Source organism: Leuresthes tenuis, unplaced genomic scaffold, assembly GCF_036924035.1.
Source record: "Leuresthes tenuis unplaced genomic scaffold, fLeuTen1.0.hap1 SCAF_2, whole genome shotgun sequence".
Lineage (NCBI taxonomy): Eukaryota > Metazoa > Chordata > Actinopteri > Atheriniformes > Atherinopsidae > Leuresthes > Leuresthes tenuis.
In genome coordinates this window covers 28,022,080-28,092,871 of record NW_027325356.1, presented here as the reverse complement: position 1 = coordinate 28,092,871, position 70,792 = coordinate 28,022,080, and the positions used below count along the sequence as shown (strand labels likewise).

Sequence of the window (70,792 nt, the reverse complement as noted above, 5' to 3'; positions counted from 1 at the left end):
CAGCAACCGCCCCCCAACTCTTTCCACCACAGTCAAGTAATTTGTTATCACCTCATGGCAGCACTGTGCAATTGACCGAGCTCCTCCTGGGTGAAGGGTCAAGCCTTTAAAAGGGAATTACTTCATTGACACAATAAGAGATGACATTTTATTTGATGTCTTACCACCACTTCACTCCCCTCCTACATCCAGACCTGCCCTGCATCCTAACTGCACCCCTGGGAGCACTGGATCTGTGTGTGTGTGTGTTCAGTCTGGTGAGTGCATCCTTGTCCCTTTCTGTGTGTGTTTCTCCACAAGGTTTATTTCCCTACAACTGATTTTTTGTGTCTGATCTACATCTTTTTCTTTACATATCTTTGTAATCATAATGTGAATAAAGACATGGAGTTAGAAATGATCTCATTGTAATCAAAGGGAAATGTATTTGAGTTTCATCATTCGAGTACCAGTTTGTACCTGTGCATCAAATGCCTGCTGTGTTATCTATGTGCACCTGTGTGCATTTATTACTGCATCCCTGTCAAGTGTATTTAGAAAGAATAGACTGCAGATGTTACTTAGGATTCTAACAGAGTCCTGGGGCCTCTGTTTGTGTGCGTGTGTGTGTCTGTTTCAGTGTTTGTGTGACAGAATGAGACAGAACATGAGTGAGTGACTGACACCAGACACATGTGTTACACCCAGGAGGGGGGTAGGTAGAGGCCATGGAGCCAGTCTGGCAGGTCATTATCAGTGTGTCACCCAGCGGCATGACGGCTACTTCCTTTGAGACAAAACACACACCAACTCCTTCTTTGAGGAATGCCCATCCAAGCCAATCAATTGGGCGATCAATTGGGGACCAACTGGCAATCCCCTACAATCAATACGGCCGTTGTTGCATAGCTCTAGAAACGGCACAATGGCTGTGGCACTTAATTAAGTTGTTAATTGCTGTGTTAAGCTTTCTCAGGTGCCCTCCCTAGACAGTAATTGAGAGTGGCTGGACAATTCGGCTATCGGCAGCACTTTGCTAAATTTAATCACAAATCCAAGTAATGGCAGAGGCTGTAATACAAGTCGCCAAACTATGGCGACAGTGTCAGTTTTTATGCAGGAGAGATGGCTTGATGCAGTCCTACCTCTGGAAAGTACACATAATAACTTTCAGCCCAGTCTCACCAGAAAATATGGAGTACGTATGTTTGTCCACATCTCCAAAATGTGGCAGATGTTTGGTGTGGGACGTGATGGGAGCCACGACAAGTAAGAATTTAACTGTGTAGTCTGTGTCAGTGAGCAGTTTTCTAACCCTAAATATACATTTTGAAGGGTGTAAACCCAACTATGTATGTTAATTCTAGCCCTAAATATATGCCAGTGGGAGCAAAGTGGAAAAGTGTGAAATACAGTGCAAGTTGGGATTCAAAGCTGCAATCTGTCACTAGGGATTTAACGCCATCCACCAAACCCCTCCCACCCAGTTGTAGGCACTTTTGTTCTAGTCAACAGTGTCAGTTGTCGACATCATTACGTCCCAACAGTAGCTGCATCGCAGCAGAGAACTGAGGAAGAGAAGTATAGCAACTGTTAATATTTTGAGGCTTTATTTTGAAATTGCAGTGTATTGTGCTGTGGACCAGTGAAGAGTTTCACAACGTGTTCTGAGAGTATGTTGTGACATCTGGATGGTAGATGCTAAGCACACCATTCAGCATTTCTATGGGGGATGACAGCTGTTTTAACATTTTTTAAACCAAAAGCTTCAGGTTATTTTCATATCCTGAACATCAGCTTTGAGTTTTACATCTAAAATACAACCAAATGTGTAAAAAGTGAGAAAAAGCAATTCAATTCAAACTTAATTAAATCAAGAATAAATTAAGTTTTCATTTCTGCCATCCTCATTTGTCCAGACTGGCTAAGATGATATTTCTGTCATGAGTCCATGAAGAGAGAGCAAGGCAGAGAAAAGAGGTCAAGGTTGAAAACTGTGAAATCTGATTTGAGGAAATCTCACAAAAAAAAAAAAAATCACTGATCAGTTGGGTTTTCCTGGATTATTTTTTTGTCCGAGATCAGAGCAAACAACATGAATTGGTATTTGAATGGATTGTTTTTGTAGCCATGACGTGCTATCAGAAGACAGAAAATACAGGGCTCCACCCATCGCTTCTGTGTTACTCTTCTTCTGAGATCTTGCAGAAGAAAATTACCATTTTGAAATTAAAACAGCAGGTGTTGTATTTCAAGCAAGTGACTTTTACCTGTTTAGTGTGTTCTTTAAAAAATAGATCCAATTTAATAAAAAATATTGATGATCCTGCATGAATTCACTGACAAAATCAAACACTCAACCACCCACATAGACAAGGCCTTTTAACACTAGCTGCGTCTGGGGGGTGATTACCAGAACTGCCTCCAACCTTGGTGGGGTTACAAGGGGGCTAGACCACTGCTGACTGGCACTTTAATGGTGTTATTAGCGCGTATCCCATTGTCTCCCAGCCTTTTGTAGCCTAATCCCATTGCTTTCAACACTCAAATGAAATTTAGATGGAACTGTGTCCTCCATTTAAAGGAACAGTTCCAAGCACAGCAGGCATCGACCCTCTTATCCTGCTTTGCTGCAAAATTAGAAAAGCGCAGGCAGAAGCCAAAAGTGTATCAAATCATCATTAACAAATAGGAGCTTTTTCCTCACACACAGTGCAAACGTTTCCATGGCTTCCAGAGAAACCTGGGAGTGCTGCTCAGCTCTTCAGAGATTTGGTGAGAAGTGCTGGAGTGTAGTGGAGCAGGAAAAGTTGAGGTAGCCGTGAGACAATGAGGAACAACCACTGCTGCTTTAGGCTCTGTGAACAGGCTTGCCATTGATTAAAACAGCAAGGTGTGCAATAAAGCGCAAGGAAAAGTGTTGCCTTCCATATGGACCCCTGAACCCTCAGGCTCTGGCCACCAATTGGGCCTTTCTGTTTGCTGCTGTTCCCTCTTTCTCCTTTCTGCTTCCCTTTTCTCTCCCACTGTCCCCAGATGGTAAAAACAATTTTCCAGCCCTCTGTCTCTCTCCTCTGCTGCCCGCCACTCTGCACCCACAAAGGGCCCTGGCCGTGATTCAGCCATTTACTCCAGTAATTAACAGCACCCATACCACAACAATTACAGTCACTAGGCTGCTACGCTCCAGATATACACTGACACTCTCACACTCAAGCAGTGTTAACAGTGACACAGTGTGAACTAGAAGGAAAGGTAAGAGCGGGAAGCTATAGAAATAAAATTAAAATAGTATCAACAAAGAGGTGAGAGCAGCATGCTGGCTCTACAGCAACGATTACATCATAATTAGATGAGACAAAGCTCTCTGTCTATCTAGTGGCAAAACACTGTAATTAGTGCCATGACAGAAAATCAAAGGCTACTTTGTAAGCAGCAGGAAAAATTAACATTTTGGGCCCTGAAGCTGTACGTCCTGATTAGAAACATATTAAATCAATGCATTGCTAACTGCTGGACATAAATACATGCCCTACTGAAGGGGCCTATAATTGCGGGAGCGAAAAAGTGGGTTTCAATGGATGTGGAATTATTTGTAATGGAAGCATTATGTGGCAAATGTACACTCCTTTTGTTATATGATGATGCACTTAAATCAGTGCTTTGCTAGCATGTATTTCTAGAGTGAAGATCAAAGTGTGTTTTACATGGCACAGTCTCATGGGAAATTGTGAAAAAAGCATGAATTAAAAATCTTTATAGATATCCTGAATTGCACTTCATTTTCATTACACTCAGCATAACTTTCATTGAAGCCTAATATATTTCAGAGGGAGGTTTTCATCGTTTGTAGATGGGGCAAAAGTCATCCCCCTCTTACCCCGATCCCCGCCCTTGCCTCTGAGCCAAACCGTGAAGATGTCCAAACCGAACGGAATAGCAAGTGCAAGTGAATCTGCAGAGAAAACCAAAACTGAAATAAAATTCCAAATTTTGATTTATTTGGACCTTTTTGGAGCATTGCTTGTTCTTGTTTCATGTCTATGTAAAGAAAAATAATAATTCTTGTCCAAGTGCATCAATGAACAGAGATACAAACTGCTATGAGATGTGTGCCAAACTTGAGCTAAAGAAATCTAAACCCCCTGCTTGCTGTTGAGAAAATACCTTTTTTGTGCAAATCGTAATAAAAATGGAGTAATATAGGAATGTGTGCGCATCCACTTTCCCTGTATCTTTTTTCCTAAGACGTCCTTGATGATGCATGATGACACTGTAAAAACAAACAAACAAAAAAAGCTGGTTCAGAACTGTGCCCTATCATGGATGCAAACGATGGTTATAAAGCCAGTTTAATAGTTCCGTAATAGCATGGATGTTATTGATACTATAACTTGGGAAATAGTCACTAAATATTTTATGAGAACATGTCATTTCTTTTGTTAATCACAAAAGTTTGTGGTTGTTTAAACTGCAGATATTTTGCCGTGTCTTATTTCTTGGCCTGCATGTTGGCCATCAAAGCCACATGGGCTGTGACCTACCTAGTTTCTATTCCTGCGGAAATTGATCAAAGCTGCTTGTGGGAAAGCCAGCTGATCCCTAGCATCTTTAACATGCCCACAATAGGTTTCGTGGGAATACAACTAATTACTTCACATCTGTATTTATTTGATCCGTGTGGAATTCTCCCTCCCGACACCAGTGCCGAGCTATGCCAGCTCTGACAAACAGTGATTTATCTAACTGACACTTTTGACGCAGACTCACATCAAAGCAGCGCCAAAATCAATAGGGGAAACATGGGGATGACAGAGAGGAGAAACTTCTTTGTTTCCTCTCAGCAGAAGTGTCATGCGTAAAATCCAGCAGCGTAAATAAAGCACGCCAGTGTTTGCAGGTTTGCTGAATCAGGGAGGGCAGAAATAAGACTAAGGCTGTTTGTTAATGGTTGTTTAAAGAAAGACTTTCTCAACTAAAGCATATTTTAGGAACTTAAGCTCACAGCACTCAGTGGGAGACACCAGCTCTGATGGAGACGATGTGCCACCTTCATGCAAGAGCAGCTTCTAGTGACCTCTGTCGTACGCTGAGTGAACTGCAAACAAGTCCGCCTGCTGTGGACTGATGGGGTCCAACTAAACCACATTCATACCAGCTTCTGATCCCAACTTCACATGCAAACATAAAGTTTGAAAATTTGCAAATCTTAATGGAAATTGTTTAATGATTTAATGAAACTGATATGATAATAATAATAATAACAACAACAACAATAATAATAATAATAATAATAATAATAATAATAATAATAATCAGTTGCCCTGAGAGTTTTTGACATTACTTACAGTATTGTAAACTACTGGGCATAGTAAACATGAAAAAACTATTTTTCGTTGTTTCGTTGGCACACCAGAGAAAGCAAACGACAGGAAAAGTTCATCCATGAGCAAAATGCTTACGAGTAAACTCAAATCAGGATAGTGTTTCAGTGTGCATTGAAAAAACAACAATTTCCCATTTAAGTTGGTTGATGAGTTACCATTTCTGTCATGATGTGTGAGGAAAGATCTCAGCATGAGACACCACAGCCTTTACTTGCCGTTTCCCTCTAGAAAACAAACAGGTCTCAGTTAAAGAAAAAAAAACTTTCCATCTTCACAATCTGAAGGATAAAAGGTGATGACTGCTGTTGGCAAGGCATTCATAATGTTAATTTTTAACAAATGTACATCAGAGTCTTGATTATTTACACACTACTTGGAAAAAACAGGACTTTAACTTCTTAATTATTCTTGTTCACACTGCATTGCCCTTGCACACTCTCGCCTTAAGTGCAAATAAAGCCTCCCATCTGTTTGTAATTACAACTACATAATTTCCGTTATTGTGGCTAATCGTTTTGACTGCACATTCGATTAAAATTAATGCAGCGATGGTACAAGTTTAAATTTTTCTGTTCAACCTTTTGTATTACATACAGATGTTAAGAGGAAATGTACTGGATTAAGCTGCAATAGAAATCCTGGACATGTATAAATGCTTGTGTAGGCAAACTTGCACAATATCAAATCTTTTGTGGCCCATTTTCCATAAAAACACATTAAATTACACCACTGTTAGAAAGCTTTTCCACCCAGCTAGCATGACGCTTTTATTTTCCAAATTCCCAAATTAAATGGTGTTTGACGCAAGAAAGTCGAAACCTCCTGTCATCGCCTCTGCTCTTATCGTGTCATATTTCCCTGTGGTGTCCTTGAAATAGGACAAGCAGGCTGCATCGCGGGTGACTTCAATAAAAGAGCAAAGAAACGTCATGTAACACCACTTTACTGCATCTCTATGAAAGCTAACAACATTATGAACCCTGGGGCAATGGTGAAAGCTAATGACGGGAGGATGATGGCAACACAGCATTGCCATAGATGCCAATTTCCAGTGGCTTGCCAGATGTTAAACATCTAAAAGTGCATTGATCAGTGACAGGATGGCCCATAGAGATTTCTTCATTTGCCTAAAAGAAAACAAGGTTTGACTACTACCAGGTTAGCAGGAACTGAATGAAGCATAAATGATATGATTTTACTTAATTACATATGTAATAACATCTTGTCTCCATTAATTCAGTTAGTCTGCAACATGATTCCAGAGGCAAGGGGTAGATTAGAGGATCTGATTAACAGAAAATGCATCGCATCCTAGCGTGTTCACGCACACACACACACAAACGCACACACACGCACACACGCACACACACAGGCATAAGAATGTAATGTGATAGTCAGTGTCGCCCCTCTGCCAGTGGCATGAACCCCTCTCCAGTCTCCCCTCTTCCTCTCATGTGTGAGGAAGCATGGGCTAAAAAAAAAAAAAAAAAAAAAAAAAAGAACCTATCATCTTTTCAAAAGCTCTTTTTCATTGACCTTGTTGGAAGACGTCATCTGGGTAAGGAAAGATGGTGGACGAAATTCATTAGATAAAGTTAGCCACGCTGTGATGAGAATCCGACTACAGTTTCACTGTTGACCATAACTGTTGGTTAGAAGCAGAGAGCAAATATTCTACAAAAAGTGGATAAGACACTTAATCCAATTCAGTCTTATCACAGAGATTATATCAAATATATTTAATGAGCATAAAAAGATACATTACAAAGTATCACTTTATCTTTATCGACGTTTGCAATTAAGAAAGCACAAAAGTGGGGCACAAAGGGCTCAAAACACTTGCCTCTCGTCCCCATATTCATGCACACGAATCCCAGTTAGTACGACTGGATGAAAATAATAAAGAGTTTTAAAAGTTGCAGATGCATGGAACTGAGGGATAGATTTATCTCCATTCTTTTGTGAAGGATGGTCCAGTGTTTTTTACGCTTAAGGAAGCACAGAAGCTCCTTTCCTTAGAGCTGAAAGGATTCGAAGAGCTCTTATTGAGGCTCATTTACTGCTCAAAGTAAATTAAACTTATGTTTATCAATATTTAAAAAAGTAAAAGTATGCAAACGATGCTCCAGGTCTGAAAGGGTTCATGTACACTTCATGTACACGTCCACTACATCCTGACTGATGTCCTAAAGACTGCTCAGATGTGTCATTTACAAGAATCACGTTACTCCTCACTCATTATTCACAAACTCTGATAAAAATGTTAATTTTCAAGCAGGTTTTAAATTTCACACCCTACAAAAACTATTTTTTAAGCAATGTTTTCAACCGCAGATCTTTGTAAAACCCTTTATCTGTTGCTCCAGCTTAGTAGCCCTGATTCATAACAACAGTTGCAGTGCTGCACAGAGATTGTTGAATATCTGTGAACTATCTGTGAAGCGGGCTGGTTTAGCAGCCACCGCTCAGTGCTGAGTCACTCACATGATGCTGCTCCATCCCCTGATTTGGTTAAGGTAACACATTCATATATGATCCTTCATCAGCCCTCAAATTACAAAGTTATTCCCACTCACAGCCACCCAGATCTTTGAAAATATATCAATAACTTCATGCTAATCTACTCCCAGCTGACTCCAAACCAGCAAGAACAATAACAGCAGTTTTAGTTTCTGTCAAACAAGATGACAACCAAGTGAAGGGGCCCCTCACCCTGTAAACACGAAACAAGCAATTAACCCAGCTATCACCTTATATTCATGAATCGACTGCGGAGTTCGCTGGTTCCCGCATTGCGTGCAATTGTCCTCATTTTGGCAGCGGAGACTTTTGGAGGGAAAACACGGAACATCTGGTGGAAGCAGACAGGGGCTGGCGCTACATGATGGGAGAACAAGTGCCTGAAAGCTTCATTATGTCCCAGCTGTTGGGCTTTCTGTTGCCCTCAGCAAAACAGCCTCGGTAGGATGATCCTGGCAAGCAGCGCAGAAGATTATTTGAAGCAAAACCTTATTTGTTGTGGTGTTTTGTCGAGAAAAAATAAGGAGGAGCTTATGGAGACCCTTAGTGGCCATTAAAGGGGGAAAATAATATTTAGAGGCCATGCTTAACTACATTAAGCACAGAAGACACAATTCATTAAAGAATAAGAAAACAGCTGTGTGAATCAAGAGGCAAGGAAACAGCAGCATTTCCCCACATCGTGTTTCCAGGACATGTTGTGTTTTATTATGAGGACCAAAGCTCAAGAGTCTGCTCTGTGAATGAAAAATGTACAAACTACAACAAATAAAGAGTATAAACAGAAGCAAACAAATGGCATCTTATGCTCGATGTTGTAAAACGTGGACTCAAAATGATTCAGTCTATGGCTACAGAGGCATGGTGCTACAAAAGAGGATCAAATCTGTAAAAAAAAAAAAAAAAATTAATGAGGAAATGGGAGAAATTAATGACAGACTAAATGTAGATATAAAAAATGTGGAAATATAAACATTAAATAAGAGAATTATTAATTTCTCCATATTCTGTTTACCGTTTCTTTATTGCTTTATCTATCTCTCATTTGCTTTTGCTGTTTAATTTCTGTGTTGTTGAAGCCTGAACTTGAAGCTCCATTCACTTTTGTTCCAGTCAGTAAAGTTATCCACTAAACCAAGACTTTCACTAAGCCACTTCCCCCAGAATTAGTCCTAAATCCCTGTCCAAACGAAGTCTTCCATCCTCTGGCAAGTACTTGGTAGCGTGGACAACAACATGCGTCACAGTCTTACCCAGGCTTCACCGGGAGCTTTTAAATGTAGACACAACACAGCCGCTAAAGTCCCATTCTTCTGCACTGCTGTCGAGACTGTGCTGCATCCCAGTTGCCTTGCTGCTAAAGTCAAGCCAGAGGAAGAAAGTTCAAGACTCATCTAGGGTCAAAGGATCTAGTGCTAAGCAATGTTTTTATGGATATCTCAGTGACTTGGAATCAAAAGGTTGGACGACGACACATGTTGTGCAACAGAGTCGTTTCATTCTCCTTGTTTCTGCATGCCTAAACATATGTCAGAAAATGAAGACGTCGCAGCCCTGTACTGACCACTGACTTTTAAAGTAACACCTTTTTTATTTTGCTCTTTAGCCCCCCCTACAGTTGTGGGATTTAACTACATTGTCAAGAAAACATATGCATGAATTAGTTATGTTGAAGAGGCCACAGAGAACACTCCAACAAAACCCCACAAAAATGTGACCATAAAGCAAAATGGTGTGGTGCGGGGCTTGAAACCAAAGTTTTCAGGTATCGCAGCCATACTCTGCCTTGGCTATTACATCAATCAGAATCAGTGTTTTAAAAAGGAATAAAAAAATACATTTTCCATGGCCACCATCAGTGATGTCTCTTCACTGGGGAGCCAAAGAACTGCATATGTTTCACCTTTTATCACTCTCCATCTGGTATAAAGGGCACCAAGTGATGCTAACATCATTACTGCTCAAAACCTGAGTAACTATTGCATGTGTATTACATGGTGTGATGAGTGAACAAAGTGATTTCACGCCATGGAGTCAGGCCAGGTGTTCAAGGTTCAAAGGTTGTAGAGTGAACCTACATACCTACCTTGTTTCCCATTTCTAACTTTTCTTCTTTCCCCTTCTTTCCAGCCTGATGCGGCACTGGCGGCAGCAGAAACTTACTCTCTCAGGTTGGACAGCTTGTTCAAGTCGAATGCTATTAGTTCTGGGTCAGCGCCTGGGCTTTCTCTACACCCCAACAACACCTTTTCACCAGGCAGGGATTCCAGCTGCCATTAATCAGAGTGGCGACAGCCCATGGATGTCAGTAAATATGTTTCCCTCACTGCCTCTTTTTCGCACCGCTTTTCTTTCCCACTTTCTCTTCTGATTTTATGATTGTTCTTTTCTGTTCTTTGGAGTTTACTGTTGACCTGCTCTTTGATCTTCATTACTTCATTACTGATGTCAAACTTAGACAGCAGCGGTTTGCGAGGCAGAAGAGCAAACAGATATATTTAAAAGTAAAAAGTGGAGCAGAGGATTGCCTCAAGGGGCAAAATCAAACTCTTATGCTTATTTCTTGCATCATCAAGCATTTTCTTACAACCAGCTTGCAATTGGTCATTTAAATGTGTTTTGCTTTTTGTTTTTTTTTGTGCTGAACATAATTGCTGGCCAGATGCTGATAAATACTGTCACATAAAACATCTACTCCGTCTGTGACAATTCCTTTCCTGCACGGTCAGTACAGCTGACGGGAGTGTTGGCTAGCATTGAGGATGCATTTTGTGTGGAAGGGTGACATGCAGGCAGAGGGCCAAAAACAGCCATTTGGAGGATGTGGGTGCCCATCTCGGCTGGCATACAGGGCCACATACCTGCTGCTGTCCACAGACAGCTGTAATGTAGCCACCCGCGGCTGTGCAGTCAAGTTGGTCGCTGCTGAATGCTGATAATGCTGCATTCTGCTCCTCTTTCTGCCTGGCAGATAAAGACATGAGGCATTTCTCACAAAAACATGTCAGGCTGGAGCCAAAGAAGCGAACTGGGAGCAGGCAAGAGTGGCAAGAAAGATGGCAGAGGTGGAGATGAGGAGATAAAGAGAGACAGTGCGGGAGAAAATGCCATGAAACAAATGGTGACCTTTGCAAAGATGGATTTGTTTACCAACAAATGTTCTCGCTGTCAACACCTCCTGCAGAATGACCTTCACGTGGAGACGGAGCTGACGGCTCTCATCTGTTCATCTTCGCGCCCACTCGCCAAGTCCTATCACTCCAACAGACAACAGAAGGCATGTTTCTTCCTGTATGTCAATGCATGGAGCCCTTTCATTCCACCGCATGCACGTGTGTTCATTTAAACGCTGTTAGCTGTGAGCATGAGGGTCCAAAATGGGCTGCTGTAATAAAGGCAGCAAACGCTGCTGGAAAATAATGTGGAAACTTATTCTCTTCAAGAATAATTATGGTATGTGTTGTGAGATCAGTATTTTGGCAGCTTTTAAACTAATCATGTGGAACTTTAATGTGTGTGTTGCTTCTTGGCAAACAGCTTGATTGTGACTTTTTTAAATAGGGATTTCCTCGCTTTGCTTAAAGGGTGAATTTCAGTTAAAATTGCCTTGTTTTACAGCCCGGCTGGAGGGTTATAAGCAATTGAAAAACTTCAAAGACTACACGAGCATTTGTGAAATATCTTCATCAGATGAGAGGCACAAAGTTCTCCCCTCTGTTAAAGCTGGTTAGTTTTAATGGTGGTGTCTGCAGACTGTTGCTACACCATTCCTTGTTTAAAGCTCAGTCAAAGTTCTTTGTGATATATCATCCCTTCACTTCTGTCTGCCTGATTTCTCTCTTTCTTTTCAAATAGTCCATCTCTAATCTGTCAGTGTAATCGTCACAACTGTTTCATGAGACATCAGAACACTACTGCCTGTCATAGCAAGTTTCAAAACCTGCTTTGTGTGTCTAAAATACTTATTCACATATAATTATATTTGAATAGCATGCCATTTCTGGCACATTTTGAGTGTCATTCAGAGGCATTGGAAGCCTTTTGTGTGTCTTTTTGTACTGTTAAAGGGACACACCAAATATTTGAGTAACAGTAACGGTCAGGTGGTACATGGCAAGAAGGTGTACCCCCAAAAAACGTTAAATGAGCAAGAATGACAAGTGACACAACTGCACTTGTTATCAACACACAGACAGTAAACTCCTGAAGTCAGACTGTAAAGGATTCCAACAGCAGGTAGTCCACAGAGAAAAGAGGAAACAGACGCATACAACATGTTATCAAGACAGAGAACTCAGTTTTGGTTTCTTATCTAAAGCGTTGTACAAAAAGAAATTAAATGTCCACAGATTTTTACTGGTAAATATATTGTTTCGCTTGTGATGGCTCCAGTGGTAAGAGAATGATAAGATACTGCCACTGTTATGACCCAGCTAATGGGTTGTGACATAAAACAGGAAATGAGCACAGAGGGGCTTTATTGAAGCGACACGTTAGCAAAGTTAAGTCTGTAGGTTGCTAAGCCAAACTACACACCAAGCAAAACCAGGTATAGTGAGCTCCAGTAGCTAAAAAGTGGTGAGCCTCAACAAGTCACCGTTCATGCTGAACTTGAGGTAGAACACAGGATCCAAACACAGGACCACCAGGTGAGGAGGCAAATAAAGGCAGTAAATGAGCAAAGGTTTCATTTAAAATAAATAACAGGCGCTGCCGAGGCAGGATAAAAGACAGAAAGTAGCAGAACATACTAAGAGAATCCAGAGAATGCACATGCACCATACAGACTCTTGGGGTCTGGTCAAATATGCAGTCGTCTTTTCCGAAGCTCTTTTCCGTGTCTTTGTGGGGAAAAAAGGTTACGTGGTTAAGATAAGATGGAAGGAAAAGTTCTTAAGGACTCTTAAGGAGTAAAATCCAACCACACTGCAATAAGAATTATACTGAACTGTGAAGTGGGTCTGTGGCACTGAAGCTACAAATGCTCAATTTATGTCTTAATAAAAATGCTTCAGATACTTCGTCTCTTCCAAACTTGTCAGAGTGTTACATGAAAAGTATGTAAAATATATATCATATTAGTTTGTAATTGATAAAGGACAGATGGAATGGAAATATCTGATGGAAATATCTGCTTTTTCCCCCAAAAGGATGGTCTGGTGTATCTAATGCTAAAGGAGGTAATGTGAGCATCTGAGCTCCTTTGCTTAGTATTTAGAGATCTGGAACAGCTCTAATCTTGGCTGCTAAGCAGATATATCTGGGTCTTTTTATTCAGGAAGGTTCCTAAACAAAACAGACTATTCAACCAGACACTTATACTGCTGTGTGTCTGCATCAGATCAGCCACAGAGTTCAGAAAAAATTAAGGCTGCTCTGTCACAACTTTAAAAGGTTAAAAGGAGGATACACCACAGGCTAAGTTTGAGAACTGGGGTGGCAGGAAAAGGAAGTAAACAGTTCCCCCTACGACCCTCACCCAACATACCTTTCATCCATTCACAGGTGCAGCCAATCAGACCACCAAAAGACCTTCTATTGTGAGTTTAAGACCAATGGGAAAAAGGGCGTAGCAACCACAGTGCAATAGTACTACAACAATTAAAAGTGATGGAAAATGCATACATTGAGCATGTGTTTTACTTTTTGTGAATACATGCTAGTGAAACAACTTTGGGTTATAGTTGAGGGCCTGTGTCACTGGCATTTTTCAGCAGTTCCCTTGATTTATGTTCGTCTTAAAGTGAATAAATAAAAAATGAATTCATTTACTAATAATACGATAACTGGACTGATCACCATTTCCAGACAGTAAAAAGTGACTAAATCGCTAGACTTTAATAACTGGGTGGAGACTGAATCTTATGTCCAATTTACCTGCATGAAAGAGAGAGAGAATATCGTTTCTGTATAACCTTTTATTATTATTTTAAGAAAAATAATTCTCAGTCAGGTGCTCGGTGGTGTGGTGGTTAGCACTGTCGCCTGTGAGTGTGTGTGTGGTTGTTTGTCTCTGTGTGGCCCTGTGATGGACTGGCGACCTGTCCAGGGTGTAAGGCTCCAGCCCCCCTGCGACCCAACCGATGGATTAAGCGAGTATAGAAAATGGATGGATAATTCTCAGTCAAGAACTGCTTGGGAGAAACTATCAAAGATGACTTTGAACCTGGCCTGTTGTGAACCATTATGGTCAACAGATGGCAGTGTTGAGCTAAAACCTGCTGTCTCAGACTATTAACGATCTCATCAGTGAGCAGAACCTCCACAAACCAATGGAGGTAAAAAAAACAGGTTATGTTAGACTAATAATTTATATATATCATAATTCTGCATGTTTGCATGTCCTACAAACTGAGCAAATCATGACTGAAGCTAGTTCAGTGACACATGTAGGATAATGTTAGGCATTATCTGATAGTTCAGAAACAAAACAATGTTTGAAAAAATTTAAGTTGAAATGATGATCTGAACATATTCCCCCAAACTCCTACACCTAACTGAGCTTGTATTTGGATGACTAAACGGATCAGGTAATAAGATAGTTATATTTGCCTCTCCTCGCGAGGGTTAATTATTGAAGACTCGCCTGGAGTGAAGCTCAGGCAGCAGTCATTTAGGAGGCTAGGTGTTATCGGCCAACGGTGCAGACGTCTCTGCCTCAGCTTTTGATGAAGTGATACAACAGAAACACAGAGTAAAGAATAACCCACGATGAATCCAGACTCCTGGCATTTCTTCTCCTCGCTTAGGAATAAATCATATGATGCAAGAACCATGACATCATGGCGAAGTGGTCTAGCTGCTCGGGCTGCTGTCTTTACCTGAAGGGCACCACAGCAAAGGCAGACTTCACATTCAAGGTCATGTCTTTCCTGTGTGACAGCAGAGGCAGCAGAGGTTTGCTGTGCTTGTAATTACTGCTCCTGAGGACCTAATTATCCACCACATATTGGGAAATACCCAAATTATAGAGACTTTTAGGTGTCGGAGGTACCTGAAATAACTCTTCTTACGCTAACAAAGATCGCTGAGGTATGAAATCAAGTTCCTAGCTGTGATTCTCAAGTTGAATCAATCCACATTTAATATTAGGTCCTGAGAGAATATCTAAATGTGACAATAACCTGAAAACCAACTGGAAAAAAGTTGTCCAGCTTAATTTCCCCCCTTACTAAACTTGTCAGCTCCAGTTTTCACCACAAGTTATATATTTTATTCATAGACCAACAGTAATACACAAAAATATAAAGCATCACATCCACTTTTTATGGGCAGAGAAAAATAAAAGGTACAATTTTATACAAGAAATCTAAAAAGACCAATTCAGAGCAGAGAAGTGTAAATCACCACTAATGATTACAGAACAATTTAAACAAGGAAAAAGAAACAATATAAGCACTATAGCTTGCAGAGTGTATAAAAATGGCAAATCTGCTTTCAAAATATCCCCAACTGGGTAATTACATAAACCGCGGGTTAAAGATCCCATCAGAATCAGGACTGCTGCGTTCGAGGACACTCGAAGCTCTACAGAGAGCTGGCTTGTCTCAGATTGGTAGATGCTACTGTTTCTGAGACAATCCCACAATTTAGGTTGCAGGTTTAAAAGTAAGAGATCAAATCTGCCAGCGTTAATGGTGAAGATGAATGAAGATTTTGTCGTCAACTTTTACAGATGAGCCCCAATGGGCTGGCACTGACATCAAGAGCTGGGTTAATGTAAATAAACACAGAACAGAAGATCAGATGTATTGTTCATGCTCACCCGCTGAGTCTTTGTCTGGCATTGTAGAACCAGAAGGAAATTGATCCACTTCCACTGGAGCGGGTGGTTGAAAGGAAATCGGACCAAAGCCATGACTATGCTTTTATTTTCCAGAGATAGCTTTTACCAACATTAAGTTTCCTTTTTTTCCATTTATTTTCACTTTTGACCTCATTTTTGTCTTCTCCTGCTTCTAAAACCATCAACATTATAAAGGCTGATGGTCAGAGTAAAACACATGGATGTACTATATGTACATACACCTGCAGATAAAAAAAGGAGACATCTGATTTTGGGACACTGCTGTTATTTACATGCCTATATTCATTTTTCCCTTTGTGAAAAGCTGTGCTTTGTTCTGGAACTGCCTCACAAACGTCCAACCCATACCTGCCAGCGGTGTTTCCTGTCATGTCACAGTTATTCTGTCCAAAAACAACAAACCGGTAGCAAAATAAGTCTCATTAATCTGACCTTTTCACTTGTTTCTCTCTTTATATAGTTTTTTCTTCTTCTTCCCAGGTCCTGAGTGTGTGAAAAGTCGATATGGCTAAAATAAGACCAACGTCATGGACTGCAGAGAGAACATGAACAGAAGTTAAGTCTCTTCCTGCTCTCTTCATACTTCAAAGCCTACTGCAGAGTATTTATATCAAACACAATTGTTCACAAAAGTATGTCATTTAACTAAAAAATCTGCAGAATAGTACAGTTTTTGAGATGTTTTCAAGTTCTATGTGGATGCATATATTATATACTACAACACAAAAATGCAGCAAAAGTGTTTTGCAAGTTGGCAAAGCTTCCTGAAAAGAATGCAGGATGTATTTCACATAAACCTCTGACAGCTGAGAGCTGCCATCTAATGTCTCTGGAACTAATGCTGGAACGAGTGTGTCATCATCCTCCCGGTGACGTTTAATGAATCCCACTGTCTTTAGGTATCATTTCAATTTTAATGAGCTGAACCTCCTGTCTGGTCTTCCTGGATCCTCCAGCATTAAACTGATTTGCCAGTATTCTGACTGACAGTTTGACCGATCCCTTGTTATTTGATTCAGTTTGAAGTGTCAACATGCAGTTTACGACCGCAGGCATTTGCTTTTTCAGAGAAACACTCCACGAAATGACATTAGCCTCTTTCACATATGCCTTTTCAAGCCGGGACTGATGTGCAACGAAGGTGTGTGAGAAATGTGAGAAAGCACAGAGGTGGAGCACAGGGTTGCAAGGCGGGTCGTAACAGAGCTGCGGGGCTGAGCTGGGGGACAGCGACGGGTTAAAAAACAGGTTTTGAGCCACTGATATGCGAAAGAGGCCATCATGAAAACCTGAACAAGTATTCCTGCTAGGCTTGCAGTATATTCCTTCACACAGTGTTTACAAGTGACACTTGAACATTTCCATGACATAAATCCCTTTCAGTCCGCCTCTCTGTGTTACATTTGCAGATGTCTTCATAACCAACCAAATGCCCAAATACAGCAACAAATTCAAGTGAAATACTTTTAACGTGACCCTATATGTTAAATTTTCTAATTCTTTGCTCTATTTAAGATCAAGAAATTTCACTGAAAGAGGACAGAAAACGAGAAAATCTTACCTGAAAAAATGCCATAGTTATAGCCTCTCTGGCCCTTACATACCATCAATAAAAACTACCATCTAAATCATTTTGGACAATACGCTGAGATCCTACTAACATGGTACTGCATTAATGCACTTGTCCCCGTTTGCAACAAACAACATGTATATAAAAAAGTGCTACTGACAGCTGGTGGGAGGAGGGACAAACAGTGGCTGAGTGACGGGGGTCTCGTCATGATTCAGTACTTGTGTTGCTGTTCTTGTCTCTATATTTTAAGTCTCTGACGGAGGACGTGGTGCACAGGAAATGAGAGGACAAAGGATCCCCTAAGAGACGCTTGAGCACCGGATGCTTGGGGAGCCCATCTGAGTGAGCACCTTGTCGAGCCACTGGAGCGGGCCGTTCAGGTGCAGCTCGATCCAGCAGGGGGTGCTGGTCACTGTCTGTCGCCTGCCACACACACAAGGAGAGCACAAACAGATGTTAAGTAGACTGAACCAGCTGTTTGCAGTCTGAGCAAACCTACAAAGTCAAAATGCTCAACTTTCACTTTAGCTGTTAGGCAGATGGAAGAAACCGGGTCTAAAATGAAATGCCGAATGCTTTCTGAGTCACTCTTTGAACACACTGTAATGTTAAAGACACTCGTGCTTTTAAAATATATATGTAACATCTGTGTGTTACAGAACTCCCCTCAGCTGTGAGCGGAAATAACACAAGAGCCCTGTGTGCGTCTGAGCTCTCGACCATGCTCCTAAATTTGTAATCCATCCACACGTATCAGTCGATGTAATCCATCAGTGATAAATATGAAATGAAGAACAATCATGTTTAGGTTCCACTCTTTTCTGATCAATGCCAAAACTTATATAAGACGAGTAAATATCACTTTGAATGCATCCCTCGTCCAACCAAAGCAAAAAAATCAGACCTTTTGAGATGCACAAAGTTCTGTAATTTATGCATTTCTTGAAGGTGTGTTTGTCTCCTCGTGTCTTGAAAAAGAAAAAAATGGTTTTCCGTACATATAATCTCCATATCTTTTCCCTGATTCCTTAAAGCTCTCATAAAAAAACTACTTTTCTAGTTTCGAGTGTTTTAAGTAGAATACTAAAAGTGGAGCGAGGCGACAGCTCTTCTTTGCATTTAAATACCTGTGCCACTTCTTTATTTTTCTGTGCTCTATTAGAACTTTAGCACATTTTTCTTGTATAGTGTAAGTCTTTCCTCTTTTTGTTTGTGTCTTTGTCTCGTGTTATTTTTTCATTTGGACCGTGTTACTTTGAAACGTGATATGGAAAAGCTTTCATTTCATTCATCTTTAAAATCTTTGTATATATTTTGGTCTCTTTCTCCCCCCTCTTAATCAAAACAACATGTAAAAGGAACAAAAGAGGAGAAAATTGAAAAAGAATCAATCCTGGAAACAGAGAGTGAGGTGGAGGTGGAGAGGAAGGAGGCCCATCTGATCACGTAACCTGAATCCTGTTTTTAAGTGTCTCCACATGTCAGCGTTGGGTCTGGATAGGAGTGGCGAGCAGTCGCTCTCAGCACTGAGGTTTCTCCCTTGTGGAAACCTCGTGTGCAGAGCCAACTTTCAGCCAATGATCTGCTCCCCTTTAATCCCGTCTCCTCCTCTCTTACTATCAGTGAGTCAGACTGTGTGGAAAACAGAGAGGAATGGAAGAGGGAAAGTCTGACATCTCTTTTTGACACGGCACGTGTTTGTTTAAAAATAGTCTGGTGTGCCACCCGGGGCCTGCCTATTGACGAGGTTTCTGCAACGTCATACACCGGATTCACCAGAGTGTGAGCAGATGTTTGTGAGCGGGGGCGGCTGGATTGTGGGATGTGATTCACACTCTGTTTCTATTGTCTGCGCTTGCATACAGACCCGCTCTTTGGGGGACTTGTTCTTTGCTGGACAGAATTTTTGATGCTGAAATAGAAAATGAGAGAGTAATATGTAACTGCAGCTTACCTGTACTCAGCTCCCCAGCCTTTGACGAAGCTCATGCGAATGGTGCACATCCTGGTAAGCTGATACACAGCCTCAAAGCCCTGGTTGACTGACTGTGCCAGCAGGGCAGCAAACTCCTGGTTGTTGAAGATCTTCAGGTTACATCCTGGAGAAAGCAAAGGGGATGCTTGTAGGATAAATTTAACCAAGTTTTCTCTCTGTTCAACTTCTTCTTGTGTTGTGAATTCAAAACAGTTTAAGGTCTGACCTAACAAGATTAAAGTGTGTGTAAAAGCTACTGAGGAGCTCATTTATGGATATATAAAGTGATTTTGCACTCAAACATATTCTTTCTGACAGTAAATAGTTAAGTATAAAATGTGTTTAGGGAAAACTTGTAACACTCCACTTTTAAAAAAATCATGTGGTAAAAGCAAAACAGACCAATGTGGAAAGGAAAAACTTATTTTTAACCAGGGAAGAGATCTCCGGGCTGGTGGTGTGGTAAGTGATGAGAGGTGGCCTCACGTGATGACACAGCCACAGCACATCTGTTTATGTGCTTTAAATGATTTAGTTGGATTAATCACTGTTTGTGTAACAAGGTCCCTCAGTGTTGTCAGTTTTGCCACAGATAAACAAAGTGGTGACTTTTACTAGCAGAAGGGTGTTTGTCTGCGATATTCACCCCTGCAATTACAGCTGGTTATCTTCAGAAGCATATTCTGAAGGACTAAACTCAGCTATTTAAATTTGGGATGACTCCATTTGACTTTATAATAAAGGTATGCAAAGGAATGTAATTAGATTTGAGTCTGGCTCTACATCATTTAGATGTGCAGACGGAGGGAACTGAGGGATCAAACTGCTGACCCAGTAATGAGTGGAGTTTCCTTCTACCTCTCCTTCCTCATCCCTCTCTCGCCACTCCACACCCTTTGAAATATTATCTCCTCATTATGTGTCTCTCTTTCTTTTCTTCATTTCACATTTCTGCAGTCTGTCAGCATGACACACCTGGGGGGATCTTGCAGACGGTGGCAGGATGCCAACCATAACGCTGATTACAGTTGGGGCTCTGGACAAAGATAGCGCTGTCACTGAGACACTCCGCAAACACCTCTCCTCCGATGTAGTACAGCCGCACACCACGACCTCGGAGAGAAGAAAAACAGAACAATAGATACTTCAGATAAAACTCGCTCCACAACAATATTAGCAGTGATTATATGTCTCAGTTAACTTTTTAACTTAACACTTGTTAAGTATTTTGAAGTGAGCGGTGCAATGAGCCCTACCGATGTGTCTGCGTGTTAACTCCACAGCTGCGTTGCGGTTGACGTTGGACAACAGGCCGAGGCAGAAACGCTCTGAGTTGGAAGGGTCTGTAAAGCCATCCACTGTCAGCGAGGGCTGCGAGGCGTGGAAGGTCTCTCCAACTCGCTGGTTCAGCTCATAGTATGAAATAGAGCACCAGAAAGCCGGCTCACAGTATGTCACTGGCTGGAGGTCTGAAACAGAGAAAGATACAGATGGGCAGCATCAGCCCAAATTGTAAAGGAGATATGAAGACCTGAGATTGGAGTATAATACTGCAGCTAGCAGGATGCCTTTGAGAAGACTGAAATGTGCAGCTCTGTAAGACTGTACTGTGTTAGATTTGAGAGGAAGAAAAGGCTGGAAAGACACTTAAGTCAAGACTGGGTGAATAATAAGTGGGTGCAAATCACATAAATATCACCCAGACAAGCAAACAGTGGGGAGAGGATGTAGAAATAAAGAGCAATGATAACAAAGGGGAGTCAAAATAGACAAAGTGAGGAGAAAAGGGGCTGAAGTGGCTGCAGAAAAAGAAGGAAAACACATTAGAGCAAGAACTTGCGTCACAAAATGTCAAACCCATACACTGTTTCCCAGAAGCCCTCACCAGACATAATATGGAAACTCAACCCTCACTGAAGGGACACCAGAGCCAAGATGGTCAAATTACAGACTCATCCATGACTGTTTTCAGTGAATTCATCTGTTTTTTTTCCTCTTTAACACAGAAAACTCTGAACAACTTTAACGTTTTATCTTTGATGTTCAGAAAAGAAGCAGACAGCACTGCCAAACAAAACAGGCGTCATTTTGTTATTTCACCAGCAGCGCTCTGGTGGAGCCCCCTGGCGTTTTCCCATCCTGATAGAATAAACATAGGATATTGTTATTGATGTTAGTGTGGGCTGAATGGTGTCTTGGTCTTTTTAACAGCTCACATGCTGAGTGGGGAAGACAAAGGCTTCTTTCATCACCATGTTTCCTCTTACAAAAATGGAGTGAAACCAAACAGAGAATTCCCACCAGGGAGATGCACCACTGAAACATTTGTCTGGAAGAGGACACTTGAACACACTCACAAAAACAGGGTTCTTACCTAAGTTGCTGTGTGTGGGTGAAACAGGGTTTGGTGACAGGTTTGGGGAGCTTGTGTCCATGCTGTGGGTCATCTGGTGATCGCTGGTCTCTCCATCCTCACTGAGGTAGCCTGGTGGTGGAGTTTCTGACACGCGTGGAAACAGACATGAGTCAAACACACACCCAAAGACAAAAACTTATCACATTTGTGGCAAAAATCCCACACACAGAGCTGGTGGAAATATCTGCTGTACATAGATAATGGCCGGATTACTCAACAAAACGCTGGTGATCGAGAAAAAGTGAAATAAATAAATAGCATAAATAGCAGAAACTTTCAGTTGTTTCTTGCTTTTGAGTGCAATGGGGAAGGAATTATTTGTATTTCAGTCCCATGTCACATGACTGGGAAAACAATAAGCAGGGGATAAAAGCTCATTTTAATGAGGCTACTGTGCTTGAGGCTACAAGAGTGGACATAACTAACTCTTTCTGTACAGTCACGCATTTGCCTACTTTAAAGCCTCACTTGAAGGCTGACAGCAACAACATAAGGGACATGAGATCGATCGGTGCTACAAAACAGCCGTTAACTCATTCTCAGTCCTGCTGCGTGGGAAAGCCGAGTCAAAAATAATTATAATTAATAATTACAATTTGTTTCTACCACCACAGACTGGTTCTTAGTGTGAGTCATATTAGGAAGCCTGTACCTGGTATGTAGTTGCTCTGGGGCTCAATGCCAGCAGGGAAGTTGGTGTTTTCAGGGATTGAATGGCTGTAGTCATCCAGAGGTGGGAACTCACTGGGGATTTCTGTGTGTCTGGGCACCAGCACAGGTGGGAGGACTAAGAGATGGACAAAAAGTCAGACGTACACGAGAACACACCGTTCAGAGTAAAGCAACAGTGAGTGGATTCGTTTCTGGGTAACATTGAAAAATAAATACAGGTTGCAGCATAGTAATAATACAATTCTTCAATAAAATTCAATGTGTTCAATAAATCCTCATAAAAAAATTGGCTAAACCCTTCATAAAGGACCATAAAAATATGTAATGAAAAGACAGGAATATCATTTCTGAGAAAAGTAAAAGTAAGAGAAATTTACTACAAGGTGAAATAAAATCTCATTTATCTCGACAAACTAAAACTTTCACACTTAAATTCTTGGAAATCTTTTTTTTTCCTTTCTAAAATGAACTATGTATAAATAAAAGAGAAACTTTTCTTCAGGGTGTCATACCTGGCGTCTCTACTCTCTGGTAGTGGTATGGGTTGACACACACTTCATCCTTCTTTGTGTGGAAGGCGTACTCGCACAGCTCCACCGCTCGCAGCTCATGGTGAGACTGCAGGTCGGGCCAACGCCACAGCCGGCAGTAGATGACGTGGGGCAGGCCTTTCCTGTGGGACACCTGCAGACGGCCATCCAAAGACCTGCAGAGAGTACAGATAGAAGAAAGAGAACTCTGTTAACTATTTGCAACCTTTTTTCTTACATCCTCATCATATGATGTTTATGAGTTTCAAACCAAACCAAATATGTTTTTTTTTTTCCTTCTGTAATTTGATCATTTCTTGGACTAATATTTGTTGTACCCTTAGATCATTTACCTAAAAGTGTTTCTTCTTTAAAGAGACATTTGGGTTTTCTTTTGGTTGTGGGCAGTTCTTATGAATGAGTCTTACTGACAGTACACACGGTTCAGAGCACTCTCAGTTTGAAGAATCAGAAATTAACCTTAACGGATGAGCCAGGCTTAAAGCAACTCAGAGTGTAAAGAATGGCTCAAATGACCCCTTCTGAGTAGCTTTTACTTTATCTCGCCCCATAGGAAAGCTAACACACCCCAATTCCTTTAATTGTACCACCCCACCTTTGATTTTCCTTCAAGGTTGGAACAATATTGTAGCTTTAAATATGAAAGATTATTGTATGATTTGACTTCTTTATTCCCATTTTGATGGGTTGTTAAAGACTGTTGGTTTGCTATAAAGATGTATGAGCAGTTTTTGGGACTCTTGATAGCGAATGAGGGTGAAATAAACAAAACATTAAGTCGAGGGGCTGACAATGAGTGGATATGAAATATTTTCTTTCACAGTTTAGACAGCATGGTCTCATTCTGATGGTGTCATATTAATGTTACATTGTCAGAACTCTTGGGGTTACCAAACAGTCAGTGGGGTTACATGAGTGCCATCGGATCGGATTAATGGCTAAATTACAATAAGATTGAGTTATTCAGTTCATGTAGACAGCTTAATCTGACAAAAAAACAGATTGGATCGCAATCAAATTAAGACTCCGAGATAACTTGGTCCAAATGTACACTGAACGTGCATGTAGACGACAGTGAATTGGATCAAGCGTTCTGCGCATGCTCGAGATTTTTTCCCGCAATCGTCACCCGGAAGTCGAAGGAGACGATATTACTGTTGTCTGAAAGAAATAAACAACGCGATGGAGAATGCGCCGTTGTGCATCGTGTTTGTGCCATAACCATGTTCATCACAAACTAAATGTAGAGGGACGTAGCTTCATCTTGCTCTTCGTTCGCCATCTTTCTCGAATACCTGAGTTTGTTGTTGTTGTTGGTGGTGAAGTGGTCAACCGGAAGTGGCTCTATTAGCGATAGTTAAAATGGGTACAGCGCCACCTATCGCACCGGGGTATGACATGCTTTGTGCCAGTGATTTGATTCATTCACCAACATATATTCAAGGATAATTACCCTTTCTCAGATAAGGAGCATAACCCAACTATAGCTATAATCGAGTTAATCTCATCATGTAGACCCGTTGACTGAATAAGGTTTAAATAAAAGCAGGGTATGTTTAACTTGACCACTATCTTTTCCTAACCCTCACCAAATCGTTTTGGCTCCTAAACCTAAAATGTTTCCTGTACCAATGACATTAGATGTCATAAAACATAAGTCTTGTCCTCCAAAAATGGATCGATTTAGTGTTTGCTAAAAACAGTGCTGTGAAAAACAACGTCCTGCTGATGAGAATATCAGCTGTGAGCACACCGGACATGATGTTATGTCTAATAATAAACAACCAGAAATGAGATTACAGTATGTGTAACAGGAATTTCATTGTGTTGTATATGTGCACTCATCTGGCATACAATGCCTTAGGCAGGGTGATGTAGGTCAGCGCATAGTAACGAGTGGTCCGTGGATTGACATAATGGGGTTGTAGCCTCTAATCTCAAAGCACAATGACAGAAAAAAACAAAAACACTCAACTCATCATGTTATGCAAGAGTCAAAAGCCACATATGTCCCCTCTATCTTCTATCTCACTGTTGCACACAAACACGGACTGAGGATAAAAACTTCAGAATGTAATTCCAAAATAAAGACAAAGTTAGCTAAAGTCTAACAACTGAAAGCTTAGTTGTACCCCCATCTGGGTCATCCATGGTGACTCCAGCAAGTCCAGCATTTTAATTTTTCATGGCTAAAGCTTTCACTCAACAGTGTCTGAGCTTTCAAAGCAACTAGCTGTGTTTTAGTGGGGGTTGGGTATTAAAATGTGCAAATGTGTCTGAGTAGGAAGCTGGTGGAGCTCAGAATCTCAAAAGCACCTCCACACAGCCTGCATGTGAGAACTGCATATAACGCATAAAAGTGAATATTCTGAAAGAAAATGTCGGCATCATTTGGACAAATATTCACCCATTAAACCAGCAGGTTTTCCCCAATAAATGATGATAATAAAAACAGAAAAGTATGTGCTTGCTCTGCTTTCTGTCAGACAACTCCAGCTGTGGAGGGAAGAACATTTCTGAAACCATGACAGTAACACCAGTAGCTTCTGCTGTCTCTCATGTGGCAGATAAGATATGGCTGGTGTCAGATCATGGAACCACAACAACAGAGCACAGAAAAGTGCTTGGTTTTTAATTACAGTGTTTAGATAAGACATTAAATAACAGTGATAGATGAAGTATAATCTGTGCACTTACACAGTTGATAAATACACACTCCTCGAGTGATTGCTCTTTTATAAACGCTACCTTTGCAAAGTTGATAATGTTCATGTTGATGACATTCTTAACACTGTATTATAGCAACAATCTTCTTTAGCTGTAAGTTGGTTAGTGTTTGTGTGGATCTACTTGTGACTACTGTTCCTCATTTCTACTGCAGTTTTTCTGTGGTTTGCATATTATGTGATGATTATTTTTAGCCGTTTCCTTTCACCAAATTTCATCATTTTTCATGCATTAGGACTGACTGCAACAGCAATTCGGACACTTTCTTACTTCTTTAAGTTGTCTCCTTTACAGAAATCAGTTACCAAGCTCCTGTCAGTTTAAACGTGGTCAGAATCTATACAGCTAATATTCAAATTTTTTTTTACTTTGACACACACAAAACGAAAGTTTAAAAAAAATAACTACGACATGTTAAGTGCATTTGTAAAAAATAAACACTATGTTTAATTAATCACAGCAGAAGACAATGTAATCAAAGCTTGCAACAATACTCTGATGATATCCACAAAAAAATAAATGAGTCATAATGCAAGCTTCCCACTCGCTATTTTAGGACAGAAAAAATAGTCAGAAAGGGCTGATCTGATGTCACTGCTATGTGGTCTCTGTAGATGATTTAGTGTTGAGTGGGACTGTGTGGGCTGACACACATGCACGACCTTTAGTGACTACACTGGCTGTTTGGGGTCCTGCTAAAGCTGCATTCCCACAGCAGGAACCAGTGTTTCAGGGGGTCGTTTCCTGGGCTCCCCTTCTTTCTGGCCACAGATACCAGGGGCTCTGAATGGTGTGTGTGTGTGTGTGTGTGTGTGTGTGTGTGTGTTAAATTCTACAACTGAGCTGCAGATATGCACAACAGTAGCAGAGGACATAAATTAAACCAGAAACAAAAATCACCTCTTGATGTTAACTTGGATCTTTATAAGCTGATGGAGGGTCAGTTTAATACTAATGCAATGTGTACACTGTTTAAAGTGTTTGCCTGTTTTTTATTGTCACACAAATATCACAAATATCTATTAATTCTGCTTTTGCTAAAAGAGAAATTAAAAACATATCAGAAAACCAGCAGAAGTACATGAAAGTACAAAGAAAGGTACCAGAGGAAATCCGAGCTTGATGTTTGGCAGCTGAACATCAATCTAAAAACAGATTACTACAACAAAAAAGGATATGCAAAAACACAACTTTGTCTCTTTAACAGTAGCAACAAACCTTGTCAGTTTATTCTCTTACATCGTGGTTGGTTTAAATCAGAATCAGAAAAAATTTGAAATACAGGTGGCAGGTCCAGACGCATACTTCATCCCACTCAATCTAAATGACTCAGTTTGTTGAAAAGATTTACGATGGTAGGCTGACTGAGAACTTGATGAGAAACACCGCAATGACAGTATCAATCACTGCCATTGTTTAGAGGAAGAGCCAGTTGCACCGTGTTAACAGCCAATCTCTGGTCTGCTAAACTCATCAGAATGATTTGGATCTCAGTGTGCTCCAGCTATGCAGAAGGGGGCAGAAGTTAGAAAAGCTATGACTCCTCCAAACACCCCGCTGTGCTCCCGTGTATGTTTAAGCATGTGTGTGTGTCCAGGCTGAATATTTAAAGGATGTGGCTCTAAAGCTGTCTGATAAGCAGTTTTCAGCCCTCTGTTTACTGCACAACTAACAATTCAACAACAACTGTTGTTATTGCCAAAGATTGTTTAATTTGTCACAACCTGCACTGATAAATTAGATGAGTACAGATAATGAGGAATGTTATTAGTGTGATAGTGTGTGATCTGTTAATAGTGTTATAATGTGCAGGGCTTTGGAGCTGGATTGCATGTATCGCATATAATTTCATAAATCCTGGAAATTTATCACTTAAAATTAGGAAAATTTCAATACAAATTTACTGCAAAATATAATCTGATCATGGAAAATGCAGGAAAATTCACAGAAACACTGTAAGACACACTTATTGTTTTTGTGTCACAAAACATGTCATCAATGAAAACAACCCTTTTAACAAGAGACAAGACTATTTTTCTCTTATTTGGACCTTGTTGTAGCAGAAAAAACAATAGCAATTAAAGAATAAGCTACAGAAAGTTAAATAAAGCACAGTAGTATAATATAATGAGACTTATTTCAGTGCATACTGTTGTTGAGTTCAAATAAATGGTTAAATGTGAAATGGGAGAAAAAGGAGTTATGAAAAGAAAGCCTAACAAACTGACGCAGTTCCAAGAGGTGGACGAGCGATATCAAATGACATCACTGTGTATTATTCAGAAAACCTCTCAAGCAACATGAAAGTTCAGGAGCGGTTGTGGAGCAGGTAAAGGGGGAATTCCTCCCATCTTTGAAAAACGAATGTAGAGTTTAAAGCTCAAGTCTGACTTTAGCGTGTCACCAGATATTTGTGCTTCAGAGTACACTCGAGTACACCGTTGCACGATGGCATGCAATGATCAAACAAAAGCAGTTGGCGTGATTGTTGATGAATCCACACAATGTTTCCTTGATCACCACATTTTTACTTTTGTCTATAAAACTTAAAAAGTAGTTTCCATGACTACACCGTGACACATACAAATGTCCTGTTTGGTTCAAACAAAACTCAAAGATTCCATTTACAGGGATATTACCTGACGAAAGCAGCAAATGTTCACACAACCGAAACCTCGGGGAATTTTGGCTGTCTCAGCATAACACATTTCACTGTTTAGCGTTTTTTTCACAAACTTTTTCACAGCATGCAACACGTCATCACGTGTGTTAAATTTTTGTATTCAAACTATACAAAAATATCTTTTAAGACTTTAAACTTAACCTAAATTGTAATCACAACAAGGAGTCCTCACTAAGGACGCTTCATACAATCACATTTGGAACTTTAAAGTAAAAAATAAATCATTTCATTAGCTATTCAATCGGAAAAATCCAAGAAAGGAGGAAAAGTTAGTCAAAAGACTAAAGATTAAAAGATTAAAATAGTAACTTTTTCCACTCCTAGATTTCATGATAAAGTGTTCTTTGGATAACTTTTTAACAAAGACAAACATTTAAATTTGAAACAATAACTTTTTTGTGAGGAAATATCTAAAACAGACTCAAATACAAAGCACAATCAAACACCCACAATGCAAGAAGAAATAGTTTCTAGCTTCAAGCAATAACTTGATTATCAAAAGATAAAACTAAAAAAACTCAACTGAATGTCCAAACCTTTCATTTCTGTGCCACCCTAATCTTTGAGTCTATCTGTAGAGACAAGAAAGGGAAGCTGGGTAACACATGTTCACGTCAGTTCATCTTTAGAGCATCTTGATTCCCTTTCTGATTGAGAGCGAAGGACAAAGGATTGACGTCCAAAAGGGAAAGGGACAAATTGTTATAGATTTTTTGCTGAAAATTGTGCGATCGTCATTGTGCTTCATGACCCGAAGCTGATGCTGAACCCGACCTTACAGACAACCAACATGTACGCTTTGTGTGGCTGGTAGGGAGCATAATCTATGTGGGCATACAGATACGCACACACAAACATGAGCTAAAGTGAGGCAGTGATAAATATGGTATTCATCTTTGTAAAGGGACTGCTTAGATTAAGAAAAAGGAAGACGTGGAAATGAGTTGTTGTGATGATTAGTAGATACATAAATTTTGGATAAGTCTGTTTTGGGCTGACACGCTAAACAGACTCAGACAGAGCAGATTGAGCTTCACTAAGCTGAGGAGGAGGGGGGCAAAGCAAATACTTTGAGGCATGCTCAGAGACACAAACATGTACACACTGTGTGTGTGTGTGTGTTCGAGCTGGCAATAGTCCGAGTAGTGCCGAACACACACACAGTCCCTCCCTGTGGGCTCAGACCTCTTGACATGTACTTTTTACAACTCTCTGCCAAGCTTCACACACAGATGAAACTTTAAGGTCACTAAAAATATGCCAGAAAACAACACCAACGCTGGTAGCAAATAACTTTATATCAAGTAACTAAACGTACAATACATTATTTTGAGACATTTTGAGTTCCTCTAAGCACACATAAACATAAGGACCACTGGTCACAATCTGTCCTCTAAGAGCAAAAATGGGCAGGGGGCAGTAAGTGATGGACAAAGAATGGAGGGTGCTGCTGGACAATAGGGCTGAACAGCTCAGGGCAGCTCAGAGTGTCTGTGAGGGAGCCCCCCCCCCCCCGTCGCTGTCCTCCATCTGTCCCACCATCCCAGCCTGCAGCACTGAATGAGGGGTGAAGGGGGTCAGGGTGAGAGAAGACTGAACTAGCCTTTGTGCTAAAGTAAAGTCTGATGCCAGTCGGTCGAGCCATGACTGATAGGGCTGTAGTCCAATTACATTTAGCAGAGGGATGCTGAACCTCCGATAAAACGATAAAACATGGTGACTTAACCATTCTGTGAAGTCAAAATCATTTTGAGGGTTATTCTGAAATATGTTAAACAATTACTTTTTCTAAAAGTGTCACAACTAAGTGTTACAACTTACAAGCCAGTGGGTTGTTAATGACTGTTAATCCTTTGTTGTACAATTATTCCAAGAATCTGCAATTATGGTATTACACAGAATTAACTAGATTACTACATTATAAAAAAAGGATGGTAACAACAATGACACTTCTCTTTACTTCTCTTCCTCTCCGACATGATACGTGGGGATAATCTGTGGTATCTTGTGGTGGACACCAGTCAGACAGTCCAATAATCCAGTTTCAAATCCATTAATTCTTTGGTCATTGATATAACCATGATGTTCACATCATGGTGATCTTAATTGACACTTAATAGTGTGTGTTGCGAGAAATGAATGCTTAGTGTCTGCATGTCTAATGGGGGCCGATACTGGATAAAAAACAAACTCATACAGGACTGATATAAGTGTTATCTGAATATTAACAATACAATTACATAATGCAGTGGTTCCCATTTACATAAGCTCTGAGAAGACAGATTCTGCTTTAATGAGAGATTATTAGGTTGTGATCTTCCTGAGGTGTTTATTTTAATCTTTCAGAGAACTGCAACAAGCGCAAACACCAGACTGACTGACAGGATGTTGACTGCAGATATGAGTCTGCGATTAGCTTTATATTCCATGCAAATTTCTCATTAATTAATAAATTAATTGATAATATTAATCATCCAAATCAATGATAGGAAATAAAGCAATTGTGGCAGTACCTGAAATAACTCTTTGTACTTTGATAATGGGGTAAAGACTTTTCGAACTGTATTTCTAAACTTTGTTTTTTGTTTATTCCATGCTTTAATAACTTACTATCATTGTGAGTCAGCAACACTGAACTTAATAGCAGAGAAAGAGCACAAATGTTGGCTAGTGAATACATTCCAGCAGCGGTAAGGCTTATGCAGAAGTTCCACACACATCTCCCACACTCTCTGGAAAAGCCATCAACCTTCTCTTTTTCTAACAAAGAGTGGAGTTAGTGGGGGGACCAACCATATAGTGCGAGAGAGAAAAAAGTCTGACTGTGACACACGGGTGATATCATACAGTACTGAAGTGTGCTGGGACCAGTGAGGGAGGGCCTAAGGTGAAATACGAGACCAGCAGACAGACGATCGGCAGGGCTAGACAACAAATAACAGTCTGGACTTGAAACCTGGGGAGACAATGGAACACTGGTAACCATTAGTCTTACTGCTAATAATCAATGAGCTGAGCAGCATGGCTCTCTTTGAAGAATATGAAGAATGACTGAAAATATCCAAGATACAAATGATCTGTAAATGTTCTATCCTCAGTCTGTAGTCTAGTGAAGTTGTATTTCTACAGACAGAAGGAGTGTAGCATGGCCTACTAGTCCAGTGAAGTTAATGTTTGATTATTCATGTGAGGTGATACAACATCCCCTACCAGTATAAAATATAGCACAAAGTCAAATTTCAAACAGAAAATCTGCCATTTTGCAGTATGTTTGAGGTTGGGTATGATTTCACAGCTGATAGCAACTTGGTATGACAAATACCAGCAATCACTAATTACTTCTTAATTGCTCACTTTGATTCAAGCCCACATTTTAGGTTACTTTAGTTACTTTCTATGGTTAGTCAGACACCATAGAAAGTATATTACAACTATACATACACTTAAAGAACTAAAATACCCTTCAAATGGCAAAATTTAGATTTAAATAGTGATCCAACTAAACTAAGAAACCAAGCTTATTAGTCTATATCGAACGGATAATCAGTACAAGAGACAAGTCAACAGTCTTTGACATGGTTAACACATTCACCTTCTCATTCACACTTTAAAGGTAATTTTCAGTCTTCACTCTGCCCAGCCCGCAGGCTTCAGAACTGTGGGAGCAAACCAGGGCACCCAGGGATTCCCTGAAGTCCAGCAAAATAAAGCAAAGTATGCCAAGTATATGTCTGAATAAGGATAATGATGCATTCTGACTTCACCTACTGCTAAGCTAATGAGCAGTTTTACAACAAATGAAACAAATATTCTCAGATGGTTCTTTCTCAAGTCAAAATCTCATCAGATTGCACCTCATGGCTTCTTGTGTCACTATCGGATGCCCCTGACAGTTAAGAACATGGGAAGCTCTTATCTTGCCTTAAGTTTCTGGTTTTTACTCGAGTGGAGCTTTAATCACCAGTGGCCATCAAATATTTATGGTGATTTACTGATTTACTGACTCATGGGATGAGGTTTGTAGTGAGTTCTAAACCATTATTTAATCTTCAGTCTTTTCTTCAATCTTTTACCAGCCTCCTTGAAATACTATTGCTCTATTTCCACATCAAAACTTTGCACACATTTCTGTAAACTAATCTCCCTCTCTCCTTTTAAACCCCTTCTCCTTCATGCCAAGTTATTCCCCACACACATCCAGCTGCAGTCCAGCACATGTAGCAGTAGCAGCAGCAGCAGCGGAGCACAAAGGCGCATTTGTTGTCTGGTGAACGCGTCCATGTGTGTGTGTTTCTGCCTGGTGCATGTCCACTCCCACGCAGATAGTAAGACTGCCAGGGCCAAGTCGGAGCAGAGTTGTCTCTAACCCCTCCACCCGTGGTGCAAGCCTCAAACCAAACAGCAGCCCACGCCCTCCTCAGAGCCCCAGCAGGCAGAGGGAGCATTCCTCTGAGCTGAGTAACCACATGTATCCATACACACACACACACACACACACACACACACACACACACACACACACACACACTCAAAAACGTGTACAACTACATAAAATTCATTTAGCATTTTCCATTTAGTTGGGTAAACTGAACCCTCTTACTGAGAGATATTTAATGCTGTACAATCAAACTGTAATTTTGTCTATTAAAAAAATTGTCTTCAATGAAAAATGTCACAATGCTATGATCACCGCCATTAGTAGCAACCATTTGAGATCGCTATAGTGCGATTCATTCAGTTTATTACTTCTGGTTTAGAATGACGTAAACACCATCGCGGAGCTTTAAGCATACACAGAGACACATAGTTTGTCTTGACTCACAGCCGTATTCCCCAAGCAAATCAAACAATGACAGCACTCATGAACTGGACTGAGGAGGGCAAGTGATTCCAGTCGTTAGAGCAGCGAGCCACCCACAGACAGACAACACACATAAACTCTGTGTGACCTGTCTTGTGCCGTGTCCCTGCTGAACAACGCTGTCTCGAATGACTCAGGTGTGATACTTGACATCAAGTCTGCCAAAGTGAATGAGAGAGTGTTGTATTTAAAGGACAAGGCAAACGCTGGCCACACCTAAGCGTTCATAGTTAAGATACAGTTGAGAGGAAAACGAGGAGGTCTGTAGGACCAGTACAAGTCACAAAGAGTCTCTCAAGAAGTAACTGTCCTTTTTTTAAAGAATTAATTGTAGTACTTTACGTTACTTTTTTTTTTTTAAATTAATTTTGAATAAGGTATTTTTCTATTTAACAATTATTCTATAATAATTCTAATTTTCACATTTTGTAAGTATTGAACTTTGCAGTGCAAGATACTTTTAAAATGAGATCTGTGTAGCATTTTGCAACATCTAGTGGAGATAATGCAGACTGCAACCAACTGAATGACCTCTGCTTCACAATTCCTCTTGCAAGTGTGTATGAGAACTTTTAGTAGCAACTAAACTGTAAATTTTCACAGGCCTTCGTTAAAGTGAGAGTTTGGTTTGCCCATTCTAGGCTGATGTAGTAAAATTACACCGCAAAATGTCAGCCTATAAACATGTATTAATCATTCTAAGGTCAAGAATATACACTTAATTACACGTTTGGGTGTTAATTCTTGCGTATTCTGAGTTAGAAACATCAGCTGTGCATGTCCTTAAAAAGTCATGCTACGCATATGCAGCGAGACAGTGGAAGGGGAAGTGTGGCCAACCTCACTGATTTAGGTGTCTTAAATACCATCTACAGAGCCGAGGTTATTGTTTTTCTGTTGGGAGCTTAACTTCAAGCCTGCAAATCCAGAAGTTCTGTACGATGTGAGCTTACTGGTATTCTCTGGCAGCAGCTTATGTGAACAATTACACCAACAACAGCAACAACAAGTTATAATGACAAACACTTAATGGTTCCACCTTCTCAAATATCACCACTTGCTCACTTCCATTCACTTTAATCTAATTGAAACCTGTGTGTAGTTTGGTTTTTCTGTTGTGAGAAGCACTTTTCTGAAATAATACAGGTTTGAGTAATAGAGTTTTGATTTATTGACTGAGCATATAACTGGCAGATAAACAGGTTGTGATAACAATAGATTGTTGAAGACATACCATGATCAAAGCAGAATTTATGGAAATATTCTAACAGTATTTGACCTTTATCAGAAAGCATCACAACAGATGCAAGCATGTTTGGTGCATTAGGACTATATATGGTCAGCTTTTCAAATCTCATTATAGTGTAAGCTTAGATCCACTACAACCCCAAACGTATATCCAAACATTGCATCAAATATGATAAGTAACAACTGCTCCAAAATGAATAATGGAAAAAAAATCAAAAACACAAGGGAACAGGATGAACAGACTTCTAAATGGCAGGACCTGTAGGACCACTGTTCAAACTCTACACCTCTGGCATGCAAGCATTTAGAGTATGAAGCATGTCTCCTTGGGACAGAAGCTGCAGTGTGTTAGTCTGTGTGTTTAATGTAGTCTGTCACTCAGACACATGCCTACACACTTCTTTTGATGTTGGCCTGCTGTCTAACTGAAAAACAAACCGGTTCTATCTCAGCCATTAGTGTCTGTATTCGTTTGCATACAAACCACACAAACCACAGTCTCTCTGATAAGCTTGGGAATCCAAGATATTGCCTCTTGCCAAACAGTCTAATTCATTATTTTCTTTTATCTAAACCCTAGATATGTGGCTTTACTTTCCCTTTCATACTACCAATTCAACCCTTTTTACTTGAACATTAATGTCTCATATCCCCTGCACATACCTACCTGTCACATAACGATATGCAGTCCCTTCCAGCATCACACAAAACTGGGAATCCCAACTCTTCTCCTTTTATCCCTTGCACACTTTCTTTAACATTATCCCTGACCCACTTATACAGCATGAATATGACAAAACCTGTTTGGGTTTCAATACTGAGACTCATGAAATGCTATTTTCTGCATATTTCTTTGAGAAATAAAGAATCGTTTTCAACTAAATTTGTCTGGATCTAAGACAAATTTACCTGAGAATGGATTGCAGATTTAGCAAAAAAAAAAATCAACAAAATGACTTAAAATCAGTTAAAAAGAAATCTTTCAAACAGCATCCTCCACAAACCACCACCAACAAACGTATCTGTTCTTTTTTCCCTGTCTGTCTCATTTAATTCCCTCTCCTTAACTCTGTCCTGTCCTGGCATGCAGAGGCCTGAATCAGATTGTACACTTGCTGCCAGGAGGGATGTACGCACACACAACAACTACACACTCCAGCACTGATCCAAACCCCTGAGGAATCTGCTCCCAAAGCCTCTGAGAAAAGACAAAACACGCACATACCATATATATGTATTACGCACCTTGAATAATTTCTTTTACCACATGCAACCAGCGTTCACCTAATTCACCCTGTAACTCTCACACCAATGAATAATAATATGTAAATATATATATGTCTGCTACAGATTGTTTAGCTTCTGTACATAATTTTTTAACAAACCTTGTCTCAGTTAAAACATGAAAAGATTTTAACTGATAGGCACGCAATGTTTGTGAAGTGCAAAACCAGACAATTCCGGACACTGTCTACATGTTAATATCTTGACTGTTTTCAATAGCCGACTAAAATCTAATAACTGCTAAAGTAGCGCTTACTGTAGAACAGACGCTGTTGATTTATTCATTTTTAGAAAATAAACTGACAACAACATCTTTAATTATTTACCAAGCAAAAGTTCTAAGAATATGCAGCTTCCACCTTCTGATGTGTTACCTGTTTCCACAACTGTAAACACTGTTTTAACACTGTAAGCAGGACACTTAGGCTCTTAAAGCTAAATGAGCTGAAATATTATGTAATAATAACAATGTTTGCTCGTCCTAAGTAATTTAGAAAAAAAAGGCTTCAAAGGTCTGCGTATTTATAACAATGTTATTTCTGCTATTCCTTATTACATCAGAAAAAATGTCAACCAACAGCTTTCTTGTCAATGTAAGATTCAATGACTCGTTAGAATATCGTATGCTAAAGAAGAAACCCTTTAAAAAGGCTGCAGTACTGCTCAGTACTGGGTCCATGACAGGGTTTGGAATTCACTTCTGGGTGTGAATCAGAATCCGTTCTCCATTCAAAGCAATTTTTGATGAAATAAAAATGTTGGCACCACTATACTGTATGGTTCTAGCTCCGAAGCATGGTACCAAAAACCTCTGGAACCTGTCATGAAGCATGATTTAATTCAGAGTTTAGCTTTTTTGACTAGCAGAAAAAAGCAGAGGCCGACACGTGAGTGGACAAAGAGTATTGATCATTGTCTGTTTTTAATAAAAATATGCTGATTGTAATCAAACCCTTGTTTGTTAGCAGGATAACATTAAATAAACAAAAATAAATGTTACAAATCACTTCAGCAAATACGAGACCAACCGTCTTCTGACTGGACGCCACTATGGTTAAAGTTTGGGCACTTTAGGCAAAACATGATTTGGTTATGGTTAGAGAAAGGTCATGGCTTTGTGGTACAATGACTCAATGTTACTGTTAAGAAAACACTGTGTTTTGGGTTAAACAAAGAAAAAAAACTAGCTTCAGGTTAGAGGGCCTTCAACATCTTGGCAAAAGTCTGGGCATCGTTTCAACAAACCAACATTCACTGATTTTAGCAAACAAGAACTGAATATCAAACTCTTGTGTCTAATTGATGATGTTTTGTTGACCCTTCAAATCAACCTGATATCCTCCCACTGGAGACTGAAGACAACTTTACTCCACTCTGCTTCAGATTTACTAACATACAACACACTTGGCGTATATTTATAATTAAGGGTCCTACTTTTTCAACAGCCTAAGGAAAAACATTTGAGTGCCATCTCATGATCAAGTTCACTGGGTTACCGCTAAAATATCAGAGGCTTGTAGATTTCTGTGGACTGACACACTTTACACAACAATAATTGCTACCAACCCAAGTTTACAAATCACAGAAGAATAGAATCTTATAAGAAGAAACAGTAGAAAGAGGGAGGGAGGGTAGGTCAATACCACAATGCCAAAATAGCTTGTTGTTGAGTGACTAAGCCTTGAACTTGGGAGGGAGATTTAGCTTTCCCTTTTCCTATTACATCTTAAAAAAAGTCAAACTGCTCATTGTCAAAACCACAATGACCTGATGGGCAACTAAAACAACTGCCCTGCCCAAGTGATAGTCAAAGGCTGGTAAACTCTGTATGTGCCTTAAATGAGAATGTAAGTCAAAGTGACTGTGACTAATGTTTCATAATGGGATGTGGGCTTTATCTCTAGTGTAAACCTATTGGGACATACAAACACATACAAACCCACTGCATACATAAACCACCCCCACACAATCCACACTTGAAAATAGCAGTCTAAACCAAACTCACCATGTTAAGATAGCAAAGCTTTCTAGCCAGAGATAGTGAAGTTATTCTAGCAGGTCATTTAAAAGCAGCTCGCCCTTCCAAAATTCTGGTTCAGCTCAGTGACTCTGTTTTCCCCCTTTTCCAATGACTCTAAATCAATACATGATATGTTATTCCTTCTATTCCACCACCACATGCAACTATTGCCTCAATCAATACAGCGAGCTGGCTTTCTTCTGTACTCAGCATCACTGCAAACCGTCATCGAGAGCGGCAGCGATGAGCCTCATCAGAAAAGTTCATGTGTCAGAGAGATAGGAGCTGAACTCCCTGTGGACAGGCCCGAACATGCAGGCAGCTGCTGTCAGCAAGCCAGCCAGTGGGGGAATTAATAGAAACAGCAGCTCTCTGGGGACACTGTTAGCCCATACTGACAACCAGTTCTGATCTGGGGTCATCTTAATGCACTCTGCCTCTTCCCCTCGGCATTAGTGGTGGGAAATATGAAACCTGGATCATGGCAAACATTATTTAACTTTCCGGGTAGGCTTAGCTCTAAATGCTGGCCCAGGCCTGTGCAAGCTGTGATATGCACACTTGTGGCAATCAAGAATGTGGGAGTGCCCTGTTAGGGGGTTTAATTTTCATCTGACACAGTATGCTATTAAAACTGAATGGCCCACCCATGCAAGTGTGTTTTTGTTAACGGAAGCAAAAGTCTGGAGCTTTTATTTGCCCAGTGAAAAAAATGGAGAATCACAAATAGCTGGTCATTTAATCTGAATGAAACTGTTAAATTGGACCTACTCGTTGAATTATCTTTGTTATTTCCAGGAGACAAAAAAAAAAGAAAATAACTATTTTTGTTATTATGGCTACTTTGATTTAGACTTACAAGTAATGATGCTTTGATAACAGTCTATTCAGCCAATCAATTATCCCTAAACTATCTAAGTATTTGCTTGATCAAAATTTCAAAAAGTGTTTTAAATCATAACAATAATTAAGTCCATTTCATCCCTTTCAATCCTTCTGAAGTGTTTCTGAATGTGTGCTTTGGCTTGTTGTCCTGCTGGAAGACTCAAGGCCTCGTCAAACCTTTTCTGACACTAGGTAACAAATTTCACTCTAAAATGCCTCGACAATCTTCTGATTTCATGTACCCATTTTTCTTTTCATACTTTCAAGGCCTCCTGCACCAGATGCAGCAAGGATGCTTCTTAGCATGATGGAGCCTCTGCCAGGTATTAGTCCAGGATAGGCTGTACTTAATAATGTAATAATCAAAGCCTCTACTTTAGTTTAATCTATGCAGAGAACATTACTGCAAAGAGATTAAGCCCGTTCATACTTTTTTGTGCAGTCCCCCTTAAGCCTTCACCTGTGGAGCCCTACTTGGTTCAGTGTGCAGCATGTGGTTAGAGGTAAAAAACAACCTCCAGGTCAGCCTGAAGGTCTGCGGTGTTGTTGCTTTTCCCCCCAGACCACCTCCACGTCAGACATTTCTTATTGATATATCTACTCGTCTCACATCCCATAAGGTACATAACAGTTTTATTAAACACGCCTTTAGAATAATTATTGTAATTCATGGTTTACTTAGGTCTGAATATTAAATATTAAGAAGAGGTAAGATTTGTTTACTTGTAATAAGGTTCAAGGCACTGATTTAAAATCGCCCAAGGCATCAAGCATAGATTATATTCCAATTATATCAGAGCCTTTTGGTTGCTGGAACCCTAAACAACTTTGAAGGGGATAAAAATACGTTTGTTCACATTTATCATTGAGGATATTCCTCTGTATTTGCACATCAGGGTTGCCAATAACTCTGACCAGCATTGTACCTGTGACAGCCTTTCATTAGGGAGGAAGAGTTATTCCATGTTATAGAGCAGTAACATTGAAAGCTTCCAGCAGTAATTTGATGTTTAACGTCAGTGTTGGTTATTTGTACTAAATGATGTGCTGATAGACAAATGGCTGTATGGAGGCACTGAAGGAAGAGAAGAGAGCCAAGCTCCCCGGATTCGCCTACGCACTAACAACGCTAGAAAGCGTCCCAGATTAAGGCCAAGTTATATAACTTGGACTACATTACTGCTTTTGCATTGCAAGTATACAGGAGGCTAGTTAATGCGCTGCCTATAAACTGTTTTCGACGGCATGATTTCGCTCAAAAGAGACAACTTAAGTTTGTTTGAATTCACTCAAAGTACAGTGTACATCTGATGGCAGCATGATGACACAGTAGCTAACCCACAAGACGTTTTAGCGACGATTTTGCTAGCTTTGCCTGCGGGCATATGTTCGCTCGTTGAGCACTACCTTCGCCACCATGTTGAGTTATAATCAACGTAAAGGAAATCAAAGTTTGAAGTAACGACACGAGGGAAGAACGGGAAATGTCAACTTCATCTTTACAAGTAAAGATGCATATAGGTGCAACAGATAGCGAAGACCGTGGAAGAAAGATTTGAGCGTTTCTGTTGCAAAGCTGTAATTAAACGTGGAAAAATAACGATTTAAGTAAACGTCACTTTAGCTAGCTAGATAACCGACTTAACGGTCAACACCAACTACCCCCAAACTCTCCTCACCTTGGTATAGTGATGCATTTTGTGTTGATATTCTGGGTGGTGATGGCTTTCTCCAGTTCATCCAGCTGCCCCGTCTTCTTCAACTTCTTCACCAGACTTTTTACCGCTTTTTCACACCATTTCTCCTCCTGGCCGTTCTGCTCTCCCTTCTTCCAGCCCAAAAGTCTTTTGACAATGGGGGGAGTGAAAGGCAAAATTGACATCTTGAGTTCAGTTAAGGCAGTCCAGTTTCGACACGTCCGCTGGTTTGGACAAAATGCCAAAAACAATTGCCTCTACGACGGTCCAAAAAGCAAAGATGAGAGCGTTATTTAGTCAAAGACCAATTGTTGTTGTTTATTAAAGGCCACGCTGGAGCATCTCGAGGTCAAACACTCCAGTTTTAGCGCACTCGATCGGCCTGGCTCGAGCTAAGCGGCGAACTGTGCATCGGTAGTGTGTTGTACCGTGCATGTATTACTACTCCGCCAGAAAACCTAGTCCCGTCTGCACTTATTCAAGCCGGGGTAATTCAGATAATTCTAATCTGAGTCATGTCCAAACTACGCCTAAAACTCGATAATCGAAGTGAGAGTGGCTATGTTTGCGTTTTGTCTCCCTGGATATTCTAATCTTCGACCTGCAAAGTTTTGTGAAGTTCAAAATCATCCGCGGAGCGGTGGTTCGCGACTGAAGTCTGCTAGAAGTCTGCATCAAATGCAAATGCTGAAGCTGCTGCTGAGACCCTCCATTCAGGCTTTAAACTGCACAGCAGACCTGTGGCTCTTTAGTATGAGCAGCTGGCCAAAGGGCTGTGCTGATATTGCACAAGCGCTGCCTTTTCTTTGCTTACTGAGAAGATGTTGTGCCTAAATGAGATGTCACAATTGCATAAATCACTTGATTTGGTTATGTAATACTGAAAGTTCTATGAAATTGTTCTCTGGTGTAGATTTACTTTTTATAGCATGTATAGGATATATTGTATAGATGTTATGTCACCAACATATAGGGTCTGTTTGACCTGTGGAAAATGTATTGTTCTACGAATATGCTTTATTTGTACTTTGTGATTTGTCTCCTAATCAGTCACTTTCGGTTTAACTCTGTATCATAATTATAGTCCATATGTGCCATGACATTTTTATCCCCCCCCCTAAAGACAAGATCTGAGCATCTCCAGCACAAGATTTTCCAATAGTTTCTTCTGGTTTGTTTGTCTCCACATGAGTGAATAATTTCAGAGCTGCTGGAAGATGCAGGGTGATAGAAATCATGACACGCACGCAGAAGATGATCCATTTACTTGCCTCAGCTTGTTTGAGGTGCAAACAGACGACTTCCTTCTTAACAAGGCGTCAATTTAGTTTTTGGCTTGACTCATCCGATAGACAGACATATGTACGTGCTCTCCTATATGTATGTGCCCCCCCCCCCTCCTTTCCTCACACTGACAAGTGTCAAGTGCCAGATGAACAACAGAGTGTGTAGTAGTGCTGGGCTCACCACAGAGAAAGTAATAGTAGGCTGGTTCAGGGTGTGAGGCTGCTTTTGTTCTTTGGGCTTCAAAAGAAAGACTTTATTACATTCAGAGCGCTTTCCAAACGTGGGTGTCTTATTAGCAAGCTCTTGAAAGAGTTGTAAACATTGTGAATGCTCTGCACAAAGAAGCCGGTGAACTCTAGGTTTTCCATTGCAGTTCTTGTAGTAAAATTACTCACAAAAGAAGGATAACCTCCACTGTCAAACTGCCTACAGTCAGCAGATATCTGGATGGTGACTGAGTGCAAACACACAGTCGATGCCTCCACTGACAGCTCATAGTCATATTAGAATAGTAGCATTCACTTGTGGTTACCATTTTGGTATGTGTGTACAGGCGCATTGACCTGTGTCCAGCTGTCCTCCGTACATCGCATAGTGTGTGCTAAAAATACTGCTGGCTTTAGGCTCAACAGGCCTTTCCTTTAATCTATTTTGGGTTACACAGCAGTGTATATAATCAGCAGTGTATATAATTTTTTTATCTACTAAAGACATGTCAAGGTTCTTTCTTCATGTGTAGAGTTGAATGAGCTTTAATGAAATATGGTCAAAATAAATACTTAACTTCTTTAGATGTTTGGAAATTCCAAAACATACCTTTTATATACAAGTTCCATCACACACATTAGTGTGAATGAATGGTTATATCTAGTGAGAAGGTTTAAACGCAGTGGTTTTTGCAATATAAATTACCAACAGCTCCTTGTCTGTAGTAATAATCAAGTCTCCAGCTGTTAACCACACCAGCCTCTCCCTCTCTGGTGTGTTGGCAGGTCGGAGGAGCGTGCTGCCATGTGTCACATGCTGAGGCCCTGCGGCCTTCTCGGCACCTGTTTATGCCCCCAGGGACACGACCGGGCAGGACAGCTGGTTTGTTTTGGAGAAGAGAAGAGCGAGACAGGGCGGATATAGGGGTGCAGGGTGGGGGAAGGGATTACAGATGGGCCGCAGTAGATGGGGGGAAGGACAGAGTTTAAGGGGAGTGGGTGTGCTTCTGTGAGAAGAATTACTGAGCACAAAAGGCACGTCAGCAACTCTGAATGGGCAATGACCATGTACAATCCGATGGATGATAATGATGTTGGGCTTGCTTGAACCTCAGGGGACTTGGTTCAAAGTGTGTGTGTGTGCTTGTGTGTGTGTGTGTGTGTCAGCTGGTGTACCAATGGAGAAGAAAGGTCACAAAGAATAGAAACCACGAGTCTATGGATGGAAGTGATAAGGAAGCAGATGACCAATGTTTGACCAACTTAAAGAGGAAATTACGCTCATGAGCAAAACATTTAAAGACATATTTTCAACAAAGAAAAAAAAATCTCCAGAATTCACCAGAAATTTCCCTTTAACAAACTTTAAGCTGTACAATAGATGTGTGAGAGATCCAGGGTTGGTTAATCTGAGATATAACATTCTTTGACAGTGATTAAAGGTGTATGAAGAGTATAGAAAATGAATGGATGGATGTTTTGAATGTTTTTAAGAAATTTTATGTGCAAAAAGAAAATGTGTAAAGTAACGCGTCGTGGCGAAATATACACTGAGGGAAATGATGACAAACAGGTGAGATGCAATCAGCAAACAAAGACCAGGCGTGACAAGTCAGGAGTAAAATGAGTAACAAAGGAAGACAAACATCTGGCACATGTTATGACTGATTATTATTGCTCCTGCTTTTCTGATGTTTCTTTATGTGGTTCATTCCTTATGACATATAGATATATTTTATTTGAATATATCATTGTGTATATTGTCCCAGTTAAGCTGCTGTATGTCCTCACCAGATGGACTTTAAATCTCAAGAGTCCTATCGTCCTATATAAATAAATGTTAACATTGAAAAGTGTAGTATCTTAATGAGGAATAAAGATGTGTGATGAACAGCACCGAGACACAAGTAAAACACAGCTGCCACAAAACTATGCTTAAATACCTCTCCTGTTTGTTGTTGTGTATCATCCACCTGGCCCTTATTCAGAGTTTCTGTCTGAATTCTCAGTTTAGTTTTTTTTTATCTCAATTGGTGCTGAGTATACATAAAGTCATCATAATGGGTGACTATAACGTTCACAGCTTAAATGTTCATTTTAATTCTATTTTAGATTCAGTTTTATTTTCTGAAAGTGTACACAGAGACTGCTCAATCTCTTAATATTACGCTTGATCTTGTGCTGACTTAGGGTATTGAGAGTGAACTGTTAACAGTATTTCCTCATAACCTTAAAGTCTTATCTAACCTTTTTTGATAACTTTTGAGTTTACATTACTTGACTACACAGCATCTGAGGAGAAATGTATTTATCGTACTCGCTCAGGATGGGAGACTGAATGGAAGAAAAGTTTCGGTGCAGTATGTTGGTTTCTTTAGCTAGGCAACTTTTTCATGAATTGGCTCTGTATGATTTGGACCAATTTGGAAGTCAATTAATTTGACTGGATTATGATTGCTCTGTAATGGACTGGGGACCTGTCCAGGATGTACCCTGCCTCTCGCCATAGGCTCCAACAACTCCGCGACCCTGAGTTGGATTAAAATGGATGGATGGATGGATTCTGTCATGATCATGCTTGGTTTTTGTTTTTTTTTGTTTTCTGAGTCTTAGGTGGGTTGAGCAGGTTTTCTGGGAGCCCTGGGTGGAGTCTGGATTGCTCCTACCATCACATCCACTGCTCATCTGCCTTCATCAAGACACCCTTACAGGAGCTACAGGAGCAACCAGTCTTCGCCAGACTGTCTCACTTCCCAAGTGATAAGTGGGCCGACTCTTATATGCATAGCGAGTTCATTTCCAGCATTTACCTTGCCTTTGTCTCCTGTAGAACTGCTCCCGTCGTTCTCTGTCCGTGTCCTGGTTTCGTCATGCCATGATTGGCACCTGCTGTTGGTGTTTTAATGCCAGCCTGCTGCACTCACCTGCCTGCTCGCCCTGCCGCTCCTCTCTCGCTCAGATTCCCTCCTGGATCTAGTAAGGATAAAACCAGCCATTAAATCTGGAATATCATTATCTGGACTCTGTCCTCCCTCAGAGTACCGCCGTACCTGGATTCTCCTGTCAGTCCACAATCACCTCTTCCGTACAATAAACTTTGTTAACCCGTATCCCCCCTGTTTCTAGAGTCTGCTCTTGGGTCCAAGTAACTTTAAGGTGGCTAGCAACCGAGCCGTGACAAATTCTGATTATATTACATTGAATCGGATTCTAATTGACTTGAATTGGAGTGTATCTTTGAATTAGCTTGAGATGACGATTGTTGGAATTTGACACAATATAAATAAAACTGAAATTTGTTTAACTGAATACATATTTGAGAAAACTGATATTTCATCTCTGAAAAATGCCAAAAATAAAAAAAAAATTGCAAATTTCTCTCTTCTTAGACTTGTGTGGGAAAAATGTAAACATGACTGGTAGAAAATGTAAACATGATTGCGTGCGTGCAGTTGTTCATGTGTGTTTGCAATATATCTTTTTATGAGTGAATGGAGCTCGGGGCAAACTGCTGACGACGACATAAAAGTGTTTTCATTGAGCTATTTGGCAGTGACTGTGTTTTCTCTTGAAGACAGCCATCAATCGCTCAACAGCTCTTGACAGCTCCTCCAGCGATACTGTAGTACATGGCGTTCCAGCGGCTCAGCATCGTAACGGTTCTTCACACACACATAAAACACACTCTACCACAAGCAGCCAGCTCCTCCTTTTTCACTCCAGTCATCTGAAGTGATCTGTACTTCAGAACTTCAGCACAGATGGCAGTTTGTTTTCCCTTCCTGCGCTTGCTTTTTTTTTTGCACTCTCTTGACAAAACATTTTTTTTTTTTAGATATTCAAATTCCTTGCTGTATATGAGTTTGTACGTTAGTGTATGTGTGTGTTTGTGACCATTGCTCACATCAGATAATCCACTCGAGCACAGGAAACAGTTCTTGATTCAAGTCCTCTGTGAGAAATCTTTTGAAACTTCAAGCAGTTGTGCAACCCACTGTGCTATGAATAACAGGAAGAGAGCTATTTTTCTTCTCAGTCTAATTGCCTGTCACATAGAAAAATCCAGAGAGACAGCCTGCACAAGTGCAAACCATCAATAATGGTAGGCTTAGTTGAAATTACACTCAATATCCTGGATGAGGAAAAATTCTGAGTTGGTTTGCTTTCATTGTTCATTTATTTGTTGTGTAATTTCATTATAATGAGCAGAGGATTTTGGAATGCTCACACACCTTATGTGCCACATATATTTAAAAATGTATGATTATCAATTAACAATGTTACATGGTGTCTGTTCTATTTTTCTGACTAGAAAATAGAAAAAATTATATAGATTATCAGCTGTTTGTTGTATAACATATCAAGATGTTTACCTAATAATTGTAATTTGGAATTAGTTATTACAGAAAAGCCCCACTTCAAAGCTAAGTTTTAGATATTTGGTTGTTATTTAGATAATGATGATATATGGCCTTTTATTTTTTACTGAATTTAAACCATATAACAAAGTAATGGGCTGAATGAATATTCTTATTTACTGATACGAGTGCACCAAAGTCAGACATCAATATGAATAGCACACTCCCACGGATTCCTCTGTTTCAGTGAGTGATTGTTGGACACTGTTGGATTCTTTCGGCTATAAGAAAACACAGAGGTTGCTCGTATCAGTTCAGTTATGTTCATCTTGTCTTTACTTATATTTAGCTGGTTCACAATAGAAATAATCATTTAACGCCACTTTACACAGAGAATAATTCAGCAATCCAATTTTAAGCAAGCATTTGGCAATAACAGAGAGAAAAAAGCTTCAAAATCAAGGAAATTATTTTGGGTACGTTTTGATCTTGGGGATGATAGAACATGGTGCTGGATTGTCTTACCCTCAGGCCACATGTTCATAACAAAGTCTGTTCAAGATGTTCTCTGAAAAAAATTCTCTTTTTGTAAAGATTAAAGAGTGTGTGTTTAAGTATTCTGAAAAGAAAAACAAGTTTTTTTACACTTTGTGCAGAGAACTTGACTGTCAGTCTCAATGTTGTACAAAGTAAAAATCTGAAAATTTACATTGAAGCAACAAAGGAAATCACTGACCTTAAAGTAAGTGTTTGTGCTCATTTATAATTGTGTTTAATTGTTACATTGTACACCTGTTTGCAGTCACACTGTAGATATACATTACCGTTTAGTCCTGATAATGTACATTTTTTTTATTAAAAATGGGGTGTTAAAGTTTCATTCAGTTTCATTGTCTTGGATGCTGGTTTAATGTTACCAAAGTACAGCAGCAACAAAGCAATTCTTGTCGGGCATAGGTTGGATTGAAGAAATGTCAAAGAAAATGCCTTTAATTCTTTGGATTTCCATTGTCTATGTTGATTATTTTACTCTTCTGTTCAACTACAGTTTAGATTAAGATTTATTTTTGAACATGTCAGAAAAAGAAGACAAAGCAAAAGTAAAGAAGAAATAAAGAGGGAAAAGGTTGTACCAATGAATAACAACAAGAAGAGAAGAATAAACAACAGTATAAACTATATTTACTTGTCCAGCTTTAATGCACAACTCAAATTCTATGTCCAAAATGGAGTAGGGTGAAGTATGATAAATCCTACCCTAATCAATCACTGTCTTTTTAAAAAAAAAATTGTAGGTGCAACAACTCTATGTCCTGTGTGGAGGCCAAGCCCCCGAATCTTTATAAGTTTTGTTTTTGGAAGAAGCGTTATTGAGAGAACTGTTGTGACATGAGTCAGTCATATGTTTATTACTCATCAACACTGTACGGCTCTGCTGATGCTACTTCTCCCTGATACAACGTGAGCTCACATGTGTGGACCCAACACATTACTCATAGCAAAGTCAAGCGTTTTCTCCTCCCTTATACAGTCATAGTGAACATTAACTTCATGGCTGCAGTGAAAATTTTACTTTACCTCCACTCAAGCTGTGACTCACCTCAGTGAGTATTACTCCAGTGATAACCTGTTGTAACCAAGATAACTGATTAAAAAACTTTAATCAGTTGTTTGTCTTGTTTGTCTCACAGTGCGGACTGAAGAAGAGCTGCCATGAGTTACCTCTGAGTCACATGTCACTATAAATGACTGCTGGTCAATCCCTGTGAGAGCAAATTTCCTGTTGTTAGCATGCCTGCTTAATCTCATTGATAGCAGACCGGATATTGAGTTGAAGTTATTCAGTTTGAGACAGTGTGGAAAGGGAAGTAGCACAGCGCCCTCTGCCACAAGGTACACTGTCATTTGGTGTCATTTAACACGTTGTGCACTCTCAGAGTACCTGATAAGCAATACAGTATTTGGACAATATTTTTTAAAGAACAGCAGCAGAAAGCGTGTTATCCTGACCGGAACATTTGTTTGAAAATCTTCCTTCACTGAAACTTCTTTCATGTTAACATGTTTGATGCAATGTTATGAGGCTGTGGCCCCTGGTAACAGATGAAGCTAAAGGAATAACATGAATCTTTTTTAAAAGGTGTCAGTTTTCTCATTCAGACTAAAATGTTGACATTATTGACTGTTAAGCTTCACTCTCAGTAAACTTTAGACACAACTTTGGACACAATTCCACGTGTTCCGTTTGTGATACCGTCTGAGTGATGTTTACTCTGTAGTAATCGGGTTGCACTAAAAAAAGCATCTATTGTTCAGTGTCACAATAGCTCCTCCGTCAGTTGATTGAGTTAATCTAGTTTCTGTGACCAGTACTGACCCTGAAGTTAGCCAGTTAACATTAGCTAGCATACCAAATGTTATCTATTCCACTTTGTTAAGCTTGACAACTACATAAAAGTCATTGAGAGATGAGTGCCTAATGACAACTGTCAGTCAAAACTTACTATACTATTGTTATTGGGAACAAAGAGTATTCTTAACCCACTTTTGCCTCAGTCTTCTGGATGCCCACAAAATTTAGTAAACAACCCAATCTCACATATACAAAATGTAATAGTTACATTGGTTTTACAAAAAAGGATCAACAACTTAATCATCACCTAATTTCCCATTCTCATTTCCCTTTGTCTATATGAAGATGGAGCTTACGTGCTTAAGTGTTGCTGCATGATGACCACATTCACCGGTGACATTTTACTAAATAATAACACACTCAGTGTGGCTAACCGGACAGCTGAGTCGAGCTATGGTTACAGCTCGAATGGGCTATTGAATTAGAAAACACTATGCTTGTTCCAGTATACATACATGTTTAGCCCTCTGACAAAAGAAACAGAAAATTATGTGAATGACAGCAGCTTTTGGGGAATTAGGCAGTATCAATATACACTTACTTTCTACTGTTTTTACAAAAAGATGCAAGATGATGGATCTTTGGAGCATGCAGAGACTGCGAAGGCGTAGTTAAGTCTTGTTAAGCGTCTGCATGCAGGAGTGATTTGATCCCCAAATTAATTATCTGAATAATTGGAGCAACAGCAATGGATTGCTACTGATTTCCAACACATCACCGTTAGAATTGATGTTAAAAGGTATAAAAGGGAAAGCCTGCATAATAACGCGTATGCAATGCAGAGGTAATGACAAAGTGCCTGCTTCTGGGACTTGTCCTGAGTTGACTTAAAGAGCATGTGTGAAACTCCACATCCTCCATCCACCTAATCCACATTTTTTTCCACTAGGCAACAATAGCTTATACAATTTTGTACCCCATGTTACATTTATGTCCACGAACAGTATAATTATAACAAGAAAATGTCATATGAATTGATGCTTTATTCATTGTGTTGGAAATCAGTGAAACTCTTTATCCACAAAAAAACATTCAAATCTCTCAATATTTCATCCACACTTCTGCAAAATAATTAAAAAGGAATACCAAGTAGGCTGTTTGGTAACAGATAGCAGTCCTAAACTACTAACAGATGTCAGCAAAGCTGAAAAATTCAACTGTTTTTGTCACATTTAGTTTGTTCAGCCAAGTTTGCCTTAAATTCCCAAAACTCAGAAAGATGACTTTGAACATGCTGCAGTCTAAAGTGCATCTGTCATCAATCGTGAGTTCCTTTCACAAATATTTCTAAATTTACTCCAGTGTAAGGCTTCTGTTGAACCCTTAATAACCATAATTTGAACAAAGAGTCATTTGGAAGACTGACCTTTGTTTTGAGGTTACGGTTTTCTTACTTTTTTCTTTTCTTTTTTTTCAGTAGTGAGTTATCTGCACATTCCTTTTTCCATCTATTCTCTACAGATGCTGTTCATTGTCAGCCTATTCAAGCAGACACTGAGTGAGAAGCGGGACTAATGGACATAGTTATACAGAAAACTAAAGAAACAAAGATTTAGTGCAGTAACACTTTGCACATGGCTGTTGGCTGCACGTTGAAAACCAAGAGAAACATAAAACCCTCTTTGTATCCTGTAAAGCACAAAGTACAAACTGTTAAGTGTGTTTTACAGAAAATCACAAATCATCCAAGTCATCCAAACACAGCTTCTGAATTTCTGGACAACGTCATTCACCTCCATCTTGTTGCTTTTCTGTATCACAGTAAAAAGTTTCCTTCTGGCAATGCATGAGATTTTTTCATCATAATCTTGTTTTAAATTAACTGAGAAAAAAAATAGTAACTTATGATTGTCTTTTTTTGGTACTCAAAAATACACACAAAACAAAGAACAGTCAAAACTTCCACTTTGTATGCATATTAACCTATATACAAAAGAATGTTAGTGTAAACTGAACTCATTTACAAAGACACAAAAATCTTCAGGAAATACAAATCAGATTACTCCAATAAAAAAAGAGTCACTGGCTTTCATTTGGATGGCTGTGAACATGTTTGATTCTTAGTGCCTGATGGTATAAAAAAATAATAAAAGTTAAATTGCACCACCTAGAGGTAACTTTGCTTTAATACAATGCATTTTTTCCACACTCTGTGGAGATTAGATAAAATTAAAGAGAGAAAAAAAATAAATCTGTCATACAAAAATGCATCCATCCCATTTCTGTACCCACTGTAACATCATCAAAACAAACAATGCCCATTTTCCTTTCCTTTTCTGCACCCGCAGAAAAACCCAAGAAGGCAAACTCTGCGTTCTGAGGTACCAATCACAGGCAATGTTCTGTGAATTCTAATAAAATCCAAAAATTCTGTGGGATTTCCACTTTACAGAGCTCTAAACTGAAGTAGAATGACAAAATTTTCCTGTTTTAACGATAATTGCACATTATCTCTTACATACCAGTCCCCCATTTGCATTTATGTGACAACAAAACCCCTCAATCTCAGATAGCATATGCAAAGAAGATCAAGCCTTTGGTCACAGACCATTGCTTTTCTTCGTGGCTGATATAATTTCTCATTCCCCTGAGCCCCATTTACACTCTTTCACAATATGCAAATAATGTCCCTTGGCTACCATTGTGTTGCTACGCTTGAACAATATGAAGGATGAGGATTTTTTTTTGCTATCAGATTCCAGAAGCCTATAAAATGGCTGTAGCTGATCAGAACAAAGAGATCATGACTGATCTGCCTAATGAGGGTCCCGTGATATGAAGACATGGAAATGAGATGTTCATATTTGTACATCTCATCTAAATTCATTCCTTTTTTTCTATTCACCAGCATTTAGTCATTTTGAGATAAAGCAAGAGAGCAAGAGAGCATAATTGGCACCTAAACACAGCAGAGTAAAAACCACGTGGAGAATATTTAATCTCACCTAACATAATGATAACTTCTATCTTATTGAGTCTTATTTCATCACTGTAGCTGAGCTTAATGGTTTGCTGATTTAGTAACATTCCTTTCAAAATAAAAGAATGTCTAAACTTCATTCAAAATCACAGCTTATGAAAGTTGTTCTTATGCTGTGACTATTTTAGCATAAAAAAGTATCCTTTCTTTCTCAAAAACAGAGATCTCTTGGAGCTCCTGAGCCTTAGGTTGGTAACCATTGATCAAATGAGATTTTTATTCATTTCTCCACAAGGACTACACTTACGAACCATCTCCGCCGGCCTTGCTGCCTTGGACTCTTTTGCTCTTGGAGTCGGTGGATGATTAACTGCACGTGTGAGCTGCCCTTCCACTGTTTCTGCTTTCTGCCTTTTTGTTGTTACACTTCAGGAGTTGGTGGTAGACCACATCTTTGCCCAGCTGCCTGCTTGTTAGTTGTTAAAGTTGAAATAAGGTTGCTTGATAAGTCAAACCCATGACTGTAAACCTTGAGGGTTTGTTGAGAGACGTGTTTCTGTGATCTGTCTTGCATGTTTGAGTTTTCAGTAACTTGTGTGTGGCTTGAGTTTGAAGCTTTTTGGAGATCATAAGATCAACTTGTGTTTGGTTAACCGTAGGTGTCTCCCCGGTGTTTGAATATACCAGCAGCTGCCTATGGGATATCAAAATGTGTGTTTGTTTTTTTTTATCGTTGGTGTGGATCTGTCTTTCCATTTGGGCTCACTCAGTCTTGTGGATATAGTAACTTGTGGTATGTCAACATTTGTGTTGTGGTGACAAGATTTGAGTTGCATTACCTGCTGATACTTTCGGTAGATGTGATGTCCTCTTGAGCTGCTTGGTGACAGCTTGTTACACTCTTGCCACATGATGGCAGCAAAAAACCACTGAGCTGACATCAAAACTTTAAAACTCCACTTAGCAAAGTTCATCTGCAAACAAAACACATGCGAAAAGGACCGTATTTCACTCCAAGTTTGAAGTCCAATTTTCATAGATATTTTATAAAACAGTCATAGCTGGTGTTGATTCTGAACTGCTGAAGAATTTAACACCAAGTGTGTCTGTGTGGTTATATGTTTCGGTGTTAGGCAAGGCAAGGCAAGGCAAGTTTATTTGTATAGCACAATTCAACAACAAGGTGATTCAAAGTGCTTCACAGAGACATTAAAACAGAAGAAATAAAAAGCATGATTTAAAATTTAAACAAAAGAAGGAAATAAGAACAATAGATAAAATCAGAAAAAATTATATATATGAAAGATAAAATCAATAGTTAAAACATGATTCCGTTTTGAAACTCAAGCTTATTCAAATGCAGCTGAAAATAGATGTGTCTTCAACCTAGACTTAAATACACTGAGTGTTTCAGCTGATCTGAGGCTTTCTGGGAGTTTGTTCCAGACATGTGGAGCATAGAAGCTGAATGCAGCTTCTCCATGTCTGGTTCTGACTCTGGGAACTGATAAAAAACCGGATCCAGATGACCTGAGGGGTCTGGAAGGTTCATAGTGGGTCAGGAGGTCACTGATGTATTTTGGTCCTTGACCATTCAGAGCTATATAGACCAGCATCAGAACTTTAAAGTCTATCCTCTGATGGACAGGCAGCCAGTGTAAAGACTTCAGAGCTGGACTGATATGCTCCACTTTTTTGGTCATAGTGAGGACTCGAGCAGCTGAGTTCTGGATGAGCTGCAGTTGTCTAACTGACTTTTTAGGCAGACCTGTAAAGATGCTGTTACAATAATCAAGCCTACTAAAGATGAATGCATGGACTAGTTTTTCCAGGTCCGGCTGAGACATCAGATCTTTTAGCCTTGATATAGTCTTAAGGTGATAGTAGGCTGACTTTGTTATTGCCTTAATGTGTTTGTCCAAATTTAGGTCTGAGTCCATCACTACACCCAGATTTCTGGCCTGGTTGGTAGTTTTTAGATTTATAGATTGAAGCTCTGTGGTGACTTTCAATCGTTTATCTTTGGCTCCAAAGACAATTACCTCAGTTTTGTTTTTGTTTAGCTGGAGGAAGTTGTGGCACATCCAGTCATTAATCTCCTCAATGCATTTTCCAAGGGCCTGTACAGGCCCTCTGTCTCCTGGTGACATTGTTATATACATCTGTGTGTCATCTGCATAGCTATGGTAGTTTATTTGGTTGTTTTTTATAATCTGTGCCAGTGGGAGCATGTAGATGTTAAACAGAAGAGGTCCCAGGATGGAACCTTGGGGAACTCCACATGTGATTCTTCTCTACTCAGATGTAAAGTTACCTATTGACACAAAGTACTTCCTGTTCTCTAAGTCTGTATTCAGACATATGTCATTAAACACTTTGGTCAGAGCAGTCTCAGTGCTGTGGTGCTGTCTAAAGCCTGACTGGAAGGTATCATAGCAGTTATTTTGTGTTAAAAAGTAATTAAGCTGTTGAAAAAACGCTTTTTCAATGATCTTACTTAAAAATGGGAGATTTGAGATGGGCCTGTAGTTGTTCATTTGCGTCTTGTCAAGATTGTCCTTTTTCAGCAGAGGTTTAATTACAGTTGTTTTTAGTGGCTCTGGAAACACACCTGACGTTAAGGACAAGTTCACAATCAGTAACAGGTCTGACTCCAAAGTCTTTGAGACCCCTTTGAAAAAACCTGTTGATAGGATGTCTAAACAGCAAGAGGAGGACTTCAGGTGACGTAAGATGTCCTCCAGGTCTTTACTGTTAATGGGTTGAAATAGTGTCATGGTGTTTAAACCGGTTTTTGGTGGACACAGTACATATGCTGAATCTGCTGCTGATGTACCAACTGCTTGTCTAATATTTTGGACTTTGTCTATGAAGAATTTGGCAAAGTCATTGCAGGCCATGGTGGAATGGAGTTCATTTGCCACTGACACAGGAGGGTTTGTTAGCCTGTCAACTGTAGCAAATAAGGCCTGAGCATTATGAGTGTTTTTGGTGATGATGTCAGAGAAGTAGGATTTCCTTGCATTCCTCAGTTGTAAATTATAAGAGTGAAATTTCTCTTTATAGATGTCATAATGAACCTGGAGATTTGTTTTTCTCCATCTGCGCTCAGCTTTCCGACACTCTCTTTTCCCATTTTTCTCCAGTGTGGAATTTCGCCATGGAGACTTCTTCCTTCCAAAGATAACCTTCACCTTAATGGGAGCAATAGTATCCATAACATTTAACATTTTAGTATTAAAGCTACTGACGAGCTCACTGACTAAACCCCCGGACAGGGCAGGTGTTGAAGAGAAGACCTGGTTAAAGATCTTACTACTGTTTTCAGTTATACACCGTTTTGAGATCACTGCTGTTGAGACATTTGTGTGCACTGAAATCGTACTCTCAAAGAAAACACAGGAATGGTCAGACAGGCCCACATCAGACACAGTAATCTTTGAAATGCTCAGACCCTTAGAGATCACTAAGTCTAGAGTGTGCCCCCTATTGTGCGTGGGCTCTGTTATATGCTGAGTCAGCCCAAAGTTGTCCAGAGTGTTACTCAGGTCTTTAGTCCCTCTGTCCTGAGGGTTGTCCATATGGATGTTAAAATCACCAACAATAATTATACAGTCAAAATCAACACAGATCATAGACAGCAGTTCACTGAGGTCTTCAGAAAAATCTGCACAGTATTTAGGGGTCCTGTAAATATTCAGAAACAGGACTCTGGGTGAGGCCTTCAGCTGTATAGCCATATATTCAAAGGACTGAAAACTTCCAGGAGATAACTGCTTACATTGAAATGATTCATTGAATAAGACTGCGACCCCTCCTCCTCTCCTGCTCACTCTGGCCTCGCTGATAAAACTGTAACCAGGAGGGGTTGACTCAATAAGAACAGCAGCACTGTTATTTTGTTCCAACCAAGTTTCAGTTAAAAACATAAAATCCAGGGTGTGCTCAGTGATAAAATCATTAATTAAGAATGTTTTCCCTGCTAAAGACCTAACATTTAATAAAGCCAACTTAAGTGTTTTAGAGGTATTATTTGCCCCCTCATGTTTGGGAGCAGTCTGTGGCACACAAGGTATGTTTACTTTATTTAAAGATATTTTTGAGTGCAACTCTCTGTGTTTTGACTGGGTCACATTTCTCCTTCTGTCACCTAAAAGTACAGAAATTTTAAAATCTTCTAATGAACAGGGCCCCAACTTGTCCTGGGAAAAGTCACGACTGTCAGAATCCACACAGCCTGGACCCCTCACACATCACACATCAGACTGCGGAGACAGTACATGGTGGCAGCGTGAAGGGACAGAAGGGGGTGGGGCTGGGCTCCGTCGCTTCGGCTGCTCTAGTAGGGGCGGGGCTCGGCGGGGAACCTTTGGCCGCTTTGGTGGGGGGTTTATGGGGGATACATTTTTCATAAAGAATAACGTGTATTATAGTATCTAGATGTACTTTATGTTTGTACGCTCCTGTTAGCACCTTGTGTTTCTAAATTAAAAAGCAAAGATACAGCAAAAAGCCTGACTGTAAATGGACTGCATTGATATGGCACTTTTTTTCAGTTTGGTTAACCATTTAAAGCACTAGATTCTCCAAATCACACATCTGTTTGTACAGCACTTCAAAGTCTATAGCGTTTCCAGTGCTTTTTCTCCATTGAACACATCAGGGTCAATTCAGTGACTTGCTTAAGGACACTTTGATATTTGAAGTGAGGAAGCCAGGGTTTGAGCCACTGACCTTCTGACTGGCAGATGACTGTTCTACCTCCTGAGCCACAGCCTCTATGGACTGTGTACCCATTCGTCCTTTGGAGCCAGACAGTCTGACTGCTGGTCTGTCCAGCTATCTGTCCGCCTGTGCCTCCATTCAACGATGCCTCATATCTATGTAGAACAACAGTAATGCGAGATTTAGATACTTTAATTTGGCCACAATGTCATGTCATTATCTTGCATATTGTGTGTGTATGTGTTCTGAAAGGAAAATCTATTCCTTATACCCAAAAGGGATTTGCATATTCAATGTTCTATAGATATATTTTATGTGATAGGACTCACCTACACAGGCAGGAGTAATGTACACTCAGCTGATCCAAGCTTTAAACTAATAAACAATTATTTTGATTAAAACATTTTCAGACAGTTCTGAAAATGAACATGGTAAATTCTCAGTTATGGTTATCTGGTTTAGTGCATATTATAATTGCCATGACAGAAAAGAAAGAGTGACGTTTAAGATCTTGAAAGACTTGTTTCCCTTAGTTATGAACCATGGATATTTTAATTGACTGCCATGAGTTTTCCTGTATAACACAGAAGTGTTTAAGATTTCTCTCTTTTCCCTGATTCACATCTCAGATGTACTTCCTTACTAATATGGATTTCTTACTGTTAATGGAAGTCAATGTCTTTGTGAGATAAAAGAGAAAGAGAGTCAGCCAATTCAAGTACCAAATACTACGCTGATGAAAGTAAACATGGATCAGAGTATGTATGCGAAAAAGAGAAACATTATTCAAATCAGAACTTTCAGTCTGGATATGATCTTAGAGAAAAGATTAATTACACGAGTCCTCAAACTCTTTTAGTATTGTCAGAACGCAGTGCAATTGTGAAGGAAAACGAGAATGTAATCGTATCTGTTGACTGGACAGCATTTATTTTAGTCTTGAAATGCAGTTCAAATCTTAGTGTAACATTGCAGCAACATTTCTATTGCTTGTTATTTCTGTAAAATCTTGGCCAGATTTTGAGGATGTTTTGATTTTTAGGATTTTCCAGCAAACCAAAACAAAAAGTGTGGACAAAAGACAACAAAGAGACAGAAAAAAAAAATCTTAATGCAGAAGTGAGGGTGAACCGCAGCACTGCAGGGCCTGTGATGACAACTCCTTCAGCAATTTTAAGAACATCAGTAGTTGAGATGATGTTGCCTTGAGGGCTCAGGCTAGTACGAGCAACACCAGCAGACTGACAGTTTAACATATTTTTCTCACCTCTCCCTCAGCTTGATTGACAGCATTATGAAAAATCAGAGGAATTCCTATTAATGCACGTTCTAGTGGTTCACTCACAGCATCTCTTGTTCAACACCCAAACTCTGCTTTTGAAAAGCTATCTGGTTACTGCTGCAGGAAAACAGGGGGTGGTGGGGGGTGGTGGTATTTTCTCTTGTGAATATGATGATGGTAAAATGAGTTCTTCAGTTTCAAACATGTCAACCTCAGAGCTGTAGTCTACTAAATGTTGCTTTTGTACTACAGAGACAAGACCTCTCAGTTCCCCCCTTTATTTTTGTTTTTAACACCTTACTAGACACAAAGGGTGAGAGATGAAAAATGGTTGTATACTTCGGACTGGTTCAAGAGGAGGTCAGACAATAAGGCTTTGTGGCTTTAGCTCGCCGCCAAGGTTCAATAAAACGCTTTGATATGAGGAATAATGTCTGTGTGTGTCAAAGAGAGAAAGAAAAGAAGAAAGGAAAAGAGATGAAAGTCTCACATTTAATGTCTCCAACAATTTGAGGTTGTCTAATAAAGAAACCAATACCACAGTTTGCAGAGGTCACGCATGCAGTCGCTTACAGCACTATACATGATGATTATACTTACAAAGATGAAAGGCGTCATGGCTGGTCCATTTCTTTTTCACAGCATAACTAGTTATATTTAATCCCCTTTATGAATGGCTATATTTACTAGAGTAAATGCAGTTATTGAGAATTTGCTTGAGTTGCTTGCTTGAATTCATCTTCAACAAAAAATCCAAAAAACTGAAATAATCTTGATGGCTGTATAAGGCTGTGGGTTTTTGTGAGTTGCATGAAATGTTTAAGGGTTAAAAAAAAGGACAAAAAAAGTGGAAAATGCATCAACCAAAGCGGTACAACTGGTTAGAGCTAACGCACATTTACTCCAGTAGTATTTTCTTGCGCAAGTAAAAAAGCAAACATTAGGATTGAATGCCTTTTCTTAATGTTGTGGCTCAGAGGATAGCAAGAACAGTCGCATGGTCTCAGCACACTGAAATGTCTTTATAATGGGATGAAAATCAGAACGCTGACATCACATTAACACATTAGTAAAATGAGCACATTATCAACTGGATTGGAGACTACAGTCACTGCCAATGCAATCACAACATCTCATAGTTTTTAAAAAAACTGTTTTGCATCTCAGCCAAATTTGATTAAATTCCAGTCCAGTCTGACGACAGAGCATGTTATACTGTAGCTACGTCTATCCAAAGCACAAAACCGAAGTAGCATCATGATAAAGGGTTTTAAAATTGTGAGATGGCCATGACTGCCTATTGATTGATATAGGGAAGCATTTGTGTGACATGTAAAGTATTTTAATGCCTAAAGCTAACTAATCATTGTAAAGTTGTGAAGTTAATGAACTGAATGTGTTCGAAATGTAGTTATCAGTTTGTCTATTAAGCTAGTCGGTTGTTAGCTTGTATGCTACCATGGATATACAAATTCTTGGGACACACAGTGCTGCCTCTCCCATGTCCAACACAAAAATATTCCCACAGAGATTAATACACAGCTGGTTGACTTGCATGAAAACACATGTATGTTAAAAGAAAGTGTTAACTTTAGTTGTCATCACAAAAATTTCCACAGCAGAGGTAACGAGCATCTGAGACGATTGAGCTACCAGAGCAATGCTCGGTGGAATTGTTGCTGGTGTTGCAGGGTGCTGCAAATTCAGGAGTTTTGACGAAGGTCAAGTTCCCTTAACCAAAATTCCCTGAGCAGGGCTTGGGGGTATAGTTTACGTATACTGTGGACTGAAATACAGCTATGCATGTGTTTAATAAGATGATACAGTTGCAGAACATGGAACAATCCCCTGCTGACCTGCACTGTTGCTACTATAATTTACTATACTTTTTCTGTATTTTCCTCTCAGGTACTGTACACAACATTTTCCCTGACAGATTTTTGATGCAGCTTAATTAAAATGATAATTTTTACTGTTATTAAGTTCATAAGTGTGTCGCCAAAGGCTCATTCTCCAAGCTGATTCCCGTCAGTTTGAAATGCTGCACATTCACTTCACAGCTACCTCTCACACCTACCTCATTCCTCTCTTCTTTTCTGTCCTCTCATGGTGTTCATGTATTTTTGCAGTTATGTGTTTCACATGCTGCAGTCACCACGTCTGACCATTTGTGTTTCAGTTCTGCATTTTGTTAGCTGTTCCACCTCAGCTCAACTACCTTCAGTAAAAAATCTGCCAGCTGTTGTTGTGAGCAGGTTTGCAAGTCAGTTAAAACAAGATCTGCTTTTCATGAGAAAAAATGGTCAGCAGCCATTAAAGGATGCCTTTCACTCTGTTTAGGAGCATGTGCTCCCACCTGGAAAAAAATGACACTGTATACACAGTTCCACAAGATCTGAAATGAGCTGAATGGACAGCAAAGGAAAAATATAGCATTCATCAGAGGCTAGAGAATCCAGAGAGGGTGGAGACTGCTGAAGTATCCCCCAGCAAGAGGAAACCTGAGCAGGGTCGGTACTGAGCTGGAATCGACCGCACTGGTATCCACCAGAGCCAAAACCTCATTCTGGAAGTTTGGAAAGCAGAGCAGAGTGACAGCATTTCCTGCATCCATTTAGAGTCCCACAATATGGAAAACATTTGGCCCTCTTAAATGAGAAAAGTCAAGTCGTACATTGGTTGCGTTGTCATTTTTTTGGGGTGGTATTTTGGATTTTTGTAAAGGAAATCTTTTATCTGTGAACAATAACAAATTGAAAACAGGAGTGTTGTTTTCAAATGTGATTGTGTGGCTTCAGCACAGAATTGTTCTTTGTTTTGCGTTTGTGAAATAAAATGCATTTAAATTTCTATGAAAGCAGTCAAACAATTTCTGTGTCTCTGGAAAATGTGCTGCAGCTATTGTCTGGGTGGTGTGGATCTGCGCCAACATAACCAGGCATGATATTTACACTAACCACTACTGAACCGCTATTTAACCACCATATGTTGTATACATTCTCATGGTTTTCAAAACTATAACTACATCCATTTAAAAAATATCTGGGGAAGGGCAAAAATGTTAACCCTGAGCTTTTGCTTAACTTTTATACTGATTCTGCTTCTCTGTGACATTAAGGTATATTCAAATAGCTGGATGATTACAGTATATGGCTTTTTCCGAAAGGCTATCCATTTGAAACAAAATGTCGTAAAAAGTTCAAATTTAAATGCAGCCTCTTCTTCATCCTCTTGTTTTTTTTTTACCAGATGGAAACTGGGCGGATGGATAGCACCAGGCTGTTACCCACACTCAATGAATGGTTGAATTGTTATTTTTGGGCTCTTACCACAGAAACCCCCAATTAAACCACAGTTACATTTTTGTCTGACAAGAGAAAAAGAAAAATGTCAGTTTATGTGTTGTATGAATGACTAAATAGTAATTAACTTGTTTTAACGGCCCGTCAGCCGTTTGTGTCAAAGGTCCATCGGATGTCAGTAATACCTGAAAAGCCACATTTTCAATGGTCATGACTTCCCTTCTTTCAACAAACAGCCTAAAAACCATACAGTTAGTTTTTAGATTTATCTTCATCAGCATTGACAGAATGACTTACATGTTTTTTCTTGGCTTTTCTTTTATACATTTAATCATTGTATTAAATACATTTAATAAACAGAGATACATGCAATATAGCCAAATACGTTGTAACTACACATACTTATATAATGCCAATGTATTTCTGCATTGTTTCACCCATAAAGCTTATAAAATATCTGTCCAGATCCTTGTAAAACTATTTTGCCACAACAATTTTTGTGAGAACAATTCCACTGTGTGCGTATGTTCTGTATACTGAGGAAACATATACAATTAAAAGACAAATAATTCAAAGGCAATAAGTTGTCAGTTGTCTGAGCAATCACAATGTCTGCAGTTGCACCCAGCCCAGCCGGGCAGAGCAGCTGCAGTGCTCCTCACAGTCAACGGCTACAGTATACTGTTGCAGCTCTGCCCTCTGAAAGGAGTAATTAGCAATAACTGCATAATGTTAGGGTCCCATCATCTCTCCTTTCTGTGGTGGCGTGTTTTCCTAAACTGGCAGTGAATCAGAGCAAGATTGGGCCAACATGCTGAAGGCAGTTGTGTATAATTGCAAGAAGCGTTTGCAAACGTTTCATGACTTATTAAAAAGCTCAGAGAAGGACGATTTGAGACATGACGGTTAATTGCACAGGTACTCTTCAGTCAAAGAATGACTGCTTTCATTAAAACTTTTAAGAGGTTGTATATTAGTCGCTTTCCATGACATTTTCCAGTTTGCATCTGTCTCTCATATCAGTTTCGGTTTTGAGGAAACCATCAGATGAAATGGATGAAAAAACTCTTTGGGTGATCTAAGGGGTTAAACGGGAGCTGAAGAGTCTCTTGGCTGCCATTCAAGAGGCAAGTAGCTTCAGGCGGTCCTGGTTGTGGCTCACAGCAGCTGAAAGAGAGGGCTGTCTACACCCCCCTCCCCTCCTGAGTCTCTGTCTCCATATAATTACACTATGGCTGACAGACATGGTGCTTAAAGTAACAAAACAAAGACAGACTGGAAAATAAACAGCTCCTCAGTCATTCACTGAAAGGCTGAGCCTGAGATGTGTACATTGCTGAGTTTTATACTAATAGCCAAATGGAGACAGGAAATAGTTTACAGTGAAAGCAAAGCAATGTCCTTGGATGCCATAAAGATGACAGTCACTCATGATATTACTCATTTCCATATATATATATGAGAAGTTACACCAGAACTGTTATTACTTCTTTGTTTCCACTGACACAAAAGAGTCAGTTTATAGTTAGTTTACTGTTATTTCATGCGATACAGTTTAGAATTAAAACAGAAAAAGACTAAATGTGTTTATATTTCTGGGAAAAAAAGAACAGGTAAAAACTGATGAAATCGGTGTTGCTTGTTCTTTTTCTAAACACCAACATCACAGTTTATCAGTTCAAAGGGGCTTTTTGTAGAAAAAAAGTTTTTTAAACAACCTATAAACAAAATTGGTGGGAAACAATAGCTGTGACGTTGAATAGAAAAAAACATCTTTGTACTATGCAGCTGAGATATGTTATTTTGGGGACGGACTGCATGTTAGTGTTATAGCACTTGTCACTGCAGTATCTAGTCTGCTCTGTAGACAACAGAAGAAGAAGCTCCTGGCAAGCAGACATTACCTTTACGACCAAATACATCTAAAAAAAAGGCAAAAGAAAAAAAACACATTCAGTTGATTCAAACACACACATTCAGATGGAAAATAACAACAACAAAAAAACAACCAAAAGAGGGGTTAATATTGCAATTCTTCACTGGAGACTGCTGTTTGTCTGTATTAGATTGAAATCTGATGCAGAACTTGCAACTTTCCCTCTGGACAAGTTACTAAAAAGTTTACATTGTTAATGTTATGAATGAAGTTTATGCTGAAGCCATAGTGTTCAACTTGACCATTTATTTGGACCACTGTACTCAACCCAGTTCACATATACGGGATTGAAATCAAGTTACTGACCGAAGTATCTGACACTGTGTGTGTGCACAGACACCTTACCGGTTCTAAAATTCTCTGACTTTATCTACTGATGCAGTTGTAGAATAAGAACTTTATAAGAGTAGAACGACAGTCTGGAAATGCATTAAGTAACTGATAAGCGACATGAACTCATAATCTTTGCTAGTCCAACCTACATATAAAATTTAAAATATAAATTGGCCAGCGATTTAATTGTTTTTTTTTTGTTCATAAATGAATGTAGAATGGTCGGAGCAATGCCTCATGGGAAATGGGACCTGCGTACCACTCTGCATTTATCCAATGAACGTAGGGGGATGAATGAGAGGCTGTCAGGGAGAGAAAGCGGGCAAGGTTGAAGTAGCACATTTTCTTACAGTCGAAGAGGAATCAGATTTAGTTAGTTTTTCTCTGTGTTACACCTGATGGAGGGAAAGAAGAGCAAGGAGAAAGTAGGGGTCAAAAAGGCCAGAATGACGAAGACTCGGATGCTGGAGGAGAGTGCATCAAAATGGTCAAACATTACGGATTTATCCCGAAACAACCAGGCGTCAACTAGTGATGCAGGTGAGTTGACAGGACACATCGTTGCGTATTAGCATAACATTTGAGATGAGTTCTTAGTCATATTTCCGTCAAGTTCATACATTTTGTTTGTGTAGTTGACATATGGGAGGTGGAGGGGATGGGTTGGGCCAGTTTTGGGCTCGTGGTGGGCCGGTGCAGTCAGACTTGTCCTGGTGGATTTTTGTGTCCCACTCCACCCCTGCATGCAGGTCTGACAAGAATCAAAGCTTTATTCAGAATTTTGCTGAATTGATTTACACTTAAACTTGACTGTTTTATACAAAAAGAAAAACTTTGGAGTATGTACAGATTGCCGAGGCCCATTTGAGTCTAGTTGAGCGTACACATGCAGGAGTGATTTGACCTATCTGTCCAGCTTTTAGAAGCTTTGATTTAATGGGATTTTGGTCAGAATAACATATATACATGCATTTCAAAGGTCCAGTTGTGATCAGACTAAAACAGATCAGTTTGAATTGCTCCTTCAAATAAATATTAATCACAAATATGTTGCAGGTAGGTCTTTTTGTATTTCCAGATACCTTGACAAACAGTCAGTGTTAATTACTTTTTTCGAACACTATTTAATAATTTAATTTAGTAAAACTATTTCATTTATTTGTTTTTTTTTATCTATGTCTTATATAAATTAATCTTGAATAGGAATAATAAAAATAAGACATTTTCAGGTGAAACTCTGCACCCTTGTGGTGACTACAAAATCAATAAAGTGTTTGGTGAAAAACAAATAAACCAGAAGACATATCAAAGGTTGAGATGCCCTGAGAGAGATTTTATTGTCTAGACAGTATCTTGTGAGACCATTGGTTTAAATACTTTTTACACGTCACGGTTGGAAAAGGATAACCATAACCCTGAATACAAGAGCTAATGATGGCTGAATTCCATTTATCTGGTTTTGGTGGCTCACTGACACTTGGTCAAAATCAGAATCATGACAACACCGGGGTCACGATTAGTTCTAATTACCATACCTATGCTGTACTTAGTCTCAATATACATGGTAGAAGATTCAGTGTAAGATCACAACTTTTGTCCATCCATCTATTTTCTATACCCGCTTAATCCAACTCAGGGTTGCAGGGGGGGCTGCAGCCTATCCCAGCTGTCATTGAGCGAGAGGCGGGGTGCACCCTGGACAGGTCGCCAGTCCATCACAGAGACAATACAGAGACAAACGAGACAAACAAGCATGCACACACACACTCACTCCCAGGGACAATTTAGTCACCAATTAACCTAACATGCATGTTTTTGGAAGGTGAAAGGAAGCTGGAGCACCCAGAGAGAACCCATGCATTCACAGGGAGAACATGCAAACTCTATACAGAAAGGCCCCAGCAGGGATTTAAACCCTCTGAACCACGACACCACCGTGCAGCCCCAATTTCTGTCTAAAGTTTAAACTGGAAACTGCAACTTGATGTGTACGGAGGACAGAAACCAAGAAGATTAACCAATTTTTCTTTGTATGTCCACTTGTGAGTCCTGCCTTGAGTTGAATAAATTAATCAATGCATAATTTGGTTTTTGGCCACAAGTTAAGGGACCACATCTGCTACTTCAAAGGCACAGAAGTCTTGACAGAAATAACTGACAACGCATCTTAACAATATATCACCAAATGGGAAGACTGGTGTAAATTTGGTAAAATTTCATGGAAGGCATTGTTCTGATGCTTAGAATTGACATTTATCTATTGCTCCTGATTTGTTTCATCAGTGAGGTTACTGAAAACAATAAGCTGAAGGATGAACTGACCTTAGCTTAAGCTTCGTTTGTACGCTAAAAACAATTAAAATAAATACATTTATATTTCTACATCTGATGGTTTTGAAATTGCTGGATTGCTATAACTTACACAGTGCTTTGAACAACACAGTATTGCACCTATACTCTTCTTTGTAAACTATTTCTTTGTGGCTGAAAACTATCTGAATTCAGGCTTTTTTCTCTGTTTTAAAAGAACTGTATAGAGAGCAATCATAACAAAATTATCTGCATGCCTGACAAACAGGTTTTTATTTGCTGGTTAACAATTAGTGAGAGACTGCTTAAGATCCGTCAATCATCGTTGTGTGGATGTGAGGATGACAATAATGAATGCTGACATGCAATCAGCCACAAAACAGTGAGGAGGCATCTGAGCTGTCTGCGGTTTCACACACAAGAGGGCTCTCTAACAGCAGAGGTATTGATCCACGTCCAGTCCGAGCAGCAAAGTGACAAAACACTGTCAAGATGATGATGATGGGAGAGATGAGTGTGGAGTATTTCTCTCTCTTTATCATTCATGCTGTGTCAGATGTCTGTAATCTGGGATGACTTGGAGCTGATTGTTATCTGAGGAAAGATACTCTCAGGCCTTATTAAAGCAGATGCATCAGTACATTGATAATTGGGATTTAGATGGCTACTTAAATAAAATCCACAAAATTGTATTAAACAGAGTTAAAGTATCAGAGGAAAACGTAATGAAATCTTTAAAACTGGATGTGGTCTTTATAATTGTATCAGTGCATTACAATGTAATATTTCACCGTTGCCTCCATGAGGGAGGAATTTTAGCCAACTTGATCAGGCTCCTAAGAGATTGCATGATCTGGGTCAGCTTTAATTAATTCAACATAAAATTTATTTTACAAGATTATATGCTTTTATGTAAAATGTGAAATCAGTCAAATTTCAAGATGTTGCTTCTAATTAGTTTTTCTTTGCCATGTAATGATTTAACTCTAGAGAACACATTTCACAGTCTATACTGTATCTTAAGTGGATTAAGCGTTCTCAGTCATCTGGGGTATAGGTATGTTAGGATAAAAGTGACAAATTTGTTGTGTCACTACTTAGTCATATTTAAAAACCTTTACCATGAAGTGTCACCACAACTGTGAATAAGTATTCATTCTAATTATTATAGATAATACCATCATCACAGTACTAATTTGATTTGTTTAGGTTATATAGCTGCTAGACTTTTGTACATGTGTTCATGATTTAGTGAGATGTTACTCAAAAGAGCCCCTGCAGAACAGGCAACCAGACAACAAAACATCTGCTGCAGTCCTGCCCGCTACACCAAGTGCTCCGAGAGAAAACCTGGCCCGATCCAATCCCAGCAGCCCGGAAGCTCTATGGAGAACTGAAGAATCTGTGACGTAATGCCACCTTCGTCGAGAAGACAGGAGAATCCATCTTAAAATTTTTTTTAAAAAGACAAACGAGACAACGACTCAACACAAAGCTTAACTTTCCTTTATTTTCTTAATCTTCAAGTCTGTTTGCTCCAAATTACATAGCACATTTATGAACATAGTTATCACTGTATTTTATAAAACATAAGAATAGAATATAAGAATTTTGTCACATTTTCCGTCACTCACTACATTTGTTGAATTTCTATTCAGAGATGATGAAGTCTGTTCTAATCTTACAAAGTTACATTATCAATAACATGTCAGCACATCCTGTTAAACTGCTCAGATGATGGTCCTGTGGGTAGCTACAGGAGCTGACAACTCATTTGTGTCAGCAAATTCACATACTCACACAAACAAATCTTCCTCCATTTCTGCTTTCTGTACCTGTATTCCTCACCTGAGCTACGCCTGTGTTGAAACAGTTGAAATAGATTGGTTTCAGAGCGTGTTTGTCTGAAAGGGCCATAACAGCTGGGGGTTGTGCATTCAGTGACAAATTGCAAATCAGGAAGACCAACCTATAACCGGAAAAAAATTATGGATCACCCCTTTAAAAGTCAGATTTCCTTGTCTGTGACGTGGGGTGGCAGCCAAAACACAGGTAGGACTCCATCGCAGGATTAATGTTCCAAAATGTATTACGAGGTTGCCTTTGGTGCCCAACCACAATGTTTTCCAAGTGCTTTTAACGTGTAACAACGTAGTCGTAAATAAATACAAAAAAAGAACGTGAATAACAGCCTTGTCAAAGTTAAGCTCAAACCATCTCTTTACAGTTTTAGCTACTTGATCATAAGCCAACCCTATAAAAGGACTTCTTCCTGATGCCATTTACTGTTTGGGCTCCTGGTGCATCTCTTACCGATGCACATGGATAAATGGCAAATGTAACAGTTCCCTATGTGTCAGAAAGTCATGGTAAACGAGTACAAACTGACAAGCGTCAGTAAGAGACGAGCTGGTAAAGGGAATGTGTTGCTGTCCAGTCTTTGCATTCCAGTCTCTTAAAAGCTCTTCCTGTGAAAGGCCCAGTTTGCTCTGATTGGCCAAAAATGCTCTAGTGTGAGGCAATTGCTCATTCTATAATTTATGTGTATGTGTTACATGTAGATTTACATAAATAATGGAAGAAAAGGAAGAGGACAACAAAACATTTTTGATAGCTCAGATGAACTGCCCTCTATGGGAGTGGATGATTCCTTTTTTATTTGTGGACTTGGAATTGTGTAACTTTGCACAAAAAGCATGATATAACCCCTGGAACTTGTAGTCCCTCAGGACTGTCTGAAAATGAAACATTATAACTATAAAGTATGCGTTATCTTTAGTTAAGGAGTAAACACCTTGTGTGTTGTGTGTGTATGTTTCTTTCCAGCAATCATTCATCTTGTTTGTAGAAAAAACAGTAAATGTCTTCCATTAATTTACCATAGCTCATGTACTCATTAAGATAATTATAACATCATAATCTGTACAGGGATAATTATACAGTGAAGAGGTGGAGCTCGAGAGCCTGTGGCAGAATTAGCCAGTTTTCCTTCAGTTCACTGTGAGGTCAGCAGCCACCACAGCTCTGAAGACAAGGGCCAAAAAGCCTCCTCCACCACTCGCTGCCTGGGATCCATTTCACCGTCTTCATGACTCCTCGCAAAGCAAAACAATTAAGAGAGGAGACTGGGCCCGGGTGTTCTCAAATGAGGAAAAAAAAAGGGAGAGGGAGATGGAAGAGAAACATGGTAAGCTTTTGGACAAGTCCTGCCAGCAGCAACTCTCCCACCCCAGCCCCTCCTCTGAATCCTTCCATTGTATCCAAACCACAAATCCCACACTTTGCCTGGAAAAGCAGAGGGGAGACTTGACTGAAATACACACTGGAATTATTTTTTTTTTTGGTGTGGGGTGTGTGGGAATGCCCAGAACTTTTAGAAAAGATCAAGTTGTGCAAATAAGAGTTTAAAGTTGATATGCTGTTCTTCTAGAAAACAAATGTCACTGCTCTGTGTGTGCCTCAAACTCTTTTTAAAGCTCCATGCACATGGTCACTCTGGAGAGATTGTTGAGTACTGGAATGTTTCATTTCTTTTTTTTCTTTAGGAGTTCTGCAACTTTGTAATCAACATGTCTTTACTTTTTAGGCTAAAGCTAATAACAGGTTTCAGCAAGCAGCCTTCAGAGGTTCAGGGTCAAAACAAAAATGCCTGAGCAGAGCAAGGGCTAGCTGTTGCTTTTCCTCTAACACTCATCTCTTGAGAGGTTATAGCTTTTTAACTGCCTTCTTTTGCTTACATTACCTTTTATTCTCATTGTTCCTGCGCAAATATAAATTTCCATAAATAATGGTGTTGTCAAGATGCCATTATGCTATAAACACAGAACTCTCTACTACTGAAGTTTGGTCCTGAGCGCCCTGCTGTGGATTTTTGTGTAATCTCTCAGTTATGCGCTTTATTTTCTTACCACTGGCAATGTGACGCCTTTCACTGTTTTCCATTGCTGCTTGTGCTTTCAATGCCAGGGAGATAGTTAAAACTTAATGACACAGTTTCAACATATTTTTAAAAGAGTATGTCGTGTAGGCATAATAACATCTTTTAACAAGAAAAAAAACATGAAAGCTCATTATTGAACTTCAGAAACAGTATAATCAAATTAATGTGAGTTCAAAGGTCCATTTACTCACTTTTCAGAGTTTTCAACTGCATCTCAGGATCTCCTCGGCAAAAAGAGCTGTTTCTTGTGTCATGCTCTAAAGCTACTTACTTGACTAAAGGCATTTTGCCATTTGTTAGTAGCACTGTGAGCCTATTCATGCAGAGGCTGTGCTTTATGTTCCATAAAGTAAATGAGCTTACATTCCTTCATTTACTTTTTACACCTTTTTTTTACACTTTTTACACCAGTTAACCTATACTTCACTATGTGTTCTTACCAGAATAAAGCCTTGCTATCCATATAATTGTATGTTGACATGTTATTTTATATGATACAATGATAGCAGCAGAAATGGGTTTGTTGAAGTTTCAAAGAAAGTAAGAAAGTTTAAGAAAGTAACATCTCTTTAGCACAGTAAATGTGCACACTTTCAAATGTTTCCAGAGGAATTAGAAACTTGTGGGAAACAACACAAACAGCAACAAAATTGTAAGTGTCTGATGCTGAGATGGTGTAAAAATCCACGATGTAATGTTCGCTCAAACCACAGTAAAACTATTTTTGATGGTGAAAAATGTGCCTTTCGGTTGGCCCCGCACTGAGCAGTTCAGTCAGTACTTTAGCTTGTCCATCAGGAAACCATCTGATTCTCCAAACAGAGAGAAGTCTGACAGCTGTCCACTGAAGGTCAGACACAAGGTGCTTCTCAAAGTTAAGGATGAATTCAATGTTCAGGATCTCCTAAAGGATGGCTCTGTATATCTTCTGCAATCTCAAAGCACCCACGATCTTTTGCGCACGTCAGTGACTCCACAAACAGAAGATGGATCAATACTGGTGTAATCTACATTTAAATGTAATTAAATTTGTTTTCACTGTATTTGTTGACACTAAAAGGTGCTAGCTTCATCATTGTTACCATGAAAGGACAGCAAAGTATACATTTCCTATATAATTGGCTGTGAGGTAGCAACCAAACGCTACAAGCTATTAAACAGCCATGTCCCTTTGTCAGCTGTTGTATGTAGCGCAGTTACACTGTACACACAACAGCAGTCCACTTGTTAGGACTGTTTCAATGTGGGGTTTTTTTATACAAGGGAGGACTATTTCTTTGTTGAAAAAGGATATGACTTGGAAGGACCCATACTACAGAGGAAGCATCTTAGGCTTTGAGAAACAGTAACTAACAACTCAGAAATATTCAAAGTAATCATTTAAATGATTTGGCTTCTTCTAATGCTATCTTAAACTATCTAAAAATGCTTTTTGCAAGGTCTCACAATGAAACGTAACACCACCAGCAAAAACATGTTTATATGCTCTAATGAA

The 70,792-nt window shown here is 39.6% G+C and overlaps 1 protein-coding gene across 2 annotated transcripts; it reads right to left on the bottom strand.

Annotated features, from left to right (window-relative positions):
• Positions 1 to 15,071: 15,071 nt before the first annotated feature.
• LOC140302158 (mothers against decapentaplegic homolog 3) lies at positions 15,072 to 41,027 on the bottom strand. 2 transcript variants are annotated; one of them, XM_072380944.1, is made up of 8 exons: positions 40,268 to 41,027; positions 22,842 to 23,035; positions 22,310 to 22,444; positions 21,616 to 21,741; positions 20,498 to 20,710; positions 20,217 to 20,354; positions 19,221 to 19,365; positions 15,072 to 17,689 (listed from the first exon to the last, which is right to left on the bottom strand). In XM_072380944.1, the coding sequence occupies exons 1-8, from the start codon at positions 40,468 to 40,470 to the stop codon at positions 17,566 to 17,568; spliced, it is 1,278 nt and encodes a 425-aa protein (XP_072237045.1). In that variant the 5' UTR covers positions 40,471 to 41,027; the 3' UTR covers positions 15,072 to 17,565. The 2 variants fall into 2 exon arrangements, with proteins under 2 accessions (XP_072237045.1, XP_072237046.1); XM_072380945.1 differs by lacking the exon at positions 40,268 to 41,027 and adding an exon at positions 33,240 to 33,326.
• Between the last annotated feature and the right edge of the window lie 29,765 nt (positions 41,028 to 70,792).

Coding starts and splice junctions, on each gene's coding strand:
- LOC140302158 (XM_072380944.1), bottom strand. CDS start 40,470: ATGTCAATTTTGCCTTTCACTCCCCCCATTGTCAAAAGACTTTTGGGC. Junction 22,445..22,841: donor CCAGAGAGTAGAGACGCCAG/GTATGACACCCT, acceptor TCCATCTCTTAG/TCCTCCCACCTGTGCTGGTG. Junction 21,742..22,309: donor CCAGAGCAACTACATACCAG/GTACAGGCTTCC, acceptor CACGCGTGTCAG/AAACTCCACCACCAGGCTAC.